The following is a 72089-nucleotide window of genomic DNA, read 5'->3' on the forward strand; positions in this document are numbered from 1 at the left end:
TTCACCGTGTGCAGGTTGGCATAATCTTTCTGAAATGTAAACTCAGGATATCATGCCAAGGCGGGTAACAAAATGGGTCGTAGAATATCGTCGATGTACCCCTGAGCTATAACGGACAAGCAAAGGGACACTGCTGTGAGGAGAAACGTCACCACGGACCATCACTCCTGGGTGTCAGGCCGTATGACTGGATACAGTCAGGTTCGCACATCACTGCTGCCCACTGCGTCTCCAAACACGTCATCGTCAGTCGTCGGGGCCCAGTTCGAGGCGTGACCCATCACTTAAGACAGTCGCACTGCAGTCAATCAGATGACAAGCCGAAGAGTCCAGAGACTCTCCAGATAGCAGTTGGGTGCCAAACTGTCAGTTGCTAACCATACGCTCCGACAACCGAGGTGGTCTGGGGTTCCATGTCTCTACGTAGCGGGACCCTTCTGGTTGTCATCGGCGGCATCGTTGCAGCACAATGGTACGTCGCCGATATTACACGCCCTGTTCTTTTTCTCCCAGCACTGCGAGCCGCAGTACAATAGTTCAGAATCTTACATCACGATCGTTTGTAACATCGAAAATGCTCATAAAATACCTTCTACGCCATCCAAAGCATTTGACGTTAAATATCCGATCCGCAGAAAGGTGGAAGGAGTATATAGAGGGTCTATACAAGGGCCACGTTCTTGAGGACAATATTATAGAAATGGAAGAGAATGTAGATGAAGATGAAATAGGAGATATGATACTGCGTGAAGAGTTTGACAGAGCACTGAAAGACCTAAGACGAAACAAGGCCCTGGGAGTAGACAACATCCCATTAGAACTAATGACAGCCTTGGGAGAGCCAGGCCTAAAAAAACTCTACCATCTAGTGAGCAAGATGTATGAGACAGGCAAAATACCCTCAGACTTCAAGAAGAATGTAATAATTCCAATCACAAAGAAAGCTGGTGTTGACAAATGTGAAAATTACCGAACTATCAGTTTAATAAACCATGGCTACAAAATACTCACACGAATCCTGTACAGACGAGTCGAACAACTGGTAGAAGCCGACCTAGAGGAAGATCAGTTTGGATTCCGTAGAAATGTTGGAACACGTGAGGCAATACTGACCCTACGACTTATCTTAAAAAATAGATAAAGGAAAGGCGAACCTACGTTTCTTGCATTTGTACACTTAGAGAAAGCTTTTGACAATACTCTATTTCAAATTCTGAAGGTGGCAGGGGTAAAATACAGGGAGCGAAAGGCTATTTACAATTTGTACAGAAACCAGATGGCAGTTACAAGAGTCGAGGGACATGAAAGGGAAGCAGTGGTTGGGATGGGAGTGAGACAGGGTTGTAGCCTCTCCCCGATCTCATTCAATCTGTACATTGAGCAATAAGTAAAGGAAATAAAAGAAAAATTCGGAGCAGGAATTAAAATACATCGAGAGGAAATAAACACTTTGAGGTTCACCGATGACATTGTAATTCTGTCAGAGACAGCGGAGGACATGGAAGAGCAGCTGAACGGAATGGACAGTGTCTTGAAAGGAGGATATAAGATGAACATCAACAGAACCAAAACGAGGATAATGGAATCTAGTCGAATTAAAACGGGTGATGCTGCGGGAACTAGATTAGGAAATGAGACACTGAAAGTAGTAAAGAAGTTTTGCAATTTGGGGAGCAGAATAACTGATGATGGTCGAAGTAGAGAGGATATAAAATGTAGACTGGCAATGGCAAGGAAAACCTTTCGGAAGAAGAGAAATTTCTTAACATTGAGTATAGATTTAAGAGTCAGGAAGTCGTTTCTGAAAGCATTTGTATGGAGTGTAGCCATGTATGGAAGTGAAACATGGACGATAAATAGTTTGGACAAGAAGAGAATAGAAGATTTCGAAATGTGGTGCAGCAGAAGAATGCCGAAGATTAGATGGGTAGATCACATAACTAGTGAGGAGGTATTGAACAGAATTGGAGAAAAGAGAAATCTGTGGCACAACTTGACTAGAAAAAGGGATAGGTTGGTAGGGCATATTCTGAGGCATCAAGGGATCACCATTTTAGTTTTTGAGGGCAGCGTGGAGGGCAAAATCTTAGAGGGAGACCAAGAGATGAATATACTAAACAGATTCAGAAGGATGTAGGTTGCAGTAGGTACTGGGAGATGAAGAAGGTTGCACGGTATAGAGTAGCATGGAGAGCTGCATCAAACCAGTCTCTGGACTGAAGACGACGACAACAACAACATCCGTTGATAACTTCTACTGTACTCCTGACTCTGATTATGTAACCTTCATTACAGAAACTATATTTTATACCTTATCAATTTACAGGTGTATTTATTTCTTACTGTATGTAATTGATTCTTATTGTAGTGAAAATATTGCGCACTGCTGGGTAATAGCCAAGGGAACTTTATTGAAATGTATCGATAGCAACGACGAAGTGATAATAGCTGTCTTGTTGTTTATCTTTCCGTATGGAGAGTCACCGTCGCTTTGCGAGCACAGAGGAAGCAGAGCAACTTGAGTCATGAAAGAGTGTGGATGTGTTTCCTGGGCGCCCTGTGTGCAGCCATGCTCGCCACAATGTAGACGCGTCTGATTTGTTAACCCGCGAGTATTGAGCGCACGGTAGGAGCGGACAGGCTGACGAAGCTACAGTGCCCACTGCTGCCTGTCCCATAATTATCAAAAATGGTTCAGATGGGTCTGAGAACTATGGGACTTAACATCTGAGGTCATCAGTCCCCTAGAACTTAGAACTACTTAAACCTAACTAACCTAAGGACATCACACACATCCATGCCCGAGGCAGGATTCGAACCTGCAAGCGTAGCGGTCGCCCCGTTCCAGACTGAAGCGCCTAGAACCGCTCGGCCACACCGACCGGCCCCATAATTATCCGTGGCTTTGTGGACGACTCGGGGTTCTCATCAAACAGCAGCTGCACTAACGACAGCTCATTGTCGTCTGCTACATTCTTCGTCGTCCGCACGGCTACAACATCGTAAGACTGTTAAGTGAAAAATTATAAACTGACGTAGGCATTACCCAGCAAAATTTCCTTCACAAAGTATGGCTAAGCTGCAATAGTTAACTGTCATTATCCTGAGACATTATTACCAAGAGGGGTCCCTTTCCTTTCTATACAGTCACCAAGTGTCGTAACAATATGAAAAGTGATTAACTACTTACTGCCAGTTTTGTGTGTTTGCTTATGTCCAGTTACAGTCTAAATTGTCTACCTTAGTAACTGTTCATTCTTATTGCATAACAGAGGCTACTTAAAGTAAAGTAAAATTTCACTGTAAAAACTAATACTTAAAGATACAGCGCAAATTAAGAGTGCGAAATTTCATTTACTGTGTACTTACTGAGTGAGTGACTTTTACTGACATGGTACGTATTTTGTTGTTGCTAATTTAAAAGTAAAATCATTTGCTCATTTGCTTTAAGTAAATTCAATTGAGTCTTTCAATTCTTTTCTAATTTTTGCATTACTTTATACAGAGGTTACTGAAAGTCATTTTTTTAACACAACTAACACAACTAATTTTACTTTCAAATATAGTATTTCAAAATAAGTAACTGCAAACTCAATGCTTTCTGATTCATTTATTTCATCATGAACTGTTGAGCTCTGGAAAAGGATGACAACATATGTTGGCACGCCAGTGATTATTTGCTTAAATTTCTTCGCTATTAGCTTCCTCAAGATTCTGGAGCCTCATTGCCCTAACGAGCTGGCGACCGTTCCTTTCAGCTAAACGTCATTTCCTTTGTGTTATCATTGATTTTTATAGTAAGTATTACGTGATAACCTTTTCCCAGTGTCCGGTTCGTGAGCGATTGCGCCGTACTCCACCCACTTCAAAACTGTCATCAGTATTACGCTTAGTTTTAGCATATATTCTTATTTCAGAAGAGTCTGTTGTATACTTTCCTATTTTACTTTGGTAACGATGGCCATACTCGATGTAAAATTACATTTGGCACATACGATGACAGTCAGTTATATAGTAATCTAGTAGGCCGATTAGGATGCGGGAGGTTACATGTTAACTACCAAACTTATTGAAATTTTTATGTGGAGGGTACGATCATATTGCTACCGCCAATATGACAGACGAGAAAACCGGTTATTCCATAAAAATCGGGCTAACGCCGCAGAAACTTCTCATTCCTGGTGCACAAAACACAGATTAACAAACACGAGGATGGTAATGGGTTGTAGCAATTTCTCGTTGAGTGGTCGACTTCTTCACGCCAGCACTGTGGCAGGGAGGCTAAATTTGATTTTATAACCAAACTTTTAGAGCAGCTGTTTTCCTCACACTGGCCGGGAGGCACCACGCCAGCCTCAGTGGCCGAGCGGTTCTAGGCGCTTTAGTCCGGAGCCGCGCTACCGCTACGGTCGCAGGTTCGAATCCTGCATCGGGCTTGGATGTGTGTGATGTCCTTATGTTAGTTAGGTTTAAGTAGTTCTAAGTTCTAGGGGACTGATGACCTCAAATGTTAAGTCCCATAGTGCTCAGAGCCATTTGAACCATTTGGAGGCACCGCAGCTTCTCGACTGTGATGTTCGTGCATGAAATGCAGTAATGTCGATCTCAATTATTGTCTGGGGTGGCAGTGGCGGCACAGTTTCCCCTACCTCAGACAGGTCAGGTACTGGCTAGGCTCACATAAGTCCGAAGCAGGACGCAGTTCACTTCCGCGAAAACTGCCCTCCCATGGGTAGCGTCGCCTAATGAGACTCACTGACTTACTTCTCGTGACAACAGGACCCTAAGATCACAGCAGGAGTGCAGCTTCTCAGTACGGAAAACGCAAAGCCTTCAGCCGTAGAAAACATGTCCGGTAATCACAATAAAATAATCACAAAATAGTGCAGAAAACCCAAGAATATGGCTTAGCGATTTGTTACAGTAATGTCACACTCTGCTTGGAACATGAAATTTCTCCATCCACGATGTAGGCAGATCTGCCCAGCGCCAATGACTATTCCCTTCCCAATTTACAGAATTCGTTATCTGAATGAAAAATCTAGGTCCCAAATTCCGTGATTGTTGTTTGGAGAAAACAATGCTTTTTTGCCATGCGTTCTCAACAAAACGCCACAACATTCCGAACAATTTCGAACTGTACTTAATTGAGAATATAATTTGCGCTTACACAACGATTGTGAATTACAGCCACAAAAACATTGCTGATCCCAAAATCTGTAATTATGTGTTTCAGTGAAAGTCATCTATTCCGTGAAAGGGTCTGACACATCTGCCTGATGTTGTATGCCGTTAAGTTGTTCGATGGTTAATCCGATTGTGGCACATCATCAGTTCGAATAAAATAACTTTCTCGCTGACAGATTGCAATTTTCCAGAGATAGTGGTGACGGCATATAGCTATCTGCTCTTGATAAGGCTCTGCACGTACGTACAAATTAGGCACTATATGTACCACGTGTCGCTCGAGAAAGAATAATGGCTGGCGGTTGGAACCTACCATTCGACTTTCAAATGCCACAGTCACAAAAAAATATTAAGGGACGTATAGTCGTAAAACAGATCATACTGAAAGAACTCGCTCCCTCTGCTAACAGCAGTCTAGCTTAAGTCACTGTAAAAAATAAAAAAGGCGCTCCGATTCGATGGAAAAATTTACTGATCACTGAGCTCAGACTGGTGTAGAACGTTTTGTGAACTCGTATTACTACCTCTCTCAACACTGAATATCCAATATCTGGAAGTGAACAAGGACTTCGAAAACAACGTTACTGTGAAACCCAGCTCTCTCTGAGCCCTAGAAAGCAGTAGATGCAGCTGCCTTCCTTATCTTCTGAAAGGCTTTTGATGCTTATCCCCACATGATGACATAGTGCTTTCTTAATTTACCTCGCCTACATAGATTTCCAGTTTTACACTTTCAATCATATTCATTGGTCTGTAGAGCTCTCTGTCGTTGAGCAAAAAATCTTTACAGTCTTCTAAACTTATTTCTTTTTTTTTCGACACACTTCTTGACTCCTTTATATTTCATCTCCTTCTAGGCGACAATTTTATAAACATACTTTTTCACTCTCAAACTACAAAATTCTTCCATAAGTTTATCATTGCATTCACCTTTGATTTTTCCTAAGACTTCTTTGTTTACTTTTGGAATACTGTAAATATTATCTACTGGATAACCACTTGTATTAAAGTGGTCAACCATCTTTTTCATGTCTTCATAAAGACCTTCAGTCTGTGATTTGTAGATGTAGCTGTCCGTATCTTTATAGCAAATTTAAATATTTTCACTATATTTTGGTTTCTTAACTCTACAGTGAAAAATCATACATTAATTCTTTAGACTGATCAGGTATGCTCATCCCATTGTAAATTTGCTTGTCTTCCTTCCTTGACTTCTGGGAGGTTTTTCATACTTATCCCCATAGTTGTCTAACGAAGAAAGTAAAAGTGTACGGAATGTCAACTCCCGGTTTATTATAGGACGGAAGAGTTCCTAGAAAATAGAGTACGTGAAATGAGAGAAATCAGACATGCAGTTAACCTGGAGTCTTCTAGCATATGACGCTGAAAACTTAAAGAAGCTATTTGCGGATGACTCTCCTGTATGTAACGAATTCGCGCCGCTTGTAGATACAAGCAGTAGCCAAATGTAGGAAGACGTGGCAACTATCGATGCTGTATCAGGTACTGAAAATGCAACGTATTGATCATAGTGAGGCGGAAAGGCCCTGTAGTGTCTGAGTACGAGATATCTGATGAATCTATGAAAAATGTCACAGTTAAATATTCAGCTGTACGCATATAGAATGATTTAAAGTGAAACGGCCACATAAAATTAATACTAGGAATAGCAGATTGACAGAGTGGAAAAGTCCCCAAAATGTGTAGTCCATCTTCGAGAGATCTTACTTACAGAATTGCCATTCGTCTAATTCTTGGAAATCACTCTTTGATGTTGGCTCCTTACGAGACAGACCTGACTGTATAACCTAGACCCGAAGCAGGACAGTGCGTTTTGTCAGGCTTTATTTAGCAAGTACGACAGCGTAAAGGAGATGCCCTTTGGACACCAGAGACAAAATATTGCAAGAGTGCCTTCGTATGTCGCGGCATTGTTCAGTCAGTATAGTGCTTCGTACGACACGTTTCTAGTGGAAAGACCATGCGGAGGCACACCAACAGTCATTCAGCCCAAAGGACCAATTGGCATTGGAACAAGAAACTGGGATAATGTCAGTGGTACACGAAGTGTCCCTCGGCTCACAACGTGTCTTGTGTAGCATAAAAGTGAATGTAAGTGAAGATGTCTGGTCACAGAATCTGATACATTTATTTACATGACCGTCTCTTAATATTTCGGGAAATTTATTAATGATTTGTGATAAAATCTTTTATTCACTATCTGTTCCACTAGACTGGGCTACGAAAAATTCACACTCTGCAGGGCAGCTAGAGTCTAGTGTCTTCTGCGTCACAAAACCCTCCATCCTCTTGTCTTCTGAACCGAGCGAGGTGGCGCAGTGGTTAGCACACTGGACTCGCATTCGGGAGGACGACGGTTCAATCCCGTCTCCGGCCATCCTGATTTAGGTTTTCCGTGATTTCCCTAAATCGCTTCAGGCAAATGCCGGGATGGTTCCTTTGAAAGGGCACGGCCGATTTCCTTCCTCATCCTTCCCTAACGCGAGCTTGCGCTCCGTCTCTAATGACCTCGTTGTCGACGGGACGTTAAACACCACTAACCTAACCTGTCTTCTGATGTACGTCAGCATGTAACCGCTTTCTGTCTACTCCTGAGGTGAGATATTTAGTTATACGCAGCACATTTTATCGTAAGTGCGCTGATTATTTTTTCCTCAGAAGGGTTAGTGCGAAAGAACTAATGTACGAAGAAAATTATAGCGCATTTCTTCACAAATACGCAATAATTTTGTCCATGGCTAGTTTTCAGATGACATGCTGTCAAAAAACGACGAAGAAGAGCACAAAAAAGTCAGTGGAGAATAATGCAGTTCATTTAGCGATGTAATTTTAAGGTGAGCGTCTAAACAAAACCAAGCAAAATCCGCATATTGTAATTCTTCGGCCTACGCCAGTTTAATTATTATAAGTTTGATATTGTCTTCTACAGAAATAAAAATTTGACACACATAAGATGGCACACAGGTGTCGAAACATGTCTGAGTAATTATAAAAAATAAACTAACTGTGTCTGCATAAGATGGATTTTCAAAACAACCCAATGCATCATCATTTTGAATTTAAGTTAAGGTAATTGTTCTCAAAAATTTCTACTCTGATGTCTATTTATAAATGCAACGAAATCAGGTGATAAAGTTTACTATATCCCCTTAAATTATTTCTGCTGCAAACATCACAGAGTTCAGTGAATGACAAACATCTCAGCAAAGTTTCCATTTATTACAGAAAAAATACGTCAGATTTAAAAACAGAAAAGGATACATTTCGTGTCTTTTTGTCAGTGAATTACTTCTTTTCCACATTTACATAACATTTTCTATTTTTCCTATCTCCCCATTGATAAATCTTGCATCTACTTGAGAGCTTGTCGCTCGATGTTGGATTTAAGCAGGAACAATCAAAATTTTTAATTTCTTGACAATAAATTTTCGCTTGTATTATCACACTCATTTTTTCATAGATAACACGTATTTAGTATGTTCATCATTTGATATTCATTTTAAATTATCCTTATTATATTCAGATGTAATACATTTTGCACATATGCAAAGCACTCTACTTCACCTCCTTTTTTGATAGTTTTTAACACGTCTTTTACACATTTGTGAATATTTATCCTTTGCATATTTATGAGTGAAAGTTATCAATTGACTTCTCTACTTCACAGATTTTACACCTTTTGGTTACCATTTACGTGTATTAAAATGTATTAGACTTAAGTAAAATTTATGCAGTAGTTTCACATAATTTGAATTTATCCAATTTTGTTGACAGTATGCTACTACTACTTACTGACTTTCCCTCGTGATAACAGTATGAGATATAAAGAATACTGCTGATAATGCATACATCAGCAATACAAAAATTTTATAGTATGTGAATTAATCAAGCGTCACAAACCCTTTTATTACATAATAAATGTAATAAAATTCATGTGAAGTGTGTCGAATCTGTTTTACTGACAATATTTTAGCGCATTTGACAGTATTTATTATTATATATTTTTATTCTACATAACGGCAGTGGATTGTAGACCTTGTCAATAACAAGCTTACATACAAAGGTAAGGAAGCATATAAGATTATTGATGAAAAAATAAATACATGATATGAAGCTGAAGATGTAGCTGTAGTACTGAAGTATGAAGATAGTGATCATGCAGTAAGGAAACATGTTGAGGGAGAAGATAAAGAAACATTTGCAACTTTAAAACACGAGGATTCTTAGCATTAAAAGGTAATGAAAAATAATGAATATTTATCAATGAACCTTGCATATAGTCTTTAATTTTTAAATCATAAAGTGAAGCGGCCATAGAATTCAGAAAATGGGTTCCTCACAGTCTTAGCATCAGTATGTCAACATGGAGCACATAAAATTAAAGAAAAAGTAATGAAAGATATAAAAACTATGTAGTGAGGTCAAATAACTCATTTGGAAAAGTTAAATAAAATTCGAGAAAATCACACACAAAGCTTGCAAGGAAAAGTTGATAATGCATTTGGAATAACACAATCAAGGAACAAAGAAATCTATTGTACTGTAATTTTTTGTCCTTGTTTTGTTACCTCAAGATATGACATTTCTGCGACTTTATACATCGTAATTGTTTTACTATTTGTGTATATATATATACACATATATACATACATACATATATATATATATATATATATATATATATATATATATATATATATATATATATATATATATATATGCATTTATGTCGATGTATAATTGGTTGTTTAGCAAATACACTCCTGGAAATTGAAATAAGAACACCGTGAATTCATTGTCCCAGGAAGGGGAAACTTTATTGACACATTCCTGGGGTCAGATACATCACATGATCACACTGACAGAACCGCAGGCATATAGACACAGGCAACAGAGCATGCACAATGTCGGCACTAGTACAGTGTATATCCACCTTTCGCAGCAATGCAGGCTGCTATTCTCCCATGGAGACGATCGCAGAGATGCTGGATGTAGTCCTGTGGAACGGCTTGCCATGCCATTTCCACCTGGCGCCTCAGTTGGACCAGCGTTCGTGCTGGACGTGCAGACCGCGTGAGACGACGCTTCATCCAGTCCCAAACATGCTCAATGGGGGACAGATCCGGAGATCTTGCTGGCCAGGGTAGTTGACTTACACTTTCTAGAACACGTTGGCTGGCACGGGATACATGCGGACGTGCATTGTCCTGTTGGTGCAGCAAGTTCCCTTGCCGGTCTAGGAATGGTAGAACGATGGGTTCGATGACAGTTTGGATGTACCGTGCTCTATTCAGTGTCCCCTCGACGATCACCAGTGATGTACGGCCAGTGTAGGAGATCGCTCCCCACACCATGATGCCGGGTGTTGGCCCTGTGTGCCTCGGTCGTATGCAGTCCTGATTGTGGCGCTCACCTGCACGGCGCCAAACACGCATACGACCATCATTGGCACCAAGGCAGAAGCGACTATCACCGCTGAAGACGACACGTCTCCATTCGTCCCTCCATTCACGCCTGTCGCGACACCACTGGAGGCGGGCTGCACGATGTTGGGGCGTGAGCGGAAGACGGCCTAACGGTGTGCGGGACCGTAGCCCAGCTTCATGGAGACGGTTACGAATGGTCCTCGCCGATACCCCAGGAGCAACAATGTCCCTAATTTCCCACTATACGCAATCGCTCAAAGTCCGTCAACTGCACATACGGCTCACGTCCACGCTGTCGCGGCATGCTACCAGTGTTAAAGACTGCGATGGAGCTCCGTATGCCACGGCAAACTGGCTGACACTGACGGCGGCGGTGCACAAATGCTGCGCAGCTAGCGCCATTCAATGGCCAACACCACGGTTCCTGGTGTGTCCGCTGTGCCGTGCGTGTGATCATTGCTTGTACAGTCCTCTCGCAGTGTCCGGAGCAAGTAAGGTGGGTCTGACACACCGGTGTCAATGTGTTCCTTTTTCCATTTCCAGGAGTGTATTATTTGTATTTTTACTCTTGGTCTTGCCAAGGGAAAACTATGCTATCGAACGAATACATCGATTGGTCGTGTGGAGAACGAGAGTGCTTAAGATCTTTGGTAGTGTTAACTCTGCCGCGTGGAGTGCGGGCAGAGCAGGGAGAGTCTGGCTGGGGTGGTGCAGTGGAGCAGGTGTGTTGTGTGAAGCTCCCGCGAGTTGCCGCGCTTTCGGGGTTTGGCAGCATGTAATTGCGCTCGACTTGCTATGATAGTTTCTGACACGGTGTCGCGGACGGGAAGCATTAGCTGGCGCACATCAAGAGCCCATTTCGCCTGGTGACTGTGTCGAGAAGAAGGCGCGCCAACATCCAGCTTCTGCAACAGTGACGGCCGACATTGAGTGACTGTCGCCACCTCCTCGATCGACGGCTTGAAACCTTCCATCAACCAACAAGGAAGACTGGAAGCACGTAAAGCTTTAGAACTGTATGGCAGACCTCAGCTTTTCTAACTGTTCAAATCACAAAATTACAGCAACGTAGCATGAACCTTTGTTGCTCATTGTCCCAATTACATTACCAAGCAGGGTCCCTTCCTTTTCCGGAATGAACCCGAGTGTAGTTGAAATTCATACGCCAGCATTAAAGTAATATCAATCCATTTCACTGCTTTAAGTTGAAAGTTCAGTTAAAGTATTCATAGCTGGCTACAATATTTAGATTACACAAGCACAAATTAAGAGTGCGAGTGTTGTTACCATATTTTAGCTTATTTGTGACTGCAGCTCAGCTTGGTACGTACTAAATTTTACTATTGTTAATTGTTCAAAATCATTTAATTCAAGTTCAAAGTTATATCTCTTATTTCTAAATTGCGTAGGTTCATGTAGCTTTTGAAATGATTGTTGAGGTAGCCCAAGACTAACAGTATTTTACTGAATTTCGATGTGCTTCAGAAACAAAGCTCACTATTAATTTTAGTCACTAAATTAACTTTCAATTTTCCGGTTTTATTAATTCTTTTGCTATATTATGTCAGAGTGTAGCGAAATTTATTACTTCTGACAAACATTCAGTTTTCACACTGCACGTGTCAACCTTCAGCTGCCACGCTTCTAGTGCTAATTATATGTGTAATAACCTTTCTTTCTCAGTTACTAGTAATTGTCCATAGAACTGGCGACCGTAATTTTCCCCAAATCTCAAATATCTAATTACCGCTAGTTAATTGTTAACGTAACGGCCACACATTTACTTTCTTTATTAACTTTACCCTTTTTCAAAATTAATTTCCACCAGTTTTATTTGCATTTTTCCTTTCATGTAGATGTAACCCTTTCCTCCCCCTTTATCGACAGATAAACTTCGGTGACGATTGCTTTCCCAAAATTCCCATTAGGTGCATGCGGTGTAATTTTCACTGTCATTAAGGTCGATAAGTGGGGGGGAGGTTACACGTGGCGACCTGGTGACGGGAGAATCTTCAGATTTGAGGTTGTTCTGGACACGAATTTTGCATTGTGCAAATCTCGTAACAAAGTTCTTGTTACGAACAGGCCTTTACGTCAGCGAAAATAAGTAGTGGGAGAAATCAAATTATATTTGAGATTTGGCGTTTATATTGAAAATAATTAAAATGAGTGAAGGCAACAATTACCAAAATTTGGTAGACTTTGATACGGAACAATCGGTCGTACAGTGGGAAACACGCACCGCGGAACCCATTGCTCAGGGGTAGGCGGCTAGCAGGAAAGACGCGACCACCGAAACGCAACAAAGAGCAGAAATGGAATTCCAAACTATAGAAATTGTTTTGGAATCTAAAGCGAAAATCAAATCTGTACCCCTGGATGACGAACACGGGGGAGCATATATAGAGGAACCAGCTTCGGAAGTAAAACTGGTAGTTTCTAGGAATTTAACTGATTTATTGAATGTTTTGATTAATGAAATCAAGAGTCAATCGGCAGAAATTAAAGTTCAGGCTGCCAGGCAAAAAGCTCAGTCTGCCAAGCAAGAAGCTCAGTCTGAAAAAATTGAACGGAAGCTAGACAATCATAACAAAGCTATTAATGTTGTTAACAACAATGTTGGAGTTGTTAACGCAAAAGTTGATAAAATCAAAGTAGATATTGTTGTAATTAATACCGAAATCGGAAATCTTAAACAGGAAATGATAGGCGTTCAGGCGGAAATTGCGAGCATAAATACTTGTTTTATTCCGAAATTAGCAGAATCGAGAAAAGTGTAGGGGAAGCAGTTGCTCCGATCATCGAGAATAAGGTGACGGAACAAATTCAATTAGTGAAAAAAGAGGATCAAAAGAAGGTGGAAACTTTAAAGGCTTTAGTATCCGAAGTAGATACCAAAGTGAGGAAGCAGGATAATACCTGCGAAGAGAAAAAGAGGGAAGTGGAAACGCTTGCGACAACCACTTGCCAAGTAATTACGAGAGTGTCGGAATTAGAAAAGAAACTTGACGGAAAACAGAGCTATGTGCCAATCTGTGGACATAGTTCGGAATTGTTGACGAAAGAGGAGCGGTTCGACCCCTTGAAAAAAGGCGGTATACACGCGACGGATTTCATTAAAAATTGTGAAAGAGTTTTACCTAGATCATGGACCAATGAGAGAAAAATTAATGCGGTTATTGACGTGTTGGCTGGTGATGCCAAGCGTTGGGGCTTAAACCTCAACATTACGAACCTGACTTTTGACGAGTTTAAAAATTTGTTTCTGGCTGAATACTGGTCAGAGCAAAAACAGCAAAGTGTCTGGCGCGAATTTGTCGTATCGAGGCCTTTCGATGCGAACTCGCGCGGTTCGATGAAGGAGTTTTGTGAGGGCTGAATCCGCAAGATGGAATATTTGCGTGATCGCTGTACGGAATCCGAATCAGTCTGGGAACTCTACAAGAAGCTTCCAGATGATATAAAACTCTACATAGGAAGCAATTACAGGACAATCTATGATTTCCTGGAAAGAGTTGAGGACGAGGACAATAGGCGCAATAATCGCGATAGTGGCAGAGGCCGTGGTAACAACAACGGGTACCACAACAACAACAGCAACAACGATAACCATGGGAGTAATGCATACTGCAACCTTGGCAGCAGTAACAACAGTGGTTCGGACCGTGGTGACAATCGTTACAATGCAAATAATAACAGGAATGACGGAAATCAGTGTCATACTAGCGTGATACGGGCTTCGCGGAATAGTAATAACGCCAGAGGGTGTGATCAGCCGCCTAAGCAGCATCCGGGGAGCGTATCTGCTGGGACGAGACAGGGAAACCATTAGCCGCGCCGGTGAGGGGCCGACCGGGCGTGGAGAAATTTTGGTGACCCAATAACAGTAGTAAACCGAGGTGTCGTCGTTATGAAAATTCCGTATAGAATAATGAACGGCGGGAGAGTGTGCCAGTGTTAAGAGAAAGGAGTGCGCCCACGAGTAGCAGATCAGCTGTAGACACGGCAGTAGAAAATACATTCACTGTCAGTGACAACAGTTTAAATAGTATTCCGGAAATCGATTATAAAGTGGCAGCTGTAACACCCACAGGGGAACTGGAGATTAAGAATGATTCGCAATTGTTTAGAGAAGATCAGATGTCGGATAACACGTCCGTCATCGAGCGAGGGGATGCTGAGAGGGATGAGGTCTGGTTAAGGCAGTTCGGTCGCTTATACGACGAACTAAGAGATTATAGGGGTCTGTACGGGAGAAGTGTTTATGGGGAGCGCCGGGTGGATTTGCCACGTCTCCTCCCGCAGGAAGGTGGTGTTTGTGAAGTGATAGAAAGTTCTGGCCTTAACCGGCAGACTTTACCAGAAATAGTTGACGTTAATGGGGAGCACGAGCAAGATTCGTCGTGTTTCATACCGCAAGAGTTGGATGTTGAAGTAGTAACGGAAAGTTCTGGCCCTGACCGTCAGACTTTACCGAAAGTTATAGTGGTAGAAGTGGCCAACCGATCCGACTCAAACCTCGTTTAAACATTGCGAAAGTATTAAGGAGAAAGATTACGAGAATTTTAGTGATAGCCGGACACGATTGGTAGAAAAGCACATAGATTACAGTGTGTATGAGGTTAGAGCTGACGTTATACGGCCAGAGGTTTGCAGTGTGGATTGCGCAGATCCAGAGGAAGTAATTTCAGATACTACTGGGCACATTCCTCCAGGTAGATTGGCAGATGATATCAATCTGGCCAAAGAGGAATCAACGAAGGTGACAATTAGTGAATTGACAGCAAAGCAACACTCACTAGTTGACGAGTTAGAGGAAAAGGTTTCGGTATTGAAGGCGAAGCTACAGACTAAGTATAAGGACAAACGTGTTGAAATTAAAACTGTATGTGAACAGAGGCTGAAAAAGCATCTAGATAAGTCAGATTTAGGATCAAAGCCAGATAGTTTTTTTTTCTGGAATGACCTGGATTTAGACGAGGATTTACTGTGGGAAAATAAAGAAACAATCGAGGACAAGAGTAGACAGATAGTAGTGTCTGTTAATATGCACGGCCTACAACTAAACGTGTTGATTGACGCCGGTGCAGAATTGAGTGCTATATCTGGGAAAATATTTGAGTTACTGAAAGACAGACCTAGTATCGTAGTTATGCCAGTAAAGGGAGTGAAAATTATCGAAGCTACTGGGAAGGCCAGTAAACCGGTCACAAAACAGATTTTTGTCAACTTCGAGATATGTGGGGCACGATTTGAACAAGAGTTTGTCGTCGTGCCAGAGTTAACTACGGAAGTAATTATCGGGTTAGATTGGCTATTAAAGTACCATGCAGTGATTAATTGTGAAAGCAAAACTTTGACATGTGCGTCACAAGATAAAACAATAATAGTTAGTTTTGACAAGGCAGGAGACGGTGTGCATAGGCAATACAGGCAATACCAGCCTATACACATTGTTAACTGGCCGGATGCTATTGATGTAGGTATGAATTTGAACTACTGTAATGAGAGGAATCTCGGCATTGACAATAGTGTAGAAAGTGAATTGGAAAGTATTGTAGATGGTGTGTCAAACGTAACACACGAACAAAGACAAGGCCTGTATGAAGTAATAACGAGGAATAAGAGTGTGTTTCCAGACAAACCGAGTGTTGGTGTGAAAAAAGATCGTTTGCCAGAAATAATGAAGCTAACACCGATGGTCGCATACTTCGTCATGACGCTAAAGTGCGTTTTGCTAAGTTTGCAATCGGGGACTTAGTACTTGTAAAAGCTCATGAGGAATCGAGCGAGATAGACAATGAAATCTCTAAATTTAAGTTTGTTTATAATGGACCATATAATGTCATTGCTATACCTCACACAAATGCTTATTGCTCACAGTATCCAAGCTCTGGAAAACTATCAGGTATATGGAACATTGTAGACTTGAAATTGTACCAACCTAGGATTGATTAATACCACAGAATGGGTAATTTGTACAGTATGTAAACATAGAGTGTAAGATTTAAGGATTTGATAGATTGCCATGCTTTTGCCTGACGAAGAGGACATTAAATAAGTTGTAATTAATAAGTAATTAATGTTGACTAAATGATTTAAGAGAGAGTGATTATTTATCAATTGAAAAATCCAAGCTGCTAGTTTAAGTTTTCAGCTGAGTCACAGTAGATTAAACAATGTAAATATGATTTTGTAACTAGCTGTAAGATATCATGAATATGTGATTTACTAGTCTTTGCCGATGTACTTAGACGCTGTTTTATGTTTCAGGCTAGTAGATGCGTGTGAAGATGGACAGTGTTGAGTTATCCACTGTGATAGTGTTAATGGACTCCTTGAGATTACTCGGGAGTGAGTTTTTCCGAAAGAATTCAGTGAAACGGACGTTCTGGAAGTGCCATTACAAGGGCGAGTGAGATCAAGCGTGCCGCATAGGCGGGCGCAACAATACTGGCGTAGCGGAGTCGCTGTCGGCTCTTGTGCTGTTGTCGGCTCTTGGGCCGCTTTCAGCATTCTTTGTACTTGCGGGTACGGAAGGTGGAGTTGTTTTTCTTCCCAGACAGCTGATGTGAAAGAATTCTGCTGTCAATATTTATGTTTTTGTCGATCTGCTGTATATTATTTTCTTGTTTAGCGTTAAGTGGACTCTCATGACAAGAATATTAATTATGAAAAGGTCATATAAAAGTGTATTCTATGGAATTAATTATTAATTTGCGTATTTTGACATACCTGTTTTTATGACCATGTACTCTGGTTAATTTTGTAAATAGAATTCCATTTCTTGATACTGTTAGGAATTTTGACGATTTTAGAATAGCTAAACCATTTTCTATGTTTTCTATGAATTTTAATATGTTGTCAACCTGTTATATCTTGTGCAAGATGACAGAGTGGAATAAGATTAGGAGTGCCTCCTATCAATTATTGTGGTCTAAAAATTGATTTATGGTTAATTTGACGAATGCTAAATTTTGTTGATGTTTTGAGCATATGAATTCCCGCTGTTTCATTTTTGGGACATTTTCTGAGTCTGTTTAGGATACACGAACATCCTCAGACAATGTGGGGCACGTGTAACGCCGGAAATGCATCTCCTTCTATTTCCATCTATTGTACTATAATTTTTTTCCTTGTTTTGTTACTTCAAGGTATGAGATTTCTGTGTTTTTATATATTGTAATTGTTTTACTATTTTTATGCATTTATGTCGATGTATAATTGGTTGTTTTGTAAATATTATTTGTATTTTTACGCTGGGTCTTGCCTAGTGAAAGCTATGCTATCCTACGAATACATCGATAGGTCGTGCGGAGAACCAGAAGTTTAGTATCTTTGGTAGTGTTAACTCTGCCGCGTGGAGTGCGGGCAGAGCAGGAGAGTCTGGCTGGAGTAGTGCGGTGGAGCAGGTGTGTTGTGTGACGCTCCCGCGAGTTGCCGCGCTTTCGGGGTTTGGCAGCATGTAATTGCGCTCGACTTGCTATGATAGTTTCTGACATGGTGTCGCGGACGGGAAGCGTTAGCTGGCGCACATCATCGAGAAGAAGGCGCGCCAACATCCAGCTTCTGTAACAGCGACGGCCGACAATGAGTGACTGTCGCCACCTCCTCGATCGACGGCTTGAAACCTTCCATCAAGCAACAAGGAAGACTGGAAGCACGTAAAGCTTTAGAACTATATGGCAGACCTCAGCTTTTCTAACTGTTCAAATCACAAAATTACAGCAATGTAGCATGAACCTTTGTTGCTCATTGTCCCAATTGTATTACCAAGCAGGGTCCCTTCCTTTTCCGGAATGAACCCGAGTGTCATTGAAATTCATACGCCAGCATTAAAATAATATCATTCCATTTCACTGCTTTAAGTTGAAAGTTAAGTTAAAGTATTCATAGCGGGCTACAATATTTAGATTACACAAGCTCAAATTAAGAGTGCGAGTTTTGTTACCATATTTTAGCTTACCTGTGACTGCAGCTCAGTTTGGTACGTACTAAATTTTACTATTGTTAATTGTTCAGAATCATTTAATTCAAGTTCAAAGTTATATCTCTTACTTCTAAATTGCGTAGATTCAAGTAGCTTTTGAAATGATTGTTGAGGTAGCCCAAGACTAACAGTATTTTACTGAATTTCGATGTGCTTCAGAAACAAAGCTCACTATTAATTTCAGTCACTAAATTAACTTTCAGTTTTCCGGTTTTGTTAATTCGTTTGCTATATTATGTCAGAGTGTAGCGAAATTTATTACTTCTGACAAACATTCAGTTTTCACACTACACGTGTCAACCCTCAGTTGCCACACTTCTAGTGCTAATGATATGTGCAATAACCTTTCTTTTTCAGTTACTATAGTAATTGCCCATAGGACTGGCGACCATAATTTTCCCCGAATCTCAAATATCTAATTACCGCTAGTTAATTGTTAACGTAACGGCCACACATTTACTTTCTTTATTTACTTTACCCTTTTTCTAAATTAATTTCCACCAGTTTCATTTGCATTTTTCCTTTCATTTAGATGTAACCCTTTCCTCCCTCTTTACCGACAGATAAACTTCGGTGACGATTGCTTTCCCCAAATTCCCATTAGGTACACGCGGTTTAAATTTTCACTGTGATTAAGGTCGATAAGTGAGGGGGAGGTTACACATTACTGCTGCATGTGGTACAAAAAATTAAAGATCCTAATTTGAGAATAGTTCTAAGGTTTATACTTTTTGTATTAATAATTTTATAAATATCAATATCACACTCTCCAAACTATATGTAATACGATTCGTTTTATACCATTTAACAGAAAATAAATGAACTCATTGAAGGTGAAGCATCTCGGAAACATGTTATAGTATTGAACAGGGAAGAGTTGTGTTCGTTCAAAGCAGGACCATAATTTCAAGATTATGGGTTTCTGGGTAAACGAGAAAAGTGTACAGTAAATTATGTTAGCTACAGAGACTGACAGTTATCTTTCATTCACAGAATACAGGAACCGAAGAGGCAAACACTCGAAAATCATCACGCAGGATATTCTCCACCACGCACTGTTCTGTGTCTTGAGGAGTACGTATGCAGTAGTAGGAAATCTAGGATGTATGGAATTACGAAAGCGGTAATACCGTTTTCGAGAGTGCTTCGTAAACCGCTTTGTCGATGGAATATCATCGCGGCCCGAAAGGGTGTGAGACGGGCGCAAGACGCCGTTGTAGTTGGGCGTTTTGTGGCAGGTGTACGTCCGGGAGGCGGCGCGGCTCATGAAAAATGCATGCTGAGTGTGGCGGCAGTGTGGCGGGGGCGGGCTGGCAGCGGGGGCGGTAGTGTTCGGGTGTGGGCGGGGTGTCGGGGGCGCGGGCCGCCACGACGTGTGGGCTGGCCGCGCTCTGCGCCGTGCGTAACTGCGTTCCGCGCGGCACTCGGGGGAAATCTAGTGTCGCGGCGCAAAATGAAACCCGCCCGCTACACGCTGCGCGCCGGCTGTTTCCCCGGCCAAACAAGTCTGGACATATGGTGGCCCGCGATACGCATCTGACGGGCGCAGCGCTCCCTGGAACTCGGCGCACGCCGTGTCTCATGTGTTGTAGGGCAAGAGCGCGTTCCTATAAGTGAATGGTAATGGGTGCTTTCGTCAAACGTATGACAAATATTGGACTTTCATCTCCACACATAAACCACGCATGGAACAGTACAGTAAGCAAACTCTTTTATGAAGAATTTGAGAGAAGCGAAGATTACAATGAACTTTCTAGTTTACTTAATTTTTCGTGTAGAATTGGCTCCAGTTCTTCTTGTCTAGGGGTCTGATTCTTGAGGCTGAAATTCTCACATTTTAGGTCTTCATCGTTGAATTGATCTTGTAACCTCTCCATTATATATATATATATATATATATATATATATATATACACTTACTTACTTATCGCGAATGGACCCAGACGGATCACGCAAAGCTTTCTGACATCGTTTCTTCCATTCTTCTTTCATTCGTTCTCCATGTATATATACACTCCTGGAAATTGAAATAAGAACACCGTGAATTCATTGTCCCAGGAAGGGGAAACTTTATTGACGCATTCCTGGGGTCAGATACATCACAGGATCACACTGACAGAACCACAGGCACATAGACACAGGCAACAGAGCATGCACAATGTCGGCACTAGTACAGTGTACATCCACCTTTCGCAGCAATGCAGGCTGCTATTCTCCCATGGAGACGATCGTAGAGATGCTGGATGTAGTCCTGTGGAACGGCTTGCCATGCCATTTCCACCTGGCGCCTCAGTTGGACCAGCGTTCGTGCTGGACGTGCAGACCGCGTGACACGACGCTTCATCCAGTCCCAAACATGCTCAATGGGGGACAGATCCGGAGATCTTGCTGGCCAGGGTAGTTGACTTACACCTTCTAGAGCACGTTGGGTGGCACGGGATACATGCGGACGTGCATTGTCCTGTTGGAACAGCAGGTTCCCTTGCCGGTCTAGGAATGGTAGAACGATGGGTTCGATGACGGTTTGGATGTACCGTGCACTATTCAGTGTCCCATCGACGATCACCAGTGGTGTACGGCCAGTGTAGGAGATCGCTCCCCACACCATGATGCCGGGTGTTGGCCCTGTGTGCCTCGGTCGTATGCAGTCCTGATTGTGGCGCTCACCTGCACGGCGCCAAACACGCATACGACCATCTTTGGCACCAAGGCAGAAGCGACTCTCATCGCTGAAGACGACACGTCTCCATTCGTCCCTCCATTCACGCCTGTCGCGACACCACTGGAGGCGGGCTGCACGATGTTGGGGCGTGAGCGGAAGACGGCCTAACGGTGTGCGGGACCGTAGCCCAGCTTCATGGAGACGGTTGCGAATGGTCCTCGCCGATACCCCAGGAGCAACAGTGTCCCTAATTTGCTGGGAAGTGGCGGTGCGGTCCCCTACGGCACTGCGTAGGATCCTACGGTCTTGGCGTGCATCTGTGCGTCGCTGCGGCCCGGTCCCAGGTCGACGGGCACGTGCACCTTCCGCCGACCACTGGCGACAACATCGATGTACTGTGGAGACCTCACGCCCCACGTGTTGAGCAATTCGGCGGTACGTCCACCCGGCCTCCCGCATGCCCACTATACGCCCTCGCTCAAAGTCCGTCAACTGCACATACGGTTCACGTCCACGCTGTCGCGGCATGCTACCAGTGTTAAAGACTGCGATGGAGCTCCGTATGCAACGGCAAACTGGCTGACACTGACGGCGGCGGTGCACAAATGCTGCGCAGCTAGCGCCATTCGACGGCCAACACAGCGGTTCCTGGTGTGTCCGCTGTGCCGTGCGTGTGATCATTGCTTGTACAGCCCTCTCGCAGTGTCCGGAGCAAGTATGGTGGGTCTGACACACCGGTGTCAATGTGTTCTTTTTTCCATTTCCAGGAGTGTATATATACATGGTGAGTCACCTAACATTACCGCTGGATATATTTCGTAAGCCACATCAAATACTGACGAATCGATTCCACAGACCGAACGTGAGGAAAGGGGTAGTGTAATTTGTTAATACAAACAAAAAAAATGCACGGAAGTGTATTTTTTAACGCAAACCTACGTTTTTTAAATGGAACCCCGTCAGTTTTGTTAGCACATCTGAATATATAAACAAATACGCAGTCAGTGCCGTTCGTTGCATTGTAAAATGTTAATTACATCCGGAGATATTGTAACCTAAAGTTGACGCTTGAGTACCACTCCTCAACTGTTCGATCGTGTGTATCGGAGAGCACCGAATTACGTAGGGATCCAAAGGAAACGGTGATGGACCTTAGGTACAGAAGAGACTGGAACAGCACATTACGTCCACATGCTAACACTTTTTCACTGACGCACATGTACATTACCATGAGGGGTGAGGTACACGTTAGGCGGGCGTTTCATAGGACGTGGAGGACGCATAAATTGGCCAGCCAGTTCTCCTGATCTTACACCTTTGGACTTCTTTCTGTGGGGTACGTTAATGGAGAATGAGTACCGTGATGTGCTACAACCCCAGAGGATATGAAACAACGTATTGTGGCAGCCTGCGGCAACATTACACCAGATGTACTGCGTCGTGTACGACATACATTACGTCAGAGATTGCAATTGTGTGCAGCAAATGATGGCCACCACATTGAACATCTATTGGCCTGACATGTCGGGGCACACACTATTCCACTTCGTAATTGAAAACGGAAACCACGTGTGTACGTGTACCTCACCCCTCATGGTAATGTACATGTGCGTCAATGAAAAAGACCAATAAAAAGGTGTTAGCATGTGTACGTAATGTGCTGTTCCAGTCTCTTCTGTACCTAAGGTCCATCACCGTTCCCTTTGAATCCCTACGTAATTCGTTGCTATCCAATACACACGATCGATCAGTGGAGGAGTGGTACTCAAGCGTCAACTTCAGGTTACAATATCTCCGGATGTAATTAATATTTCACAATGCAACGAACGGCACTAACTGCGTATTTGTTTATATGTTCAGATGTGCAAACAAAACTGACGGGGTTCCATTTAAAACAACGTAGGTTTGTGTTAAAAAAACATACTTCCGTGCATTTTTTATGGTTTGTATTAATCAATTGCACTAGCCCCTCTCCTCACGTTCGGTCTGTGGAATCGATTCGTCAGTATTTGATGTGGTTTACGAAATATATCCAGCGGTAGCGTTAGGTGACTCACCATATATATACACTCCTGGAAATGGAAAAAAGAACACATTGACACCGGTGTGTCAGACCCACCATACTTGCTCCGGACACTGCGAGAGGGCTGTACAAGCAATGATCACACGCACGGCACAGCGGACACACCAGGAACCGCGGTGTTGGCCGTCGAATGGCGCTAGCTGCGCAGCATTTGTGCACCGCCGCCGTCAGTGTCAGCCAGTTTGCCGTGGCATACGGAGCTCCATCGCAGTCTTTAACACTGGTAGCATGCCGCGGCAGCGTGGACGTGAACCGTATGTGCAGTTGACGGACTTTGAGTGAGGGCGTATAGTGGGCATGCGGGAGGCCGGGTGGACGTACCACCGAATTGCTCAACACGTGGGGCGTGAGGTCTCCACAGTACATCGATGTTGTCGCCAGTGGTCGGCGGAAGGTGCACGTGCCCGTCGACCTGGGACCGGACCGCAGCGACGCACGGATGCACGCCAAGACCGTAGGATCCTACGCAGTGCCGTAGGGGACCGCACCGCCACTTCCCAGCAAATTAGGGACACTGTTGCTCCTGGGGTATCGGCGAGGACCATTCGCAACCGTCTCCATGAAGCTGGGCTACGGTCCCGCAAACCGTTAGGCCGTCTTCCGCTCACGCAACAACATCGTGCAGCCCACCTTCAGTGGTGTCGCGACAGGCGTGAATGGAGGGACGAATGGAGACGTGTCGTCTTCAGCGATGAGAGTCGCTTCTGCCTTGGTGCCAATGATGATCGTATGCGTGTTTGGCGCCGTGCAGGTGAGCGACACAATCAGGACTGCATACGACCGAGGCACACAGGGCCAACACCCGGCATCATGGTGTGGGGAGCGATCTCCTACACTGGCCGTACACCACTGGTGATCGTCGAGGGGACACTGAATAGTGCACGGTACATCCAAACCGTCATCGAACCCATCGTTCTACCATTCCTAGACCGGCAAGGGAACTTGCTGTTCCAACAGGACAATGCACGTCCGCATGTATCCCGTGCCACCCAACGTGCTCTAGAAGGTGTAAGTCAACTACCCTGGCCAGCAAGATCTCCGGATCTGTCCCCCATTGAGCATGTTTGGGACTGGATGAAGCGTCGTGTCACGCGGTCTGCACGTCCAGCACGAACGCTGGTCCAACTGAGGCGCCAGGTGGAAATGGCATGGCAAGCCGTTCCACAGGACTACATCCAGCATCTCTACGATCGTCTCCATGGGAGAATAGCAGCCTGTATTGCTGCGAAAGGTGGATATACACTGTACTAGTGCCGACATTGTGCATGCTCTGTTGCCTGTGTCTATGTGCCTGTGGTTCTGTCAGTGTGATCATGTATCTGACCACAGGAATGTGTCAATAAAGTTTCCCCTTCCTGTGACAATGAATTCACGGTGTTCTTATTTCAATTTCCAGTAGTATATATATATATATATATATATATATATATATATCTATATATATATATAAGCAATGATCACACACACGGCACAGCGGACACACCAGGAACCGCGGTGTTGGCCGTCGAATGGCGCTAGCTGCGCAGCATTTGTGCACCGCCGCCGTCAGTGTCAGCCAGTTTGCCGTGGCATACGGAGCTCCATCGTAGTCTTTAACACTGGTAGCATGCCGCGGCAGCGTGGACGTTAACAGTATGTGCAGTTGACGGACTTTGAGCGAGGGCGTATAGTGGGCATGCCTATATATATATATATATATATATAGGGTGTTACAAAAAGGTACGGCCAAACTTTCAGGAAACATTCCTCACACACAAATAAAGAAAAGATGTTATGGGGACATGTGTCCTGAAACGCTTAATTTCCATGTTAGAGCTCATTTTATTTTCGTCCACTTACGCTCAATGGAGCACGTTATCATGATTTCATACGTGATACTCTACCTGTGCTGCTAGAACATGTGATTTTACAAGTACGACACAACATGTGGTTCATGCATGATGGAGCTCCTGCACATTCCTGTCGTAGTGTTCGTACGCTTCTCAACAACAGATTCGGTGACCGATGGATTGTTAGAGGCGGACCGATTCCGTGGCCTCCACGATGTCCTGACCTCAACCCTCTTGACTTTCATTTATGGGGGCATTTGAAAGCTCCTGTCTACGCAACCCCGGTACCAAATGTAGAGACTCTTCGTGCTCGTATTGTGGACGGTTGTGATACAATACGAGAATCTCCAGGGCTGCATCAGCGCATCAAGGATTCCATGCGACGTAGGGTGGATGCATGTACCCTCGCTAACGGAGGACATTTTCAACATTTCGTGTAACAAAGTGTTTGAAGTCACGCTGGTACGTTCTGTTGCTTTGTGTTTCCATTCCATGACTAATGTGATCTGGAGAGAAGTAATAAAATGAGCTCTACCATGGAAAGTAAGCGTTTCCGGACACATGTCCACATAACATATTTTCTTTCTTTGTGTGTGAGGAATGGTTCCTGAAAGTTTGGCCATACCTTTTTGTAACACCCTATTCACATTTAGCGTAACCTAGCAACAGATAAATTTCGTAACCTATCAACAGTTTATTAGTCCATAACCTAGCAATAATAAGGTGACTAACCTCTGAATAAAACTGTGGGTCACTTATGACCTTTCAATAATTAACTGACTGTGAATCTAAACTGATAAATTTCGAAGTCAGCAGTGCTGCGTCATGGCCATGAAAGATCATACTGAATAAATTGAAAATTCGCACCTCAGTGAAGTCCCCGGATAAAGCATATATATTTGCTCCTATAAGAAATTTTTCTGGCACAGCCCTGTGCAATGCTGGCCGCTAGATTTGTCATGTATAAAAAGGAAACAACTGATATTTCTTTACAATAATTGGGATGGCCATGGATTGGAGAAATTAATAAATTCCTTAAATTGAGATCAATGATTGTCGAAAGTTAATTTTTATAAGAAAGATTATTATTAGAGATTTTTTAAAAACATTTACATGGGACTCGATATAACAACAGTACACATGCACGAGACTGCTCTTACCTTATACTACATCGCTCAGGCACCGCCAGCGCTCCCCACTACGGGCCCAGCCAACTCAATACAACAGACTGCTCGCTACTACTTACTCCTACTGCCACGCAGTTCTTACTGCAACCAACATTGCCCTCTGGTCTGAGATTCTCTTATAACTTACATATCGCATTCAGCGCGTGAGCAATCCATCGAAAGTACATGTGCTCGAGTGCGCTAGCAACAAATTCCTTAGTCATGGACCTCTTACAATCTAAATAAATTTGAAGGTTGCTGTTACAGAATTTTTGTTGTTACCTTAATAAATTTTGTCAAATTTTAGTATATCAAACAGTCTTTTGAATTGTCACATTAACAAAGCCCGAAACTGCGTTGTTCGCCCAAAATACGAAAATACGTCCGATCACATCTTACTGCTTCCTCATTCTGCGGTAATAACCATATTCCAAAGGCTTTAGAATTTTTCTCGACAAATTAATTTCTGTTCCCCTCGATTATTATTTCATAAGTAAATCCAGATGTAAAGATAGTAAACAGTTCTAGATTGCGTAATTAATAATAGAAATTTTAAGTGTGCCAAATAATTCGTAATTCCGAATGTTTCTAAAAAAATAATTGTAGTTGTACATTCTGAGCTAGTGCTTATCGATTGTCACATAGAAAATAAATTAATTCTTTTTCCTAAAATTCAGCTTCAAATATAACATACTGTTTATAAAATAATATGAAAGTTCTGCGAAGAACAGCTGAGATATTACTGAGTTGTCCAAAATTAGGAAAATAATACCGGTATCGACAACTACTGTTGAGGAAAAGTAATGCTGGAAAAGGGCGTCCCGTTACAAAGTCCACCCTTTCCCGTTCAGCTAGTAGACTGATCGCTCTGTAAATCGATGTATCCTTTGAGGACACTATACATTACCCTGACAACCAAATCAGTGTTGTTCGCATGGATAGTTTGCGAAACTTACGAAGGATGACTATGTTTTGTCAGCTGCTGTAAACGGTGTCATTGTGTAATGGACATAGAATGCGGAAAAGTCGAATGTTTACAGACATAGTGTCTCGGTTAGTTGTGGTTGAACTGCATGATAGTCGATGGAATTACTGAAAGAATTACAGCAACTGTCAATTTTTTACATAGATTTAATTCTGCCAAGAAACAAGTCGGGCTTTCGTATAGGTATGTGTCTTCGACAGTACAATATTCTTTTGAACCCTGGAGTTATCGTATGAAATTATCAACTGTTTCTAGTGTATTTAGTTGGATTATTCAATTATGTGCTCATACATCTCGTTTTTTGCCTTTATAAGCATAATACGCACACTTTCAGCGCCACTGATGCTATGATGCGGCGCAGCATTTGCCGTGCTGAGGAGTTATGCTTTCGATTGAGAGATAATTACAATTATAACAAATTCGTAAATCGGTGATCAGTATAATAATGATCCGATCCATAGAAATAAACGAAGATATAGGTTTCGATTGACCTGCCGCTATTTCTGACATATATCTCACGTAAGTTTTATGAGATTGTTTATTGGATACGTGTGGTAGCGGCCTGTTGTCCTGCAACCACTACGGAGGTGTGGAACTCTGTCCTTTCTCTCATCAGGATGGCGTTCTGCTCACTCCTCTAGTCGTCGTGGGTTCGAGGAGCTAGAGCGGGCCGGCCGCTGTGGTCGAGCGATTCTAGGCGCTTCAGTCTGGAACTGCGCACCTGCTACGTTCGCAGGTTCGAATCCTGCCTCGGGCATGGATGGACGTCCCAAAGTGCTTAGAGCCATTTCAACCATGTGAAGCTAGGGCAGAATGAGGCAGTATGTTGGAGGTTCACCCTTTCTACACCAGTGAGACATATGTTTCTCACATACATCCTTATTTCCCCGAGTTCACAGGAATATGGAAGTTCCACGGCTGTATGGTCCTCAAATCTAGCGCTGATTGTGTCAACAGATGGAAGACAAGAGACTGATTGTTCGGCTTAATTATTTCAGTTGTGAACTGGGTGCCTTCCATTTTGGCGTTCATGTGTATTTTTTTCCTTTTTGCGATAGATAATAGCAGTAAACTATTTTATCGTCTTTCCTACAATGTTTGCTAGATGTTTACATATTTGTGCACATATTAATTGATGAAACACTTTTAAATTCGTTGCACGGTTTCGCCTTCCGACCAGTGTGTATGTAGAAGTTCTATTTGTGCCTTCAGTTATATTTGAGTCTAAATTTTGTTGCATTTATATATTTTATTCGTTACTGGAATCTTATTCTGTTTTCCTTGAGCTGATGTGATACGGAAAACTCCACAAAACTGTGGTTTATTTTATGTGATGATTGTTTGCCTTCCCCTTCTGTTTATAATTCTGCCAGTTGACAGTTGCCTTACATTACAAGGTGGAAGGAAAGTTGTCACATTTTTCTCCACTATTACAGTACCACATGATGAATCTGTTTACTATTGAACTGTCCAAAAGGAAATAAGAAAGACGACGCCACCAGCCATCCACTGCCAGTAGAATATCCGTTTCTCCGCAGGCCGAACAGGTCTGCAACTCCCATTAAGGATGCAAGGGTTGTACCATCTACATTTTTTCTTGTGACCAATCTTAAATGTTCCGGGTGGAGAGCAGGCGACGCAACTTAAACTTGGTTACTGTCTTGGAATTTGTTTGACGCAATAAAGGTACTAACTGTCTCGTTTTACAGACCCTAATCCCTAGTAAATAATTATTTTACATAGGACATATATGTCGCGCTGGACTCCAGCAGGAAAAATTTATGGAGGCATTTAATCCACCTTGACTTCAGTCAGACATATACGTCCCACTTAAGGTCTACTGTGGAGTATTTTCCTGCAAAACATTCTTAGGGATAGGTTTGCTGATAAAGAGTTCCTCCACAGTCGTATCGTGTGTGAGTTCACCCAAGGCAATGGGAGAAAGGCGCATTAGAGGTACGCTGAGTTGTTCCCCTCAGTGACGACAACCACATCACAATACTTTTACGTCTATGTTTTGTAATCGATGTTTTGGTGATTGCATACTACATGCTTCTTCATTTTTTTCAATATATTTTCACAGAAAGGAACGTAACGTGAATAAAAAACTGAATAAGTAATAATTACATTGTTATTCTGTAACAAGCCTCCGGACACAATTGCTTTCCAGTAACGAAAACACTGAGAAATTATTCTTGAATTATTTCCGTTTATTTTTTTGTTTTGGCAGTAGAGTTCTGGATTCCTGTAGTTTCTTACTTACACCGAGATAAACTGGGCCAGTGCATTCATATATAAAGTGCAGTGATTAATACACTTGAAAAGTAACCCTGGTGGGAGTATATAAATGATTGAGAATATTGGCAACATTTAGTGTATTAACAATATTTGTTCACACAAAACAGACAAAAATTATGCTTAACAATTTATTGATTGAGTACTACAGGTGATTAAAGACTACACTGGACAAGGATCCAGGTTGCCAGAGACAGTTTAACTAGTGGAGTTAGTCAAGTACTGTGGCCCTAAAAACGTGGATGACGCAATCTGAATTGATCTGACGCTGAGCAGACTTTTACTGATCAAATCCACTGAAGTTTCTCTACAAAGGTGCAGCTGAGAGCAAGTGGCGTGTGAAATCCGTACGCCCTGACAACGTCGAAGCGGCAGTACGTTAGCTTGTTTGCTTCGTACGGCGATGTAACTTGCAGCTGGCGAGACGAGTGCGGTGGAGGTGAGACGTGCAGGCAACACCTGTGAATCGATCGCGACCACGAAAGAAATGCAAAAATCTCACGGTCACGAGTACCAACAACACATGCCCCTAGTAGACCAAAGTCCCGCACCTGAGTGTTTCACACCTCTCCGGAATAAATAAAAAAAAAGAAAGAAAAAAAGATTTTCCCACAAAGTGCACGAACGACACCACATTCACACCGCCTTGAGCCAATCACAGAGATCTAGAGGCGCTACACCCCCTTGTACAGATGCCACTTCTTTAGTCCTCTTCTTGTTTCTTGTTTATCCCGGCTTCTTGAGATCTTTTGTGAAGAGACACGATACAAGTTCCGTAGTGGCGTAGGACAATCAATGAAGTTACACAACAGTTAGTAATTTAAACAGATAAATTATGGCCTGCAATTACTAATTAACATTCCCCATTCTGAATAAACTTCAAGAACTTGTATTCCACAATCAATAATATTGTATAGGCTGAAAGAAGATATTAGTTTGCTAAGGATTCAGATCACAGTCAAATCGTGTCTAGACAATGACGTCATGAATCCATACTTGCTTGGAATGAGCTAAATACCTGTACTGAAAAATACTGTCTTTTGGGTAATTTACTGACTTTTATAACAAATTTGGTACCCCTTGCACCGCTACATCCCCTCCCACACGACAGCACAAACTCATGTCGAACCCCGAGCGGTCTAAGGCGCTGCAGTCATGGACCGTGCGGCTGGTCCCGACGGAGGTTCGAGTCCTCCCTCGGGCATGGGTGTGTGTGTGTTTGTGCGTAGGATAATTTAGGTTAAGTAGTGCTTAAGCTTAGGGACTGATGACCTTAGCATTTAAGTCCCATAAGATTTCACACGCATCTGAACATATTTTCATATCGAACCAGGGCAAGAGTAAAGGAACCTGCGTCTCTGAAAAAAGAAACCGCCAATTATTGGCTTTTTTAAGTTGTCGCTGAGGGGGAAGATGATTTTTTCCTAAGTCGTGTGCCGGCCAGTGTGGCCGTGCGGTTCTAAGCGCGTCAGTTTGGAACCGCGTGACCGCTCCGGTCGCAGGTTCGAATCTTGCCTCGGGCATGGATGTGTGTGATGTCCTTAGGTTAGTTAGGTTTAAGTAGTTCTAAGTACTAGGGGACTGATGACCTCAGTAGTTAAGTCCCATAGTGCTCAGAGCCATTTGAACGTAAGTCGTGTCTTTTGCCATGGCAACAAGCGAACAGATACAATCTGAAAGATCTTTATCTAAATTGCCTGTCCCTTGGAGCTTGTTAGTCCTAGCTATGATGTGTAATAAAGATTCTCCAAACGTTTCTCAGACGCCGAAATTCCTTATACAACCGAGGTGGACGGGCAGAGTCATTCACTGGGCTAGGGCTATTTCCACTATCGGAGAACATGTAAACAGGTGAATTGCCTATGCGTCACTCTGCACACAATGCCTGGCTTACGACTCCGTTGTGTAGACGTGCCCCTTTTGACCATCGCCCCAGCCCAGGCTTCCGCTGGCGTTGCGGCAGGCATCGTGACACTGTTCTCCTGGAGACCTGTCTCTACGAGGGGCTGCCCTGTCTGCCCTGTGTGGCTTTGGGCCTGTCCAGCAGGATTTACTGAGGGATGGGCTCGCCGTCAATTGCTTTCAACTCCCAACAAACCCTTTCTACAAGTTAATAATCATAAAAATGCGCCATGCGTTTAGCGTCCTACAGGCTCCATCAATGTCTGCTCAGGCTGTTTACTTCCTATTGTTGAAATCATAATTAAATGGACACCCTAGCTGCAAACAGGCGTTGATGTACTTCATTGGGGACATGTTGAAAATGTGTGCCCCGACCGGGACTCGAACCCGGGATCTCCTGCTTACATGGCAGACGCTCTATCCATCTGAGCCACCGTGGGCACAGAGGATAGTGGGTCTGCAGGGACTTATCCCTTGCACGCTCCAAAAAAAAAAAAAATGGCTCTGAGCACTGTGGGACTTAACATCTATGGTCATCAGTCCCCTAGAACTTAGAACTACTTAAACCTAACTAACCTAAGGACAGCACACAACACCCAGCCATCACGAGGCAGAGAAAATCCCTGACCCCGCCGAGAATCGAACCCGAGAACCCGGGCGTGGGAAGCGAGAACGCTACCGCACGACCACGAGATGCGGGCTGCACGCTCCCCGTGCAAGGCTATGTAGTGGTGTGGACATGTTGGGAATGTGGATCTCACGGGGAGCGTGCAAGAGATAAGTCCCTGCAGACGCACTATCCTCGGTGCCCGCGGTGGATCAGATGGATAGACCGTCTGCCATGTAAGCAGGAGATCCCGGGTTCGAGTCCCGGTCGGCGCACGCATTTTCATCATGTCCCCCATGAAGTACATCAACGCCTGTTTGCAGCTAGGGTGTCCATTTAATTATCATTTCATTTCTAGCAAAGCTGCATGCTTATCCACGGTAACTGTTCTTTCGGGAACAGATACTACCGCCATATATAGTTAAAATATGGCTTTCCGGCCATTTGACCTTCTTGTGCGAACGCACACGCTATGCCCGAACTCGTACGGGACTTGGTAGATTAATCTGCCACGAGTAATGAGTATGATGTGCAAACATCTATTAGGCGCAGTACGAATGTAGTAGTGTGGACATGTTGGGAATGTGGATCTCACGGGGGGCGTGCAAGGGATAAGTCCCTGCAGACGCACTATCCTCTGTGCCCGCGGTGGCTCAGATGGGAGCCGGCACGGTAGCTCAGCGTGTTCGGTCAGAGGGTTAGCAGCCTTCTGTAATAAAAAAAGAGCTAATCGATCAACAACGAACTTAAACGGATAACTTACGACGTCCGCCACGAGCAGATGCAACGAACAAAAGCGAACAAAATGAGATTAAAAAAAAATATATGGATAGAGCGTCTGCCATGTTAGTAGGAGATCCCAGGTTCGAGTCCCGGTCGGGGTACACATTTTCAACATGTTCCCAATGAAGTACATCAACGCCTTTTTTGCAGATAGGGTGTCCATTTAATTATCATTTCATTTCTAGCAAAGCTGCATGGTGATCCACGGTAACTGATATTTCGGGAACAGATACTACCGCCATATATACTTTCTAGTGTCTCACTCAAGGTGCATCACGTTGTAATGAAATCTTTAATAATTTCCTGTATGTGAAAAATAGGTGAGACAGTCTTTTGCTCTCTCACACTCGACTTGCTTTCTGGAGGACGACGGTTCAAACGTATATCCGCCAATCCAGGTTCAGGTTTTCTGCGACTTTCCTAAACCGCTCCACACAAATAATGGGATAGTTCGTTTGAAAGGGCACGGCCGATTTCCTTCCCCATTCTCGACACATGCAGAGCTTGTACTCTGTCTGTAATTACCGTGATATCGACGTGGCGCTAAACCCAGTCTTTCCTCTTTTCTTCTTGTTGGTACAAATTCGGTCCAAAGGGAATGAAAAACTTTTCATTGATTATGACTCCCACGAGAGATGATCTGAACATGTTTAATGCGTGACTTGCGGAATTTAGTAGAACTCGGTTGTATTTCTGCGTATGTTGTCAGTATTGCGAAGATACTTCCTTTCAGTGGTATTCCTTTTACATTACAGGTCTGTGACCAGTCACGTTTACTATCCGACCGCATCACTGCCACTTCTGGGTGAGGCAAGCAGCCACCAATGTTAGACCGCACGCTTGTACTGCCGGCGACTTGCAGATGGAGACTACAAGCAAGGAGTGATGGAGCCGGCAGGTCTGAGCAAGAGCTGGCAGACAGCCGTCTCGCCGAGACAAATGCCACACTAAATCGCGGAACCGCGGCAGCTCCCGGCTAACGAGTGTTAACGGCCTCCGCGACGGATGCTGATGTCTCCGTGTCTCCGTGTCACCGCGCCCGCTAATGAGACGAATTCCTCACCTGCGTCACAGTCCTCTCTGCGAGCAAGTGTCACAGAACTCGGCGGTGCCAACTGCACCTCGAAATACGGAGTAATGGTGCCTCGTACAATATGATGCACATCCGGTTAGAATACATGTCTCAGAAGCCAGTAAATGCGTAGACGAAGCCTACCGTACAACAGTTTCACATTATAATGTCCGAAGAACGAATACGGAGTTATAAATCTCGTTGTGGAAGGACGCTAGCTTCGTTAGACGCAGGATGCTATCCTGTAGAACAAATTTCGATTATTTCTTAACAATTTGCATTTATAAATGACATTTACGAGGTGTGGCTAGAAAAAAACCGGACTAGTACTGGTGAAACAATAAAACGAATGCAATAAGGCTGAAAGTCGCGTGGCCTGTCACGTGACTCTCGCTCCGCCTACTACTCGAGTTTCATCTGCCTCCTGCACTCAGTCTGCCTGTGGCGTCTGTTTTAAGTAGTTGACGTTTTGTCTGTGCGTCGGAAAATGTTGAGTGTACAGAAAGAACAGCGTGTTATCATCAAATTTTGTTTCAAACTAGGAAAATCTGCAAGTGAAACGTTTGTAATGTTACAACAAGTGTACGGCGATGATTGTTTATCGCGAACACAAGTGTTTGAGTGGTTTAAACGATTTAAAGATGGCCGCGAAGACACCAGTGATGACACTCGCACTGGCGGACCATTGTCAGCAAAAACTGATGAAAACATTGAAAAAATCGGTAAACTTGTTCGACAAGACCGCCGTTTAACAATCAGAGCAGTGTCTGAGTTAACAGGAGTTGACAAGGAAAGTGTTAGGCAGATTCTTCATGAAAGTTTCAACATGAACAAAGTGTGTTCAAAAATGGTTCCAAAGTGTCTCACAATTGAACAGAAGGAACGCCGAAGAATGATTTGTTCTGACATCCTGGAAAACATTGAAAGTGATCCCACCTTCTACAAAATGTTATTACTTGCGATGAATCGTGGTTTTTTACTTACGATCCCGAAACTAAACGCCAATCGATGCATTGGAAAACTCATAGCTCTCCACGACAAAAAAAAGCACGAATGTCAAAATCGAAATTCAAGGCAATGATGATTGTTTTTTTTTGACATCAAAGGGATTGTGCACATTGATTGGATACCAGAGGGACGAACAGTGAATCAGCATTACTTCATTAGCGTCTTGGCTACCTACGTGAACGAGTACGGAGAAAACGGAACGATTTGTGGAGAAAAAAGTCATGGATCCTTCACCGAGACAATGCCCCAGCTCACAGTGCGTTGTCAGTGAACACGTTTTTAGCAAAACACAACATTCCCATCTTAGATCATCCACCCTACTCACCTGATTTGGCCCCCTTTGACTTTTTTCTTTTCCCTAAAGTCAAGTCAGCTTTGAAAGGAACTAGATTTGAGACTGTTGAAGCAGTAAAAGAAAAAGCGACGGAAGTAATGTATGGACTTACCGAAAATGATCTGCAGCATTGCTATGAACACTGGAAAATTCGTATAGAGCGGTGTAGAGACGGAGGAGGAGAGTACATTGAAGGAGATAACATGAAATTGTAAATAATTGTAAATAAATGTTTTTTCCAGCATCAGTCCGGTTTTTTTCTAGCCGCACCTCGTATAGTGACAGATGTGCTGTTTACCGTAAATATCCGAAATACTTGCGTTGCATAAACAAAATAAAAACGTGGATGAAAAAAATGTTAGTTAACAGGGCAGTATTAACTATAATCTTTAAGTTAAAAATTACAACAGTCTTGATCGCATTAAAACACTTATTACAATAATCACCGGTTTCTCCAATGGTCGCAGGAGGAGGTGGTGAACGGGGTAGGTACTGTCTGTAATCTACGAACGTCAACTGCTATGATATGAGCACTGAACGCCCAAAAGTGGACAGTAAGTCTGACGTATTGACCAGCGGCTGCCGTTTACATACCTCTTCTAGGATATAAGCATTTAAGTGCACCGTTGCAATAAATATGCACTTGCTAATGAAATTCGTCGTAACTAATCGGTCACAAATTGAAACGAACAGTGAATTCCATACATGCAACACTAGAGGGAAAAATGACTCTTATTACCCACTATTAAAACTGCCACTGACTCTGAAATCAGCTCAATTCAGAGAAAAAAGTTTTTGATCATTTTTCAGTAAGGTAAAATGTTTCACAGGTAGCAAAGCAAGTTTCAAATCATCATGATCATCTTCTTCCAACCATTAAGTGCTGTTTTCATCTGTTCCGGTCTCTATCGTCCATCAACCGTTTACGAGGTCTACTTAATTCTCCCTTTCCAGTTGGCCGATAATTCATTCCTTTTTCGGCAGCTTTTTGAGATGTGTTTCTACAGAAGAACGTTGAAAACCAAGTGGACGGATAAGGTAAGGAACTTGCAGGTCCTCCAGCGACTCGGCGAGGAAAGGATACGGAAAACATCGGCAAGAACTAGGGACAGGATGGTAAGACATCGGTTAAGTCATCACGGAATAACTTCCATTCTGGTAGATGGAACTGCAGAGAGTAAAAACTGTGGAGGTAAACAGAGACTGGAATACATCCTGCAAATAAGTACCGACGTAGGCTGAAAGTACCCTGAAGAGGTTTTCGTAAGAGAGGGAATTGTGACAGGCCGTATCAAACCACTCAGAATGATGACTCGAAGGAAAGAAGAGTCATTCTATCAATATGATCCTTCCATTTCATTGTATTTTCTTATAAGTAAATTAAAAGTATGAAATAAAATAAAACAAAGCTGCTGTTACTGTTCGACATTATCCTTTTATTTCGTTCCATTGTCTTCTAACTTGTCACTAACTAAAAGATTTTTAAATCTGATCTTCTCGTTTCACTCCTTCTTTTATGGATTTTATTGTAGCCTGTTACTTATCTCAAGAATCTTATCTCTGCCTCCTCTATTCGTGATTTTTCTTCTTTTGTTACTGTCTATAATTCCGAACCATGTACAAGAGTAGGTACAGCCATAATGTATATTATTTCATACTTGTTTTCCTTCTTGTTTCCCTTTCCAAAGTTTTTCCATATGTTCCGCAGATATGTTGATATTTATTAATCGTCTTCTTAATGTCTTTATCATAATCAAAATCAGTATCACATGCTGGAAGATAAAAGTGGGATACCGGTTCTAATAGTTTCTGATTTACTATCATTTCCGATCTGATTGGATTTTTTCCTTTGAAAGCAATTACGCCTATCTTTGTGTTATTTGCAGATAAGATATAGTTTCGTTTTGGCTTAGTCTGTGCTCTGCTCTTTGTAAATTATATTCTGTTTCCTCTACAATTATATGGTCATCAGTATATAACAAATTATTTAATGCTGCACTAGATCCTATTTTAATTCCTAACTGCATTTCATGTCTCCACTTCATAACTACGTCGTCAATATATATAAATTAATTAAAGCGAGTGATAAGCTGTACCTGTGTCGAACACCTTGATTTATTAAAATTTCATCTGACATTTTCGAACCTGAGCTTCTAACTATTTTTTAATTTATACATAGGCAAAATTTTAAAGCTAACCTAGAATCATTTGTCCTAGGCAACAGATTTTATTCCATGGAGAAACTTTTGTCTGTAAACTGTTACCCTGCAGTGGAAGAAACCTTGCTTTCAAGTGTATTTACATGACTAGGAATGATACGTAATGTGTTCATTAACGTTAACATTAATTATATATGCATTTCTTGTAATCTGACTCGTTCCACATCATTTCGACAGAGGAATCGGCAAATGATATATGGAACATGTAATTAACTATCCAGTTAATTAAAATCTACATTATCTTTACATTTCTTTTAATTTGATTAAACATCTTCTCAGGCAGACTAACCCTACTGGGGACAATATCCAGACAAGACCCCAAGTTCTTGACTATAACTTCTTTTTGTTCTTGTATGTCGGTATAGCGGACGAATAAGAACCGTCAGTTGAAGGCTGCTTGCTGAATGACCAGTGCGTCTTTTCCCAGCGCTTTCATTTATATACAACCAACTCTAGCAACGGGACGAGTTACATTACCCTTGGTATTTGCACTACGTGTAAGTACAGAAGTATCGTAGTTACTTTAATGTTCCGATTTAACAACGTCAGATTCACGTGAATTTTACGTTCTTGAACACTTACTGAGACGAAGAAGTGTATTGACAAATGCAGTATCTTGGTCATATAGATCCACTGCATATTAGTGCCTGAAGGATGGATACTCGTCTGTTTCCCAATATATATTTCCTAAAGAAATACTCCCCCCCATGAACCATGGACCTTGCCGCTGGTGGGGAGGCTTGCGTGCCTCAGCGATACAGATGGCCGTACCGTAGGTGCAACCACAACGGAGGGGTATCTGTTGAGAGGCCAGACAAACATATGGTTCCTGAAGAGGGGCAGCAGCCTTTTCAGTAGTTGCAGGGGCAACAGTCTGGATGATTGACTGATCTGGCCTTGTAAAATTAACCAAAACGGCCTTGCTGTGCTGGTACTGCGAACGGCTGAAAGCAAGGGGAAATTACAGCCGTAATTTTTCCCGAGGACATGCAGCTCTACTGTATGATTAAATGGTGATGGCGTCCTCTTGGGTAAAATATTCCGGAGGTAAAATAGTCCCCCATTCGGATCTCCGGGCGGTGACTACTCAGGAGGACGTCGTTATCAGGAGAAAGAAAACTGGCGTTCTACGGATCGGAGCGTGGAATGTCAGATCCCTTAATCGGGCAGGTAGGTTAGAAAATTTAAAAAGGGAAATGGATAGGTTAAAGTTAGATATAGTGGGAATTAGTGAAGTTCGGTGGCAGGAGGAACAAGACTTTTAGTCAGGTGATTACAGGGTTATAAATACAAAATCAAATAGGGGTAATGCAGGAGTAGGTTTAATAATGAATAAAAAAATAGGAGTGCGGGTTAGCTACTACAAACAGCATAGTGAACGCATTATTGTGGCCAAGATAGACACAAAGCCCATGCCTACTACAGTAGTACAAGTTTATATGCCAACTACCTCTGCAGATGATGAAGAAATAGATGAAATGTATGACGAGATAAAAGAAATTATTCAGGTAGTGAAAGGAGACGAAAATTTAATAGTCATGGGTGATTGGAATTCGTCAGTAGGAAAAGGGAGAGAAGGAAACATAGTAGGTGAATATGGATTGGGGGGAAGGAATGAAAGAGGAAGCCGCCTTGTAGAATTTTGCACAGAGCATAACTTAATCATAGCCAACACTTGGTTCAAGAATCATAAAAGAAGGTTGTACACCTGGAAGAATCCTGGAGATACTAGTAGGTATCAGATAGATTATATAATGGTCAGACAGAGATTTAGGAACCAGGTTTTAAATTGTAAGACATTTCCTGGGGCAGATGTGGATTCTGACCACAATCTATTGGTTATGAACTGCAGATTGAAACTGAAGAAACTGCAGAAAGGTGGGAATTTAAGGAGATGGGACCTGGATAAACTGAAAGAACCAGAGGTTGTAGAGAGTTTCAGGGAGAGCATAAGGGAACAATTGACAGGAATGGGGGAAAGAAATACAGTAGAAGAAGAATGGGTAGCTCTGAGGGATGAAGTAGCGAAGGCAGCAGAGGATCAAGTAGGTAAAAAGACGAGGGCTAATAGAAATCCTTGGGTAACAGAAGAAATATTGAATTTAATTGATGAAAGGAGAAAATACAAAAGTGCAGTAAATGAAGCAGGCAAAAAGGAATACAGACGTCTCAAAAATGAGATTGACAGGAAGTGCAAAATGGCTAAGCAGGGATGGCTAGAGGACAAATGTAAGGATGTAGAGGCTTGTCTCACTAGGGGTAAGATAGATACTGCCTACAGGAAAATTAAAGAGACATTTGGAGAGAAGAGAACCACTTGTATGAATATCAAGAGCTCAGATGGCAACCCAGTTCTAAGCAAAGAAGGGAAGGCAGAAAGGTGGAAGGAGTATATAGAGGGTTTATACAAGGGTGATGTACTTGAGGACAATATTATGGAAATGGAAGAGGTTGTAGATGAAGACGAAATGGGAGATAAGATACTGCGTGAAGAGTTTGACCAAGCACTGAAAGACTTGAGTCGAAACAAGGCCCCGGGAGTAGACAACATTCCATTAGAACTACTGATGGCCTCGGGAGAGCCAGTCATGACAAAACTCTACCATCTGGTGAGCACGATGTATGAGACAGGCGAAATACCCTCAGACTTCAAGAAGTATATAATAATTCCAATCCCAAAGAAAGCAGGTGTTGACAGATGTGAAAATTACCGAACTATCAGTTTAATAAGTCACAGTTGCAAAATACTAACGCGAATTCTTTACAGACGAATGGAAAAACTGGTAGAAGCCGACCTCGGGGAAGATCAGTTTGGATTCCGTAGAAATGTTGGAACACGTGAGGCAATACTGACCTTACGACTTATCTTAGAAGAAAGATTAAGAAAAGGCAAACCTACGTTTCTAGCATTTGTAGACTTAGAGTAAGCTTTTGACAATGTTAACTGGAATACTCTCTTTCAAATTCTGAAGGTGGCAGGGGTAAAATACAGGGAGCGAAAGGCTATTTACAGTTTGTACAGAAACCAGATGGCAGTTATAAGAGTCGAGGGGCATGAAAGGGAAGCAGTGGTTGGGAAAGGAGTAAGACAGGGTTGTAGCCTCTCCCCGATGTTATTCAATCTGTATATTGAGCAAGCAGTAAAGGAAACAAAAGAAAAATTCGGAGTAGGTATTAAAATTCATGGAGAAGAAGTAAAAACTTTGAGGTTCGCTGATGACATTGTAATTCTGTCAGAGACAGCAAAGGACTTGGAAGAGCAGTTGAATGGAATGGACAGTGTCTTGAAAGGAGTATATAAGATGAACATCAACAAAAGCAAAACGAGGATAATGGAATGTAGTCGAATTAAGTCGGGTGATGCTGAGGGAATTAGATTAGGAAATGAAACACTTAAAGTTGTAAAGGAGTTTTGCTATTTAGGGAGTAAAATAACCGATGATGGTCGAAGTAGAGAGGATATAAAATGTAGACTGGCAATGGCAAGGAAAGCGTTTCTCAAGAAGAGGAATTGGTTAACATCGAGTATAGATTTAAGTGTCAGGAAGTCGTTTCTGAAAGTATTTGTATGGAGTGTAGCCATGTATGGAAGTGAAACATGGACGATAACTAGTTTGGACAAGAAGAGAATAGAAGCTTTCGAAATGTGGTGCTACAGAAGAATGCTGAAGATAAGGTGGGTAGATCACGTAACTAATGAGGAGGTATTGAATAGGATTGGGGAGAAGAGAAGTTTGTGGCACAACTTGACTAGAAGAAGGGATCGGTTGGTAGGACATGTTTTGAGGCATCAAGGGATCACAAATTTAGCATTGGAGGGCAGTGTGGAGGGTAAAAATCGTAGAGGGAGACCAAGAGATGAATACACTAAGCAGATTCAGAAGGATGTAGGTTGCAGTAGGTACTGGGAGATGAAGAAGCTTGCACAGGATAGAGTAGCATGGAGAGCTGCATCAAACCAGTCTCAGGACTGAAGACCACAACAACAACAAAGAAATACTGTATCCTAACTGCCCAAAGTCCTACTACAGATAAATGAAGACAGCGTAAGCACTATTCTTGATGAACTTGGCAGGTACTGCGGATATCGAATAATGCCTGACCTCAGCGCTTGGAGAGATTCCACTCGAGCGTTTGGTGAGAGTTCTCAAAAGCCTAATAACCGATGAAACAAGTGTTTTGTAGCTAATGCTGATTATTTTTAAGGCCAGTATAGGTATTTGTTTCTGTTTCCTTTATTTTGTGTTACCATTTACCACACGGAGTATAAAGAAATAGTTACACTTGTTTTGAGATAATGTTCATGGACATTACGAATACAGACGAAACGCGTATAGGGGCCACTGAAATGGAAATACAAAGTGTTAAAAAAAGCGTGAAATATTTTGAGATGTGGCAGTGTGGACCAACAACAAGGGAAAAAACTGCTAGTAGCCATGGGCTTTCAAATGCATACCTTAAGAGCTGTGACCAGTTCTTCACCTTGGCTCCTATGGGACACAACACTTCTATTGTGTGATCTTTGCTTTCCATAGTTTGAGAGGTGGTCGTATTGACGGAAACAAGAAAAGAGTCTAGTAAAGAAGGCCTCTGAAAGTCAGACCTTAACAGTGATGAACACTTATTCAGTAGAAGAAATGTGTTTCAGTAGCAAAGACGAACAAGTGCATGTTTATTAGACACTTTTTCCTGTTATGCTCCATACTAGCACCTCTCAAAATATTCGACATTTTTTAACACTTGTATAAGACGCACAAGAGTTTGCAATCTAACAGATAAGGAATAAAAACATGTTTTTAGCTGAGCTGGGAAATTTTTTCGTTAACGAATTGCTAAAACAGGAGAAAGTAAAATGGGTGAAAAAAATCGATCGGATGCCAGAATGAAGAATAACCAAACAGAAAATCATGTACAAACAACAAGTAAAGTATGCCCCTGGAACACTGGAGAAGAGATAGCTAGACTAACGTCGGAACAGGCGAGAAATCCAATCCTTGAAGTGGAGAAGGTTTATCGGATTTAATCGGTTCTGTTTCCATTCTACAACAGAAAAGCTTCTACCAGTGTTCGATTTACGTGTCGGTTGTTGTATATCATTAGCATTTGTTTGAATGCTAGAATACGGGGTACTTTTTCGTTCAGCATGGCTACTAGTCACAGTCGGAATCAGAATGGATTCCGGGATATTGTATAACTTGTGCAGTGAGCTTTATGGAGATACGTTGCAGCTGTGTGCCGGGGTGGGGTCCTCTTTAATCCGGGGAGGTGGGAGGGTCCAGTGCGGCGCGGTGGACGGCTTAATCTGTCCGGTGGCGCGGGGCCTCCGCGGTCGCTATGAAATATTCAGCGGCGGACGGTGGACGGTGGCTGTTCTGGTCTGCTCTGCTCAGGGGACGGGATAGGCAGCCGAGCAGCACAAGCCAGCCAACGTCTCCTCCCCTGCAAGACTCTGCCGGCCTCGGCGCGGTACACCGACCTGGATGTGGCGTCAGGTGCGGCCGACGGTTTGCAGTAAAGTAAAGGTGTCAATGCATTCAGTCTTCCTGTAGTCGTATCAATTTTTGCTGACAAGGTGCGCTACGCAGATGCTCTAACACACACACACACACACACACACACACACAAAAGATGGAATAACATAGAGAGAGCACACCACAGCAGTGAGGAATGCTGGATAACTTTTCGCCATGTTTTATGTTGTCAAAAGAAATGCGAGTGCTTTAGGACGGTAATGCGTTAAATAACCACAAGAACTGACTGAAAAGAAGACGGTCAAATTATTTATCTAGTAGTTCAAATGGTTCAAATGGCTCTGAGCACTATGCGACTTAACTTCTGAGGTCATCAGTGGCCTAGAACTTAGAACTAATTAAACCTAACTAACCTAAGGACATCACACACATCCATGCCCGAGGCAGGATTCGAACCTGCGACCGTAGCGGTAGCCCGGTTCCAGACTGTAGCGCCTAGAACCGCAAGGCCACTCCGGCCGGCTATCTAGAAGTAAAAAATAAAGTAGCTCATGGAATCATTTGGTGTGTCTCATATTCATACTCGAAATCATGCACAGTGACTGAGATGTTCATGTTTTAGTGACGTAAGGTGACCGCTGAGTGAAATTTCACCACACAAATACCCTGTAGTACTCTTTATTATCCTAAGTTAAACAATGATTAAAATTCGAAGCTAGACAATGAACCTTAAGTTCTCAGTCGGCACCTCATTGGTTGTGCGTGACTTCAGCGTCATTCAAAGATACGTTTCTCTAATCTGATTTATTTATTACATTTACACAAATCATTTCACATACCTTCGGCATTTTACATGTGTGACGTTGTGTCAACTGCTGGGGCACATCTGAACTGTTATATTATTCTGAAATATCAGTACCCAAAGACCGCTTGTAAATCTTTTTATTGATTACTGGTTTTCACAGATCTATGCTGTCATAATCGGATCTTGCCACAATTAACAGAGGTTCATGACCTTGCAAATTTGTAAGGTTCATGAACTTCTGTTAATGTCATAAAATGCACGGTTTCACGGCCGGCGTCTTCTTCAGTTAGGACTTCCTGGCTGAGAGACCGTGTTCGAAGTGCAAAAATCCTTCCTAAAGTTTCATCTCCAACAGCGGGAGACATCTTCAGAGGTGAAATGGCCGTTTTATTTCGGAAGATATCTCTCGCAGTTGGAGACGAAATATTGGGAAGGGTTTCTATATATAGCGACCACGGCCTCTCAGCCCGGAAATTTTAACTGAAGTTCTGTTAATGTGTTAAAAGATCTCATGATGATGGCACAGGTATGTCGAGACGGATACCTAATAATAAGATTTACAAACGGTCTTGGCGTACCTGATTTTCAGAATAATGTGACATCTGACCTTTTTAAAAGTTGTTTCATTTTTGGGTTTTGTTCAGAAAGCATGAAATATACTACACTCCTGGAAATTGAAATAAGAACACCGTGAATTCATTGTCCCAGGAAGGGGTAACTTTATTGACACATTCCTGGGGTCAGATACATCACATGATCACACTGACAGAACCACAGGCACATAGACACAGGCAACAGAGCATGCACAATGTCGGCATTAGTACAGTGTATATCCACCTTTCGCAGCAATGCAGGCTGCTATTCTCCCATGGAGACGATCGTAGAGATGCTGGATGTAGTCCTGTGGAATGGCTTGCCATGCCATTTCCACCTGGCGCCTCAGTTGGACCAGCGTTCGTGCTGGACGTGCAGACCGCGTGAGACGACGCTTCATCCAGTCCCAAACATGCTCAATGGGGGACAGATCCGGAGATCTTGCTGGCCAGGGTAGTTGACTTACACCTTCTAGAGCACGTTGGGTGGCACGGGATACATGCGGACGTGCATTGTCCTGGTGGAACAGCAAGTTCCCTTGCCGGTCTAGGAATGGTAGAACGATGGGTTCGATGACGGTTTGGAAGTACCGTGCACTATTCAGTGTCCCCTCGACGATCACCAGTGGTGTACGGCCAGTGTAGGAGATCGCTCCCCACACCATGATGCCGGGTGTTGGCCCTGTGTGCCTCGGTCGTATGCAGTCCTGATTGTGGCGCTCACCTGCACGGCGCCAAACACGCATACGACCATCATTGGCACCAAGGCAGAAGCGACTCTCATCGCTGAAGACGACACGTCTCCATTCGACCCTCCATTCACGCCTGTCGCGACACCGCTGGAAGCGGGCTGCACGATGTTGGGGCGTGAGCGGAAGACGGCCTAACGGTGTGCGGGACCGTAGCCCAGCTTCATGGAGACGGTTGCGAATGGTCCTCGCCGATAACCCAGGAGCAACAGTGTCCCTAATTTGCTGGGAAGTGGCAGTGCGGTCCCCTACAGCACTGCGTAGGATCCTACGGTCTTGGCGTGCATCCGTGCGTCGCTGCGGTCCGGTCCCAGGTCGACGGGCACGTGCACCTTCCGCCGACCACTGGCGACAACATCGATGTACTGTGGAGACCTCACGCCCCACGTGTTGAGCAATTCGGCGGTACGTCCACCCGGCCTCCCGCATGCCCACTATACGCCCTCGCTCAAAGTCCGTCAACTGCACATACGGTTCACGTCCACGCTGTCACGGCATGCTACCAGTGTTAAAGACTGCGATGGAGCTCCGTATGCCACGGCAAACTGGCTGACACTGACGGCGGCGGTGCACAAATGCTGCGCAGCTAGCGCCATTCGACGGCCAACACCGCGGTTCCTGGTGTGTCCGCTGTGCCGTGCGTGTGATCATTGCTTGTACAGCCCTCTCGCAGTGTCCGGAGCAAGTATGGTGGGTCTGACACACCGGTGTCAATGTGTTCTTTTTTCCATTTCCAGGAGTGTATATTAAAATATCAGTCTGTTCCTGTTAAAAGTGTATAGATCAAGACAAAGCAAACACGTTTCAATGTTTTCATGTCTTACTTTGACTTTGACTATGAAAATTTGGATAAAAATTATTTTGTTTGTTTGTTTTGAAAACCAATACCCTACGCTGTTCAATTTCATAACCCAGATCCCCATTCGTCATTCGTTTGGCAACAAATATTCGCACAAAATCCATTGTTTTGTATATTTAGACTGAAGCGGCTAGTCAAAACTTTTGTACCAAGGCGGGGAATCGAACTCGGGTCTCCTGCTTACCAGGCGGATGCGTTAGCCACCAAAACTCCTTGCCACAGTGATTGACACAGCTGCATGGATTACCCTGGTTCGCATCCCTCCTAGATCGAAATTCTCACTGCCACCCCACTTTAGGTTAAATTGCCCGTTACACACGCACCGAACTGGCGATAATCTCCATGTTCTGGAGTAGCATCTCAGCAACGAACGTAACTGGGGCATCCTGCCTGAAACAGAGGTGCAGGTACTTATACAAATGAAATGATGCAATTTCAGAGATTCTACAGATATGATTTACATGTATAGACTGAAGCGGCGTGTGATAATTTGTGTAATTTTTTCTGTGATCACTAATTAGGTTTTCTTCGACTTTTCACAAATGTTACAATGTATAGAGCAAACCTTTGGCAGGGATAACATTGATCACAAAATTCTGGGAATACCGTACTAGATAAGGAATATGATAGGGAAAATCTTGGATGAAAAGAGCTTAATTATAGAAGTAACGAAATACATTAATGTACGCAAATAGCCCAGTAATAGAACATGTGTAAAATGTGCCCACCTGTTTTCCATATTTTTCTAGATTTGTGTACCCGTTTATACCCTGAGGATATGGCAGGCATGATTCCGAGAAGGAATTCACTAATAGTGAATCTCACAAAACTTTACACTAACTCGCTCACTTTCAGAAAAGCCGTACCATGAGCACATAAAATGTGGCTGCTAAAAGCACGGCATGGGCGCAGTTCCTAAATAGTGTAATCCTATTTGAGTATATCAGTCCCAGTAACATGTTGTCTTCCTTTGGCGCTGTAATGTTGTGCTTTGCGAGAATGCTCAAAAAGTGTTCAAATGGCTCTGAGCACTATGGTACTTAACATCTGAGGTCATCAGTCCCCTAAACTTAGAACTACTTCACACTAACTAACCTAAGGGCATCACACTCATCCATGCCCGAGGCAGGATTCTAACCTTTGACCGTAGCAGCAGCGCGTTTCCAGACTGAAGCGCCTAGAAACGCTCGGCCACAGCGGCCGTCTCAAAAAGTGTCTCTGCATTGACATGATGGGTGTACAAGTCACATAGCGTACTCTACATCATTGTTCATTTCATCTAGCTCACAGACGTATTGCAACAGACTCTAAAATCATTTGGAAGCGAAGTAATTTTGTTACATCGTTTGTAATTTATAGCTGGTCGATGAATGTTTTGAAGATACTATCTTTTCAAGTGAGTCTCGTTTGTACACAAGAAGTAAGTCCGTATGTACAGTCGGGACCTCAGAAGAATGCCTGCAAAGACTGTGCTTACGAGTGAGGAGACAACAGAACTACATACCCTCGCTCTCTTCCACCCCGCGGCTACCTAGTGTCTGCCATACTGGCTGTTTGAAAAGATATGGCCTTACCAGTAGCTTCCATCGTCAGCCTTGGTGCATTTTATGGTTCGCCGTTTCTGGTCCCATAGTATCTTTCACTTTTTGTGTCGGATAATCATGAAGAACAGCTAAATTCTAGTTAAACATGCACGTAGACTTTTCATACGCACTGTGTGCTAGTAACGGACGGGAGAACTCTGCCATCGGCGACGTTTTAACGGAAAGTAAACGAGGTATGTATCTTGACGAAAATTTGTATTTAATTACTTTTGTAGAAAGGATCCAGTGAGAATTACTCCAGGTAAAATGATTGAGAACGCAAGTACGCAATAGAACACTTTATTACTTGACAGCAGTATACAAAACAAGTATGCTTACTAAAATTTCTCAGAACGAAATGACTCCGAAGATACTTCTGCGACAGGGTTGCACCGCCGACTAGAAAGTTTTCCCTGTCTTAGCTGTATGCAATCGCTAACGATGAATTGTCGCTAAAGAGGACTCCCCCTACCCTCCGCCACCCACTTGTAGCTCGGAGCACTTGGGAGGGAGGGTGTTGATGACACTGCCATTGACCTCCTCAACATGCAGTCGCTCGTGACAAATCGTTCCACGTTTGGCTGCCTAAGAAGAGGACGGCTGCCCCGTTCCTTGGCGCGTCATCTTGGTCGACGTGAGTAATGTCGTCCACATGGTCGATGATATTCACTGCCGCGACACACGTATCGTGTAGGATCCACATAGGCTTCAATCCATTGACGGTGTTAATCGTCGGTTTCCTATTCAGTAAAATGTCAAATGTCAAATGCGTTAGGCGCCCCATCTAATCACTGTGCGAGCCTGTGTAGGGCTGTTGGAATGCCGCACAGACACTCTCAGCTTGGTTAGGTCGCTGTCCTCGAAGGCCCGATGGATGAGGATTTTATTTGTCGTGTGCTTGGGGGGGGGGGGGGGGGGGAATCATGAGACGAGTGATTAGTCGCTTCACCTTACGGACAAGCAGAGGAAGTTCCCTCTGCGTTGGTAGTAGGGATGGCTCTGTGAAGTCCGCCAGAATTAGTGGTTCCCCGTAGAGGATTTCCACTAGAGAAGTGCAGAGGTTTTATACGCAAACGAACGCCTAGAAGCACTCGTGGTAGGTGCTTCCCTGCACTCCCTTCCATGACACATGACGGCTGTTTTTAGAGTGCAGTGCCGTCATTTCGCTAGGTCATTTGTTTGCGGGTGATAAGCTATAGTTATGATGCGCTGAACACTGCAAGAATGGCAGAGTTCGATCAATATAGATGATACAAATTATCTGCCTTGATCAGTTGTAGCTGAGGCTGGACGAACTAAACGGGAAATCATAAACTGAAACATGCTTTTGCCGTGGTTTCTGCGGTGATTTAAGCTATTAGTATAACCTCGACACAGAAGAAAGGATACTAAGAGAGGAAGAAACACTCTCTCACTGATTTTCATATTCTAGGCTACACTTTAATTTTGTTATTACAACCAAGGCATTATGTTTGTCAGACGACACGGAATCATCAACATGAGCAGACACTAACGCGAGCATGTACATTGTTAATGCGTGCGAAATCTTTATGGTGACTTTCCTTCGAACAGTATTTTCTTAAGTCGAGAACAAGCAGGCAGGTTGGTTGTTTAACAGTACAGCTTGCAGTGGAGAATTGTGCTTGGAAACCACGAGCAGCTATTTGGGAGAGGATCATCTCGAAACACTTACAAGGGACAGAACTCAGGGTCCCAAAAATATCTATCACCTGTGTGCAGACAATGCTTTCGGCCGAAGAGGCGAAATACCCGATTACCTGGACGTACCTGTTAGGCACCTATGACCACGGCTGAGACAGAAAAGCAAGAGAGAAGTAGGCCCCCCACCAAGGCATTTTGGCAGTGTCGTAAATGCCCAGTGTGTAAAGGGATAGCGGCCATAAAAATTCGCAAGTTTCCTCGTTCACCTTGGACTGGCCGCTATCGGGTGACCGAGCGAGATGGCGCAATGGTTAGCACACAGGACTCCCATTCTGGAGGACGACGGCTCAATCCAGCGTCCGGCCATCCTGATTTAGGTTTTCCGTGATTTCCCTAAATCGCTCCAGGCAAATGCCGGGATGGTTCCTTTGGAGGGACACGGCCGACTTCCTTCCTGATCCTTCCCTTATCTGATGAGGCCGATGACCTTGCTCTCTGGTCTCTTCCCCCAAACAACCAACACAACCCGCTATCGGGGGACCCGTCATGTGGTGTTGCCCTTCTCCCTGCCCAGGTTTTTGAGAAACCCCAGGCGCTTTGAAGAATTTTGGAATGGAACGAAACATCTATGGCCGCTCTGAAATGGTTAATGTTGGGACCACCTTCCACACGGAGCACGTTCGTATCTCACCACTGACTTCTACACTACTGGCCATTAAAATTGCCGCTAGAACTGACATGTGATTACATTTTCACTCAATTTGGGTGCATATATCTTGAGAAATCAGTACCCAGAACAACCACCTCTGCCTGTAATAAAAGCCTTCATACGCCTAGGCATTGAGTCAAACAGAGCTTGGATCGCGTGTACAGGTACAGCTGCCGTGCAACTTCAACACGATACCACAGTTCATCAAGAGTAGTGACTGGCGTATTGTGATGAGCCAGTTGCTCCACCACCACTGACCATACATTTGCAATTGGTGAGAGATCTGGTGAATGTCCTAGCCAGGGCAGCAGTCGAACACTTTCTGTATACAGAAAGACCCGTACAGGACCTGCAACATGGGCTCTTGCATTATCCTGCTGAAAAGTAGGGTTACGCAGGGATCGAATAAAGGGTAGAGCCACGGGTCGTAACACATCTGAAATGTTACGTCCACTGTTCAAAGTGCCATCAATGCGAACAAGAGGTGACCGAGACATGTAACCAATGGCACCCCATACCATCACGCCGGGTGATACGCCAGTGTGGCGATGACGAATACACGCTCACAATGTGCGTTCGTTCACCCCGATGTCGCCAAACACGGATGCGACCATCATGATGCTGTAAACAGAACCTGGATTCATCCGAAAAATGACGTTTTGCCATTCGTGCACCCAGGTTCGTCTCTGAGTACACCATCGCAGGCGCTCCTGTCTGTAATGCAGCGTCAAGTATAACCGCAGCCATGGTCTCCGAGCTGATAGTCTATGCTGCTCCAAACGTCTTCGAACTGTTCGTGCAGATGGTTGTTGTCTTGCAAACGTCCCCATATGTTGACTCAGGGATCGAGACGTGGCTGCACGATCCGTTACAGCCATCCGGATAAGATGCCTGTCATCTCGATTGCTAGTGATACGAGGCCGTTGGAATATAGTACGGCGTTCCGTATTACCCTCCTGAACCCACCGATTCCATATTCTGCTAACAGTCATTGGATCTCGACCAACGCGAGCACCAATGTCGCGAGACGATAAACTGCAATCGCGATTGGCTACAATCCGATCGTTATCAAAGTCGGAAACGTGATGGTAATGATTTCTCCTCCTCACACGAGGCATCACAACAACGTTTCACCAGGCAACGCCGGTCAACTGCTGTTTGTGTATGAGAAATCGGTTGAAATCTTTCCTCGCGTCAGCATGTTCTAGGTGTCGCCACCGGCGCCAACCTTGTGTGAATGCTCTGAAAAGCTAATCATTGGCAAATCACAGCATCTTCTTCCTGTCAGTCAAATTTCGCGTCTGTAGCACGTCATCTTCGTGGTGTAGCAATTTTAGTGGCCAGTAGTGTATTATCAGCCGCACGCAGTTGACGTGTGTATGGGCCTGAAGATGAAGTTGTTACAACGTTGAAACTAGTTGCCAAAGTAAAATTGACACCTCATATACAGCTGGAGAAATTTCTTCATTTTTAATTTAAATTTATACCTGTTGACGTCCCACTGTCCTCCATTTCAACTATGGATGTTCGAAGATAGTATAATTTCTGTGCAGAATAAATCCATAGAAGTCTATTGAGAGGTAGATAATTTCAGATTGCGTTATTCTTATAATGAGCTAGAGTAAACACATAAGCCTTAGTCTTTGCCAACCAATCGCCACCCACTGGAGTGATGATACTTTTTGCTTCTATTTATATTGCCAACAGTTCATGATTTATTTGTTATCGCGTTGGTGGTCCTGGCTTGTGATCAATAAAATTTTGCCATAATTTGTATAAAAGATTACTCCCATGTTGGTAATTAATCTCCCCTCAATACTTGACCACCATAATCTCAGGGCCACGACTGATTACATTATTTCAGCATTCAAATTTTATTTAAGATAGTGTTTAAAGTGATAACCTCCAGTGCCTGCTAGCAACAACAACCACTGTCAAAGGACAGAATCAGTTTAGCACACGCATCACCAAATAGACAAGTGATTGGTGGCAGGGCGTAAACTTATAGTTGCCTGTAGCCTTTCAAATCAAATTGGAAGACCAGTGTAGTCTTTCAATATAACGAAATGCGCCTCAGGCGGGCAGGGGCCCCATTCAGGTTTATGTGGATGTTCTCAAAGAGGTCCATAGGGAACGGATAACAACTGTGTTGTAGTTGTGAATGCGGTCCAGTTATAGGTCTTTGGCAGGAAGCACTTGCTTGAGTCTCGAGAGCTACAATTTATTATGTTATATTTTATTTTATTTTATTTTACATTTAGCCACACGAAGTGGCCTGCGACAAGCTTCCTTGTTGAACTCATCTTTGGATGGTGCAGCACATCTAGTTTTTCAAAGAAGCTGAGAGATACTAGTGATCGATCCTGTGAAACACCACGTGTTGTGCCATGCACAGCACAAAAGTTAAGGTTGGCGCAATGATGTAGACTGGCACTTGCCGATCTGGGTTGGCTGGACTGCCCTGCCTATGTAGATGGAACTTCTTTGAGGAGGAATGGGGTTCATCTGGGGAATGGGCAGGGTTTGGAAGAGGAAGATGAGTGGTCGCGTAGAGAGAGGATGGAAGAAACTTGGTGTGAAAACAGGGCTACCAACAGAGTGTGCTGGTGTTTACTTGATGGTGCTGGAGAGAGTGGTAGGCTTCATGCATGGACGAAGTAAATGGTTCAAATGGCTATGAGCACTATGAGACTTAACATCTGAGGTTATCAATCCCCTGGAACTTAGGACTACTTTAACATAACTAACCTAAGTACATCACACACATCCATGCCCCAGGCAGGATTCGAACCTGCGACCGTAGCGGTCGCGCGGTTCCAGACTGGAGCTCCTAGAACCACTCTTCCACTGCGGGAGCAAATAAGAGGCACGGTGACACAAAGCAGACAGCAGTGCAAGTAACGCCTCTCAAGCGGCCAGATACATAAAGTGTTAAGTCAGCAGCTGGGTTAATGGAAAGTTTGCAAAAAGTACTATCTTTCGCAAATATTATAGGCTTATCTTAGACGAACATTTATTCATAATGGGTTAGTACCACATTGCTCATCGTTGTGGCTAGACCCATGTCGCCTATGGACTGTGCAGCCCTTAACTTAGATTACATGGCCGCTTGAATGTGTTTGCTTAAGAGATTCATGAAGTCGGTGAGTGACACTAATTAAAAAAAAAAGTTTCGAATATCTCTGAGCAGTATGGGACTTAACATCTGAGGTTATCAGTCCGCTAGAACTTAGAACTACTTAAACTTAACTAACCTAAGGACATCACACACATCCATGCCCGAGGCAGGATTCGAACCGTAGCAGCAGCACAGTTCTGGACTGAAGCGCCTTAAAGCACTACTCACAGATATAGTTTATGCTTATCGGTATGACGCTGGTAAAGATCCCTTGTGGAGACTGTGGTGTTAAGCTCCTGCAGTTGCAACTATTTGTCCTGTAAATATTGTTTTTATTTCTGGTCCCCGATACCAAACTGTTTCAGCTGTGAGAGCTGATATTGCCTTGTATTTATGTCGACTTAGTAAGATGGATTGGGCATACCGTTGGGTAAAGTGTGTTGTGGTGAAATGCTCCTGAGTCAGCCAACATTAGATAACATCATTTGGTTACTGGGCCGTGTCGGCTCCCTTTTCTTTTACAAATTAGCTGTTTCGTCCGCAAGAGTTCGCGGCCCCGGTGTAATGTGCGCTATTTACCTAGGGGACGCGGTGGCGGTGACACAGTCGGGGAACAGTGAACTGGGACCGGTGTTGTTTCGGTGGCCACCTCTCAGTGACAAGGCGTCACTTGGTTCTAATTAGTGACGACGACGACGACGACGACGATGATGATGATGATGTTTGGTTTGTAGGGCGCTCAACTGCGCGGTTATCGGCGCCCGTACAAATTCCCAACCTTTGCTCAGTCCAACCACTTTCCTGTATGATGATGAAATGATGAGGACAACACAAACACCCAGTCATCTCGAGGCAGGTGAAAATACCTGACTCCCCCGGGAATCGAAACCGGGACCCCGTGTTCGGGAAGCGAGAGCGCGGCCGCGAGACCACGAGCTGCGGACAATTTGTGACGAGGCCTACTGACTTTGGGCATTGGGATGTTTGTGTATGTACAAAGGCTTTCTGGGAGTGGATCACACTCAGATTTTCCGGAACTGAATAACTTGCCATGTGCTAATCAGGTTGTGTATGATAGCTGATTCGTGGCCGAAAAATGAAGCCCCCAGTTTACTTGTTCGCCTAGCGCGAATTTTCCCTCTGAGAAACCCACTTCTTGTGTGGAAGGGTAGCTCGAACTTCTACAGGTGAGCGCGACTGTTGTCTCACTGCCCCGACTGTCTCTTTTCCGGTGTCTTTTTAAATCGGTGAGAAGCCAAGGTGCTAACTTCTGGCTGTTTAGGTTCCTTAGTCCATGCTCGACAGTACTTCTGGAATTATACACTCTTGGAAATGGAAAAAAGAACACATTGACACCGGTGTGTCAGACCCACCATACTTGCTCCGGACACTGCGAGAGGGCTGTACAAGCAATGATCACACGCACGGCACAGCGGACACACCAGGAACCGCGGTGTTGGCCGTCGAATGGCGCTAGCTGCGCAGCATTTGTGCACCGCCGCCGTCAGTGTCAGCCAGTTTGCCGTGGCATACGGAGCTCCATCGCAGTCTTTAACACTGGTAGAATGCCGCGACAGCGTGGACGTGAACCGTATGTGCAGTTGACGGACTTTGAGCGAGGGCGTATAGTGGGCATGCGGGAGGCCGGGTGGACGTACCGCCGAATTGCTCAACACGTGGGGCGTGAGGTCTCCACAGTACATCGATGTTGTCGCCAGTGGTCGGCGGAAGGTGCACGTGCCCGTCGACCTGGGACCGGACCGCAGCGACGCACGGATGCACGCCAAGACCGTAGGATCCTACGCAGTGCCGTAGGGGACCGCACCGCCACTTCCCAGCAAATTAGGGACACTGTTGCTCCTGGGGTATCGGCGAGGACCATTCGCAACCGTCTCCATGAAGCTGGGCTACGGTCCCACACACCGTTAGGCCGTCTTCCGCTCACGCTCCAACATCGTGCAGCCCGCCTCCAGTGGTGTCGGGACAGGCGTGAATGGAGGGACGAATGGAGACGTGTCGTCTTCAGCGATGAGAGTCGCTTCTGCCTTGGTGCCAATGATGGTCGTATGCGTGTTTGGCGCCGTGCAGGTGAGCGCCACAATCAGGACTGCATACGACCGAGGCACACAGGGCCAACACCCGGCATCATGGTGTGGGGAGCGATCTCCTACACTGGCCGTACACCACTGGTGATCGTCGAGGGGACACTGAATAGTGCACGGTACATCCAAACCGTCATCGAACCCATCGTTCTACCATTCCTAGACCGGCAAGGGAACTTGCTGTTCCAACAGGACAATGCACGTCCGCATGTATCCCGTGCCACCCAACGTGCTCTAGAAGGTGTAAGTCAACTACCCTGGCCAGCAAGATCTCCGGATCTGTCCCCCATTGAGCATGTTTGGGACTGGATGAAGCGTCGTCTCACGCGGTCTGCACGTCCAGCACGAACGCTGGTCCAATTGAGGCGCCAGGTGGAAATGGCATGGCAAGCCGTTCCACAGGACTACATCCAGCATCTCTACGATCGTCTCCATGGGAGAATAGCAGCCTGCATTGCTGCGAAAGGTGGATATACACTGTACTAGTGCCGACATTGTGCATGCTCTGTTGCCTGTGTCTATGTGCCTGTGGTTCTGTCAGTGTGATCATGTGATGTATCTGTCCCCAGGAATGTGTCAATAAAGTTTCCCCTTCCTGGGACAATGAATTCACGGTGTTCTTATTTCAATTTCCAGGAGTGTATTTCTACCCTACCATCTTTTGTGGTATCCATGTCTGTTCCTGGAACGCCACGTTGTTGGACCCCTGCACCGAGCTGCCTCCGCAGCTGTGCTTCTACACACCACGCTGCCCTGCACCATCTTCGCAGAGGAGGTCGCTGGTCGCCAAGGTCTGTAATTGGACTCTATTATCTGTCTCATGTAACTGCTGTTTTCCTCATTCTAAATGCCTCAGCGGCCAGTAAAGGTTGTCACTCGCTAACTTACGTGACTGTAATCTAGTAACTCTTTCATGTGACTGCTTTTTTTCTCATTCTAAGGGTGTATGAGGCCAATTATTCTGTGGCTGTTTGATACTCCTTTTTTTAACAGTGATGTGTTTTTAAACTTGACCAACTTTTTTTAAATTCTCATTGCAAGCTACTCCTGTGTAAACTGCTCATTATTTTGGTTTAGTGATTTATTTAAGATGGCAGCCCACCCCTTTTTCTTTTAATGTCGTGGTCGTAATTGCAGTGGCTTTCGGGCCCTTTGTTTGGCCACAGTTGACTGTATTTCGTAGCCACGGTGTCTAAAGCCAAACAGATTTTTTTGGTTATTTCTTTTTTGTCTGGTCACCGCCCTGTTGGGCTCTGTTTCTCGTGTTTGGTGTTACCAGTCAAATGTTGTAATAGGAAAATCATACAATCTGCATTGCATGCCTTAAACCTCATGCTTGAGCGATTTATCGCTGTCAAACACTCTGACCACACGTTTTTAACAGTGACTGGTCTTGCACAGGGTAGAGTTCTTCCATACTGAAAGTGGGGCAGGTTTGTAACGTTCTTGTCATTTGTAACGTTCTCGTCGAGGGCAATGGAAAATTATATTTAACTTATTCGTGTCCATTACTGATCTCCGAAGCAGCACCCCTTGTTAAAATATGTACAGTCTGTGGTTTAAATAATAATATTTCATCGTAATTATACATTAAATGGTTCCAGTTTATGGGCTTGTTTGTAACGAGTTGTGATATGATAGAAGCCTCTGTTTCATTTTAAAAATGTTGTTGGTATCCAAATTGTTCTTCACTTCTTGATTTCTGTTTAATGTAGTTGTTGCTGATCTCAGGAGTTGTTTTTCTTAGTGTATATAATGTTTTTTAGTAGTATTAAAGTTTGTCAAATCGTGAATGATCTGTACTGAAAACCCTGGCCCAGACTTTTCACATCTTTAATTTCAGTTAAGTCACACCCTGAAAGGTGACAATTTCAGTTACTATTGAGTTTTCTGTAAGTCCTACAAAAATTTTTTATATTCACTTGTGTATTTCATAAGTTTAAAAACTTGGTCGCTAATGTGGTTATGCTTATCCTGTCTGATAAGTAAATGTGGGAAAGAGGCAGTTGATGACTAATTTAAGAGAGAACTGAACTTTCTAAGGAAGAACAATAATTCAAAGACTTTTCTGACAGGTTCAGTTTTGAATTTGTTAAAGAGCAAATTTTACTATGATTATTGATCGGACTGTAACAAGATTTTTGAATCGTTGGATTCCTTAAAGAAGTAATTTCGTTGGAAGTGTTTATGCTGCATTAGATAATTGTGTTGAGTATTGTTCTTGGTTTATCAGCAACCAAGATTTTGTGCGACTTTGTAATTTTGAAATAAATACTCAAGGTTATAAGGTTGTCCGTATTCAGTCGCTCCATCCTTTTCCTTTGGGAGTCAGCTAACTGTAACAAAGTTTTGAGGAGCTGAGAACAATGCGGCATTGTTTTCTCAAGCCAGTTGTGATGTCAAGCAAGGGTTCACATAATTTCGTGTCCTGCAGTTGTTCCAACTTATTTGCTACAGCCAGTACCTAAATAGAGCGCAATGATCCTAGAGACATAACCTGCCACAACATCTGTTTGAACTGCGCTATACAACTGAAATGGCAAAAATGCTGTGAACAAAACTTTTTTTCTGGATTGGAAATGAATCTGCCAAAGACCGGTGATTAGTGTAGATGGTCAAAGACCTGCACTTAACACCACCATTAAAATCTCACAGTGCGTAGCCGTGGTCTAGCTGTAGCGTCTTTGATTGGTAGTCAAAACGTCCTCGGTCCCGGGTTAGAAACCCGACACTGCTTAAATTGGGATTAATAATCAACATTGGCCGCCCAAGATATCCGATACAAGAAGTCACCCTCGTTGTTCCAACAGCCTTGTCAAAGATAGCGGAAGAGCGGACAGAGGTTCAGGGCACTCTCTTGTCCTAGGGGTGGGACATTGCCCCTAAAGGAGGAATAATCAGCAATGATCAACGGCATGAGCGTGCAGCAGGCAATGGAAACTATTGCATTAAAGACATGTAATGCGTCTCCACAGCATATGTGGCCTGTAATTGAAAAGTGTCATGATGACCTCTCCAATGGCTAAAGAGCCCCGCATAGTCCCTCATTTGGGTTTCCGGGAGGGGTCTGCCAAGGGAGAAGTGACCATGAGTAAAACACTGAATAATAAACGAAAGGATAGCGTTCTATGAATCGTGGCGTGGAATGTCCGGAGCTGGAACGTGGTAGGGAAACTAGAAAATCTGAAAAGGGATATGCAGTGGCTCAATCTAGATATAGTAGAGGTCAGTGAAGTGGAAAGAAGACAAGTGTTTCTTTTCAGATGAGAATAAGGTAATATCAACAGCAGCAGAAAATGGTATAACAGGAGTAGGACTCATCAATGGGCACGTAGGACAGAAAATGTGAGCAGTTCATCGACAGGGCTGTTCTTATCACAGTCGACAGCAAACCAACGCTGAGAACGATACTTCAGGCATATATCCCGACGACGCAAACGGAAGCTGAAGAGAAAGAGAAAGTATATGAGGATATTGAAAGGGTATTATAGTACTAAAAAGGGAGATGAATATCTAATAGTAATGGGAGACTGGAACGCAGTTGTAGGGGAAAGAGTAGAAAAGAAGTTTACAGGAGAATATGGGCTTGGTACAAGGTATCAGAGAGGAGAAAGACTACTTAAGTTCTGTAACATGTTTCAGTTAGTAATAGCGAATACTCTGTTCAAGAATCGCAAGAGGAGGAAGTATACTTGGAAAAAGCCGGGAGATACGAGAAGATTTGAGTTAGATTACATCATGGTCAGACAGAGATTCCGACACTAGATACTGAATTGTAAGGCGTGCTCAGGAGCAGATATAGACTGAGATCACAATATTGTAAGGATGAAGTCCAAGACATTATCAAGAACAATCAATACGCAAAGAAGTGGGATACAGAAGTACCAAGAAAAGACGAGATACGAAATTCTCTAAGGCTATAGACAAAGCAATAAGGAATAGCTCAGTAGGCAGTACAGTTGAAGAGGAATGGACATCTCTAAAAAGGGCCATCACAGAAGTTGGAAAGAATAACATATGTACAAACAAGGTAACTGCGATGAAACCACGGGTAATAGAAGAAATACTTCATTTGCTTCGTGAAAGGAAAAGTACAAAAATATTTCAGGAAACACAGGAATACAGAAATACAAGTCGCTGAGGAATGAAATAAACAGGAAGTGCACGGAAACTAAGACCAAATGTGAAGATATCGAGAAATAAATTTTTGTCGGAAGGACAGACTCAGCATACAGGCAAGTCAAAACAACATTCGCTGACATTAAAGTAAGTCTGCAGACATTAAAAGTGCAAAGCGAATTCCACTGTTACATGCAGATGAGAGAACGGACAGGTGGAAAAAATACCTTAAAAGCCTCTATTGGGGGGGGGGGGGGGGAATTTGTATGATGTGATAGAAGAGTAAACAGGAGTCGAGATAGGGGATCCAGTATTAGAATCAGAATTTAAAAGAGCTCTTCTCGAGGACTTAAGATCAAATAAGGCAGAAGGGATGGATAACATTCCCTCAGAATTTCTAAAATGATGGGGGAAATGGTAACAAAACGACTATTCATATTGGTGTGTAAAATGTTTGAGTCTGGCGACTTACCATCTGGGTTTCGAAAAAATATCATCCACACAATTCCGAAGATTGCAACAGCTGACAAGTGCGAGAATTATAGCATAGTCACCTTAACAGCTCGTGAATCAAGAGTTATTTTTAGGAATAATATACAGAAGAATGAAAAAGAAAATTAAGGATGTGCTAGATGACGATCAGTTCGCCCTTAGGAAAAGTAAAGGCATGAGAGAGGCAATTCTGACATTGTGGTTAATAATGGAAGCAAGACTAAAGAAAAATCAAGAGACGTTCAGAGGATTTGTCGACCTGAAAAAAGCGTTCGATAATATAAAATGGTGCAAGATGTTCGAAATTCTGAAAAAATAGGGGTAAGCTATAGGCAGAGACGGGTAATATACCATATGTTCAGCAGCTAAGAGGAATAAGAAGAGTGGACGACCAAGAACGACATGCTCGGGTTGAAAAGGGTGTAAGACAGGGAAAGAGTCTTTCACCCCTACTGTTCAATGTGTACATCGAAGAAGCATTGATGGAAATAACAGAAAGGTTTAGAAGTGCAATTAAAATACAAGGTGAAAGGATATCAATGGTACGATTCGCCGATGACATTGCTATCCTGAGCGAAAGTGAAGAAGAATTACATGATCTGCTGAAGGGAATGAACAATCTAATGAGTACCGAATATGGACTGAGAGTAAATCGAAGAAAGACGAAAGTTATGAGAAGTACCAGAAATGAAAGCAGCAAGAAACTTAACATCAGGATTGATGGTCACGAAGTAGATGAAGTTAAGGAATACCGCTGTCCGATGGAGCAAGGTGGACATCAAAAGCAGACAAGCAATAGCAGAAAGGGCATTCCTGGCCAAGAGAAATCAACTAGTATCAAACATAGGCCGCAATTTGAGGAAGAAATTTCTGAGAATGTACGTCTGGAGTACATCATTGTATAGTAGTGAAACATGAACTGTGGGAAAACCGGAACATAAGAGATTCTAAGCATTTGAGATGTGGTGCTATAGACGAATGTTGAAAATTAGGTGGACTGATAAGGTAAGGAATGAGGAGGTTCTGTGCAGAATAGGAGAAGAAAGGAATATGTGGAAAATACTGATAAGGAGAAGGGACAGAATGATAGGGCAACTTTTAAGACATGAGGGAATGACTTCCATGGTACTAGAGGGAGCTGTAGAGGGCAAAAACTGTAGAGGAAGACAGAGATTGGAATATGTCCAGCGAATAATTGAGGACGTAGCTTGCAAGTGCTGCACTGAGATAAAAAGGTTGGCACAGGAGAAGAACTCGTGGAGGGCCGCGTCTCAGGAGTCAGAAGACTGACGACCCCGGAAAAGAGTGCTTCGTAAATCTCCAACAATTCTGTGATAAACCAAACACATCTCCTTAAAGGCAGTCAGCATTTCAGAAAACCAGTTTAGTGATTGTTGTATTCTACTAGCTACTGTTGGAGAACAACTACAATCACAGAACCAGGTGACGGACAGGTTGGCAATTGATAGTAGGTGGGCGAACGTCATAGCCTAAGAAAGGCAGTCTTTAATTTTCTCTAATGCCTGTTAAATTTTGGGAGTCCATTGAATATCTATTTTGCCTGATGTTTGTTTACCTGCTAACGCATTTGTCAGTGGTGTCTGGATGGCAGCTGTGTCAGATAGGTGTCTGCAATAATAATTTACAATTCCAATAAATTAGAGTAGTTCTTGAAACTTATGTGGCCACGGTAGCTGACTAATGATCTGCCTTCGATGATAACTGATTGATCAAGAAAGATAACTATTGACTGACACAGTTGGCATTCACTGACACTGTCTATGTAACCAGGTTCATCTAAGGTATCGAAAACTATTTGGAGAAGCTCGATGTGTTGGTGTTGAGAGGTAGAGAAGAGTAAAATATTGTCTAAGTTTGTGTATCAAAAGGAAAACTGTGAAAGAACTTTCTCCAAGGGTGTGCTACATTTTTGACTCCATATGATGTGCAAGGGAGTTCATAAAGTTAAAAAGGGGTGATGACAGCTGTCTTTGGTATATCATCTTGGTCCATAGGAATATGTAAATAAGACTTTTGTACGCCAACGCACTGAACACAGAGGAAGAAGCAAAATTATGAATAAATTCCTGATTATTAGGTATTGGACAACTGTCTGCGATGGTGCACACGTTGAGAGCCCGATAGTCACCACACAGTCTATATGTGTCACCCGTCCCAGCTACAAGATGAAAGGGTGAGGTCGAAGGACTATAAGATTCTCTGTTGATAATGGCTTATAATTACTCATCTGTAGCCAACTTGGCCAGTTGAAGGTAACAAGAGGTGATCTATGTGTCTTATGTTGAACTGGTGGGCCCATCAGGATGTTGGTTCTATGATGAGTGCTGGTGTGGATAGCACTTGGTCTGAATCTGTCGGGACTAGGCAGTGTGTGGGGATGGGGGAGACACAAAGTATACGTGAATAGCAACCAAATTGTAAGTTCACAGTGGAATAGTTATCAAAAGGATAGATTAGTCAGCAGTGGAGGTGGTACATTTATTCGAGTAAGGAATTTGACAATATCTGCCATGGTTATGGCGAATCCTGAATAAGAATGTGCACTAACATGGGTGAAGTTAAACATTAAAGAACAAAAGTTTCTTAAATAAAAACAATCCAAGATAGCATGTCAGTTGTTAAGGTTTGAAACTTTTTAATCAAGTGACCATTTTCTATCACGGTATGGTATTCATCAGACCACTGAAACTGCACCTCGACACTTTCTCCTTCCGTAATTATTATGGAGCTATAATGGTCTGAAGATGATTGTATCATGACCAGAACCGGACATCTGATTAACAAATTTTAAACTTTATCTACTTGCATGTAATCGTAGACCCTTTTTTATTTAAAAACTTTGTTTCCAAACGGTGCTTCAGCATGAAACATGTCAGAAATGGTAGCTGGATGACTTGATAGACCACCTGTGTCAGGAGAGGTGGTGGTAGAGAGCTTTAGAGAAAAATTGCAGACCATCGTTAGTAGCCTTCCTGGCCATTCCAATGTGCTTGTGGGCGACTTCACCCACCAAGAACAGATTAGGAGAGTCGTACTATCAAACTGGTGCCAGAGACAGTGATTCATCTGGCATTATGCTGAGTGTCATTTCCGAAAATTACTTCAAGCAGATGATAAGAACCACTCTGGAGGGTAACGTCTTAGGCCTCCCAGCAGCAAAGAGACCTCAACTTATTTAATCACTTAATGTAGGGGTGAGTAGGTGAGTATCAGTGATACACTGCAAGAGCAGCTATGACTGCAGGTATTAAAAGGAGTGTTACGGCAAGTAGGTAAATATTTTTGATTAGCAAGAGCAACAGAGCACAAATTGGAGAGCAGCTCAGTACTCAGCATCAGATATTCAAAGCTGAAGACGAAATAAGTAGCAAAAATGGGAAAAAATTAGAAACTTCTTTCAATAAGCTTTAGATTAGCATGTTCCGAGCAAGGCCTTGAGGGATGGGAAAGACACATCGTACTTTAACAGACATATCAGAAAACTGCTACTTAAAAGAAAAAAAAAGCAGAGCTTCAGCACGAATTCAGGAGAAATCGAGACCTCGCTGACAAACAAAACCTGAGCGTGATGAAAAATGAGCGTAGGGACAGTCATGAGAGACGCGTTCAGTGACTTCGAAAAAAAAAAAAAAATTTGTCATCAGATTCACCATATCACACTATTTTTTTTCCATTACGTTTGTTATCACCCTCTTATATTAGTTTGGTTCAGCAAAGAACTCATCTCTTTTACTCTCTTGCATTACAACGACTTCTTTAATTTGCGATATCTTCTCCTTTGCAGGAGTGGAAAGATCAGAAACGTCTGATTTTTTAAATGCACTCCTCTGGGCCGCTGCTTCGTCTGTAGCGACAATAATAAGAAGTTTTAGCATCAGAAGATTTTTAAGCTTTTACTGTTTCAAAGTATAAGCCTCTGCCAGCAGCCGCAGAAAAGAAGGCTGTTAATCCGTCTACAATTTAAGGCCTACTTCTGTATTGACTACGTGTGACTATTCTTCCGCTGTTATCGAGATGATGAGAAAGTGGACCATTTCTTTTCAGTAATTGCTTGTACCCCTTTTCATTGATAATATCGAACACCTATGCGTGTACCATTATCTTGTGGTTCTTCTATGTACAACTATTTTGTTTGTGGAATTTAATTCCTCAGTATCACCTCTGTATCTTACGTGAGTAAACGTGTAGTACTACTGCGCAGCCAGGGTAAGGTCCGCTAAGCTACCTCTTAATCAAGTTGATAGGCGTCTACAACTTAAGTCTATTTGTAACTTGACCCTGTATTTCCTCACAGCACCCGATTCAGTCACATTATTCTCACACCTAAGTAATGCAGAACCCTTTTATAATGTTCGTTATGCTCCTGAGACCTTCGCTAAGGGAAAATCCGTAACCATATTGCATGACCGTGCACATTCATAGAAATATGCAGTCACATTCAAGATACATATGTCAGTATGGTACGGTCACTGAATTTCTTCTGAATTACTATTACTAATAATCATTTTCAAATCTCATCTGTTTAAGTGCGTGCATCATTCTTTAATATTCTCAAGTGTTTAAAATAAATTCCCATATGATGTTCAGTCACGCTTCCCACATACGCACTATAACATTTCTCAGTAATCATGACTTAGCCTTGATGCTTATGTTTCCTGTTACCTCTAACCATACTCGCCTATAAACTATTTCTCTCCTATACGCCAATTTTACTGCGTTTCTTTGTAAATATCCTTCTTCGTTGAACTTACATAGCTTATACGATGGTCGTTCAATAGATAATGCGCCACTTTTTTCTCAGAACATATTAATTGCTGAGAGTCAAAATCTGGTGACTATATACATCGACATGTCTTCTTCACGTCCTTTTTTTTTTTTTTTTTTTTTTTACGTAGTCTCTATCACGTTCTGTGGCCGTACGCCAACGTTGTGGAGGAGCATGTATTCCCCGCTGGTAAAAGCTCTCGTCCTGTAGGCGTAGCTACGTTTTCACTGCACAACTAACACTCTGCTCATCTTCGAAGTGTGTTCTCCGTAGAAAACCTTTAAGCGGCCCAAAGAGTTGCAAGTCCAACGGTGCCAGGTCTGGGCTGTAGGGTGGATGAGAAAATGATATCCGTCCCAATTTGGCGATGTGTTCGTGGGTCCTCAGACTTGTTTGTGGGAGTGCATTATCTTGTTAGAGCAAGAATTCTGCTGAATTCTTGTCCGATCGAACACGTCGGAAAGGGTTCCTGAGTTTATTCAGAGTCTCCACGCTTGCCTCTGAATTGATCGTTGACCCTCTTGGCATCACATCCACTGGAAAGATGCCATCACAATCATAGAAGACTGCCACCATGACTTTTCGGCACAGGGTGTTGTTTTGAGTTTCTTCGTTTGTGGTGAATGAGGATGATGCCACTCGATGGACTACCTATCTGTTTCCGGCGCAAAGTCGTGCAGCGAGCTTTCGTCCCCTGTAGCAATCCGTGGCAGAAAGGATTCTCCGTAAAGGCTACAGTATGACGATTTTTATTGTTCAATTATTTCGCGAATTCTTTACAGACGAATGGAAAAATTTATAGAAGCCGACCTCGGGGAAGATCAGTTTGGATTCAGTAGAAATGTTGGAACACGTGAGGCAATGCTGAACCTACGACTTACCTTACAGGAAAGATTAAGGAAAGGCAAATCTACGTTTCTAGCATTTGTAGACTTAGAGAAAGCTTTTGACAAAGTTGACTGGAATACTATCTTTCAAATTCTAAAGGTGGCAGGGGTAAAATGCAGGGAGCGAAAGGCTATTTACAATTTGTACAGAAACCTGATGGCAGTTATAAGAGTCGAAGGGTATGAAAGGGAAGCAGTGGTTGGGAAGGAAGTGTGACAGGGTTGTAGCCTATCCCCGATGTTATTCAATCTGTATATTGAGCAAGCAGTAAAGGAAACAAAAGAAATGTTCGGAGTGGGTATTAAAATCCATGGAGAAGAAATAAAAACTCTGAGGTTCGCCGATGACATTGTAATTCTGTCAAAGACAACAAAGGACTTGGAAGAGCAGTTGAACGGAATGGACAGTGTGTTGAAAGAAGGGTATAAGATGAACATCAACAAAAGCGAAACGAGGATAATGGAATGTAGTCGAATTAAGTCGGGTGATGCTGAGGGAATTAGATTAGGAAATGAGACACTTAAATTAGTAAAGGAGGTTTTCTATTTGGGGAGCAAAATAACTGATGATGGTCGAAGTAGGAAGGACATAAAATTTAGACTGGCAATGGCAGGCAAAGCGTTTCTGAAGAAGAAAAATTTGTTATTATCGAGTATAGATTTAAATGTCAGGAAGTCGTTTCTGAAAGTATTTGTGTGGAGTGTAGCCATATATAGAAGTGAACATGGACGATAAATAGTTTGGACAAGAAGAGAATAGAAGCTTTCGAAATGTGGTGCTACAGAAGAATGCTGAAGATTAGATGGGTAGCTCACATAACTAATGAGGAGGTATTGAACAGAATTGGGAGAAGAGGAGCTTGTGGCACAACTTGACTAGAAGAAGGGATCGGCTGGTAGGACATGTTCTCACACATCGAGGGATCACCAATTTAGTATTGGAGGGCAGCCTGGAGGGTAAAAATCGAAGAGGGAGACCAAGGGATGAATACACTAAGCAGATTCAGAAGGATGTAGGCTGCAGTAGGTACTGGGAGATGAAGAAGCTTGCACAGGATAGAGTAGCATTGAGACCTGCATCAAACCAGTCTCAGGACTGAAGACCACAACAACAACAATATTTGCCACTGCAACATGCGTTCTGTTTCCTATCGTACAGCCTGCATTTCCGTCCATGGAATCGGATATGACAAATAACAAAAGGCTTCATGGGGCTTAACTTGCACCCGGTAGGTGTAACTCTTATTATAACTGATTTCTTGCTGAACACAGTCAAGTTTATTGAAAATAAAGTTGATAGTTCTTGTGCGAGTATGGAATGTCATACCTAACGGCCCGGGTTCGATTCCCACTTTGGTCGGAGGTATTCTCAGGGACTGTGTGTTGTGTTGTCCTCATCATCATCATTTCATCCCCATCGACACGCAAGTCACCAAAATGGCGTCAACTTGACAGACTTGCACCAGCCGAACTGTCTACCCGACGGGAGGCCCTAGCCACATGGTATTTCCATTTTTACTTTTGGGTAAACAAACTGGATATTTCTTTGAAGACAGAATCTACTGTGTGCCATTGGCGCTCTAATCGTGTCTAGTGAAATTTATTGTTTACCTACTACCAACTAACATTCCCCCTTGCACAAATCTACTTTAGCTTCACACTCCCATAAGAAATCCATATCTAGCATACAGGTAATTAGGAACGGGTACTTTACTGACACTACCCCGAAAGTAATTGGGATCAAAACTTGTGTCTCATCCGTTTCGATTTGTTGCCCATTGCACTCAGTATATGACAGTTTTCGATGGGGAAAGTCGGCAGAGGTTTAGCTTCATTTATTTCATTAAATAATTCCTTAGACGTTACCCATGTCATTGCTCCCATATCTAAACATATCAGCATCAGTAAGATACATATTACAGCTTTCAATAGTGCCTGAACTTCCTCGTCATGGTTCTCATATTTACAACCTACATCGCCATCCCATAACATGTCTCTCGTACTTTGATCTTCATCATATCTGATAAACCTGACATTGTGGTATAGTTCACCACCGTTTGGGTCCCCGGCCGTAGCTTGGGAGCCTAGCCTGACTGGATTAAGTTTTCCGACTGTGGGAGCGGACTGACAGCACTGCTGCCCATGGCTTAAATGATTGTTATGGTTTGCCCTCCTCCCCATGAGTTAGCATCTCTTCGGGGGGGTGGGCTCTTGCCGAGCACTGCCCCCCTGCTCGCCGTGCATTGGCGCCGCATCCCCATACCGAGAATTGTTTTTGTTTGGGTTATTCTGGGAGTAACCCCCTGGTCCACCTGGCCAACCAATGCCTCCTCTGTCTCCATTCCGATTATGTGTCCTGTTTTGATAGCCTGCGTTATGTCGTTTTCCCCCTTTTTCTCTAAACCAGTTTCTGCCAGCGCAGTAATTTCCATTTACATGTGAGTTATCATTATTTCCGTTATTCGGAAGTGAAGGGTACTATCCGTTAAAATATCTATTATTATTATGAGTATTAGGATTAAGATTCATTCCTGAATTACCTTGTACGATTCCATTCTTTCCTGATATTTTCGACTCCTCATATATAATATGGATTGAATCTAATACGAACAAAAGGTACTCCAAGTCTGTTTCCGACACCGTTAGAAGTTTAATCTCGTCCTTTTACGGATAATTTACTCATCGAAATCCTAACCACACCTGGATGGAGCATGGGTTCATCCCAGTAACGCGTCTTGTTGATATATTTTTCAAAATACTTCCTCAGCCCACCTTTCCTTGTGTACGGCTCAGGACCAAATACGTCTCAGCCGAGTGGTCCCTGAACACTCCTAGACCAAAGTTTACTGAGGAAAGTCTGCTCAAGATGCAAGCATTTTGGATACTTTTCTGCCGTATCTGCGGCCCAAAGGAAGGCGTCGCCTTGAAAGAAACCAACCATATAATTTTATATTTTTATTTCTGTCCATCTTTGCGGCAACACATTCCCGAAGGACCTTATAAACACAACTGCTTTTCGTCTCCTCTCAAACATTTGCACTTATCGGTGTTTTAGAATACCCTCATTCAACAAAATGGTTGTAAGTGTATGCACTAACTGCTGCACTGAAACAAAGGTTGCAGGACTGTTCACCTATTCGTTTATCTGATGCTTACTCTGGTCTAAGAACTGCGTTTGCAGTTCGTATTCTGCCCCCGCACTAACCTGCCTGCCAGGGGACGGATGCTCCGTGGTATCCACTGGTGGTGGAGCTATACGAAATGCACTTCCACCCCCCACAGCGCTCGTCTTGGCGTTATTTCCTGTATCCGGTGTCAACTCACTTCGTATTTGCCCCATAATAGCTTTAATATTCTGGTCCACCCTCGCGATAATTTCATTTTCTTTCTCTGTAACAAGCTTTTCAGCGGCCTCGCGACAAATCTTATATCCGTGTACCACTTTTAGTGCGAGGGTTGTCTTACTGTCAAAGTCACCCTTGTCAATACGATCCTGAAACTTCTCTCTACTAGCATCTAACACTGTCGCCGTAACTTTAACCGATCTACCTCTTTCGTCAATTTCTTAACCTGTTCTGGTACTTCCTCACACGTTTCGATAAAATTCGCTAGCACTGTTACATCTTTTTCTAGTTCGAAATGTAGTACATGTAAGGTGTCTCGCCGTGCAGGCAGCTGACCGAACTTACTTGTAGCTTTCTGCTGCTCATCAAGTACCTTGGTAAGGTCATTACGTATTATAGTGGAATCATTTAGAAAATTTTCATGATCATCTGTTATCATTTGACATACAATTCATTTGTACCACAAGATATTTTCGTAAGATTATCATTCATTTGCTTCATACCGCTACCGGAGAGGGCTCGTATTTGTTGGATTAATATATAATTTCTCCGGCTATCTAAAATAATATCGTTTCATATTATTGGTGTGAAGTTACTCACTGGTCGTTGTGGCCGAGCGGTTTTAGGCGCTTCAGTATGGAACCACGCGGCTGCTACTGTCGTAGGTTCGAATCCTGCCTCGGGCATGGATGTGTGTGATGCCCTTAGGTTAGATACTTGTCCGTAGTTCTAAGTCTAGAGTACTGATGACCTCAGATGTTAAGTCGCATAGTGCTTAGAGCCATTTGAACCATTTTTGAAATAACCATAGTTCTTAGAGCCATTTGAACCATTTTGAAGTTACTTCTGGCGTGTTTTTATGGCTTCCACTACGAAATTATAGTATACACGCGCTTCCCAAACATATACTCTAAGCAACGTGGCGTATGTAACATATCATATCGCGGCGCCGATGCCACGTCCTCGATTCTTTGTGGCGTCAGCCAGGCCCCTTTTGGCCCTGGTGACGTCAATCCCCTATCATTGTGAACACATACCATCTTCTGTACGAACAGTGCCGGTTGTTTATGCTCAGTTATGTCACAGATTACTGAATTCGGTGCCGTTTTTATGCGTGCATCAACCTCACACTGATCCACAACATTATTAACACTCAAACTATTTTAGTTAGTATTACTACTCACCATTTTGATACAAAATAAAATATCCACTATTGTTTATAAATTGCAGTAAGGTGTTTGTAACTATCTCCAACAATATGCGACACACACTACAAAGTACTACTGTTGTGCAAATGCAATAAATTTGAAATTTATCAGAACAGTGCTGGATGACCAAAGTAAATTTTGCAGTCTTCTCCTACCTTACATGACGTTGTACCATTCCTTATGTCCCAAAAATACTGATTGCAATCGTCGAAATTATTTTATGCATTCTCTTCTGTTGATATGTCTTCTTCATCTTATGTGGCGATACTCAAGAAAAGAAAATGAAAAGACAAATATTAGTACTTTGTATCCCAATGGAGTTACAGATCCGGCCGTGGTCGCCAGTGCAGTAGGTTATAATAAAACATGTATTTAATTGCATAAATGAAAGTATGCATCGATATTTAAATGTGTTGAGTTGGAACTTGTGACACCTGGGGATACAGTCTCATAATACCAACATTTACTTTTCAATCTCAGCGTAATTAAACTGGCTTCTTATGGAGCATTTTCTTAAATACAGATCTGTTCTCTGTTGCTTTCAGTTTCGCTGAACAGTTACGACAGCACCTTGTATCTTTTATTTCGTCTAAGAGGCGATGATGAATGAATTGTTTGTTGCGTTTCATTGGCAGGACACTTAGAAGATGCAACAAGTCCACTAAAGAGACAGCTTACACTACCCTCGTTCGTCCTCTGTTAGAATATTGCTGCGCGGTATGGGATCCTTACCAGGTGGGATTGACGGAGGACATCGAAATGGTGCAAAAAAGGGCAGCTCGTTATGTATTATCACGTAATAGGGGAGAGACTGTGGCAGATATGATACGCGCGTTGGGATGGAAGTCACTAAAGCAAAGACGTTTTTCGTCGCGGCGAGATCTATTTACGAAATTTCAGTCACCAACTTTCTCTTCCGAATGCGAAAATATTTTGTTGAACCCAACCTACATAGGTAGGAATGATCATCAAAATAAAATAAGAGAAATCGGAGCTCAAACAGAAAGGTTTAGATGTTCGTTTTTCCCGCGCGCTGTTCGGGAGTGGAATGGTAGAGAGATAATAGTTCGATGAACCCTCTGCCAAGCACTTAAATGTGAATTGCAAAGTAATCATGTAGATGTAGATGTAGAACCTTTCTTTCCATTACATAAGCATAAAGACAGCTATTTCTCCTCGCCATTAACGATACAGGACGGAAATTGTTGTGTTGTGTAGAAGCCTGTTGATGTCGAACAAACAGAGATGCACGTATGGTCACCCACTCAATGTATTGGCTTATAGCGTGTGGTATCCACACACCCGATTTCTGAACCTTCCCCAGAGCATGCTAATGTCGCACAGTGGTAGACCGATCACAGTTCACCACATCTGCCATTTCCTTAGTACGCTGAAGCCGATCTTCCTGTAACAATCCACTTAAACGACCTTCATCAATCCTCGGAGGTCTTCCTGAACGTGAAAGGCACTAGCATCAAAAGGACCCCCTTAAAACGATAAAACCATTATCTTACCACGCTCTCTCCAGTTGCATCACCCCATACACGATGCAAATGTTTTCGGCTGCCTCCGCTCCCGTCACTCCGTTATTGAACCCAAACAGAAGAATATGTCGGAAATGTTCCTATTTCTCCAATCGACGACAGATTACTCACTGTCTCCAAATGATAAAATGACGATATGTAAACTCAAATGGCAACAGTGAATTACAAATAAAAATGACAATCGAGAAATAAACCTACATCAACCGGAATACCAACACGCAAAACGAAACCGCTACGAACTTATGCACCAGCCTAAACCTCATAAGAATTAGCCACTAATTCTCAATGTATATTTCTAGAATTAAAGCAGACAATAGCTATCGATTCGTTCTACGTTATTTTAACCTGTGACAAAGAAATACAATTGGTTCGACACATTTTATTGATATTCACGTCGTTTTTGTTGGCTTCAGTTAAGCTTATTGTGATGTCGTCCGAAGAGCTGGGTGCCAAAGAAAACTTGGCACCTTGCAGCGAAACCACAGGAGA

At 43.2% G+C, this 72089-nt stretch overlaps 1 non-coding gene across 1 annotated transcript; it reads right to left on the reverse strand.

Moving 5' to 3' along the window:
- Nucleotides 1-31912: 31912 nt before the first annotated feature.
- On the reverse strand, nucleotides 31913-31987 carry Trnat-ugu (transfer RNA threonine (anticodon UGU)). Its single transcript has one exon. It is a non-coding gene; the product is annotated as a tRNA-Thr (tRNA).
- Between the last annotated feature and the right edge of the window lie 40102 nt (nucleotides 31988-72089).

This window comes from Schistocerca cancellata, unplaced genomic scaffold, assembly GCF_023864275.1.
Source record: "Schistocerca cancellata isolate TAMUIC-IGC-003103 unplaced genomic scaffold, iqSchCanc2.1 HiC_scaffold_1104, whole genome shotgun sequence".
NCBI lineage: Eukaryota > Metazoa > Arthropoda > Insecta > Orthoptera > Acrididae > Schistocerca > Schistocerca cancellata.